The sequence below is a fragment of the Acomys minous genome (assembly GCF_964271855.1).
Source record: "Acomys minous genome assembly, chromosome: 8".
Lineage (NCBI taxonomy): Eukaryota > Metazoa > Chordata > Mammalia > Rodentia > Muridae > Acomys > Acomys minous.
In genome coordinates this window covers 60,845,794-60,917,882 of record NC_140489.1, presented here as the reverse complement: position 1 = coordinate 60,917,882, position 72,089 = coordinate 60,845,794, and the positions used below count along the sequence as shown (strand labels likewise).

The following is a 72,089-nucleotide window of genomic DNA, read 5'->3' as shown; positions in this document are numbered from 1 at the left end:
AAATGGCCACGGCGCTGCCCTGGCTGAGGACTCACCCAGAATGTATGTCGGTGTGGAGGGAACAGGTCTGTGCACTTTTGTAGATGGCCAGGCTGCTGGAATCCTGGTTTGCACAAGCTGATGTGGTGTTACAGCATCTGCAGATATTGAATCAAAACTATTTTTATTGTGCATATAGAATCAAAATTGAGTTTTCAGTGACTTCATCTCTAATAGTCTCTGCCAATGGACACTGCTAGAGCATTGCAGCTGAGGGCTGGGGATATGGTGTAAGGCTTTAGCCCGGGGCTATGGCTTAGACACCAGATGGTTTTAAGGTCTTCCTGAAGTTACTTAACCTTTAAACTCCATAATTTTCTGGGATTATTACAAAAACAGATTATAAAATATTTAATATGACCGGTGGAGGATAACTTCTTTCTGTCATTTAGATACATAAGATATTTATATAGTGTTGGTTAAAATTTCTGTTAACAGTCCAAAACAGAAGAGTATGAATATTTCAAAGTCAGAAAGCAAAGGTAATAAGTCATCAGAGAAGACCATAAAACATCAGATTCTCTGTAACAGTGGCCTGGGGCTGTAGACAAGCCCTCATAAAAAGAAAACAAACAAAACCAAACTGCAAGTCCCTGATTAAAGTGCTAAGAAATGAAAGTCACACTCTTCTTAAAGGTAGGAGGCACTAAGCACATAGTTAGGAGGTATCAGAACTACAGAGCTCAGCCAAGTGCAGTGGCCCATGCTGATCAGCCCAGCAACTGGGAGATAGAAACTGGAGGAGCAAGAGTTCAAGGTCATCCTCCCTTATACCAAGGCCAGCCTGGATCACACAAGGCTTACCCCAAAACAAAACAAAAAAACAAAAAACAAAAAAAAACCCTGAGGTAAATGAGCACAGATCCCACCTTTGTCTGGGGTGATTTGTTAGTAGGAACCTGCTACTTTTGATTTTGCACGTGAATAACTTGGGACTGCAGAAACAGACATTTTTATATCATGGCCCAGACCCACAGGAAAGGAAGAGGGACAACAACAGGACACTCTGTCCTCTGACTTCTAGGTGTCAGAGGATGAGGTTAGAACAGAGAGATCTAGGTCCTGCGAGAGCCTACATCCTCAGTAGTTCCAGAACTCAGAGACTGGGCTTAAGAGGACCACATATTCATATTACCCTCAGGAAAAAAATCTTCACACAGGACTGTAGCCATGTTCTAGTTAGCCACTCTCCATAGAGCTATTTCCAAGGCAACAGAAAACAACAATGAAAGCACATTAAAAACAAATCCGGGATGGAGATGGCTCAGCAGCTAAAGTGCTTGCCATAGAAGCAAGAGGACCAGAGTTTGAATCCCAGAATCCCAGTCGACATAAACACTAGGTGATGGCCCACATGTAATCGCAGCCTCCTAAAAGTGAGATAGGAACTCCCGGGAGCAAGCTGGCTAGCAACTGTCCCAGTCTGTTGGGTGCCAAATTTCCTGTCCCTGTTCGGGCGCCAAATGTCCCTGTGTAGTTCCCTGTAAGAATTTCCTTATTCCTCTGGGTAGTTCTCCATAAGAACTTCCTTATTGGTAAGCAATCCAAAGATAGCCTGAACACAAGACCTCCTTCAGCAAAGGTCAACAACTGGAAGGTCACAGCATGCAGCCTGAGCACAGGATTTCTAACATGGCTGGATTTAACATGGCTCCTCACACCCAGTAGCTTGGCTCAAAGAGCCTGCATCAAAAAATAAGGTGGACCAGTAGTCAAAAAAGATGGATGACTTCAACCTTGGGGGCCTGAACATACACATACCTGCATGTATTGCCCATACATATATGCCCATATACATCATAGATATCTAGATAGACAGACAGACAGACACTAAAAAGGAAACACATCACACCAGAGATAAAAGCACTCCCAGGGCATGTACATATGGGGACACACATCAGATCTGACTATTAGAACATGCTGACTGTTATATTTAAGGAAACATAAAGGATATAATTATAGTCATCTGTAACAACCAAGAGACTATTACAAAGTGATTAGCAAATGAGAAAGGGAACCTAATACACTCCAAGAATTATAAAAATATAATAACCAGCAAGGAATGGTGACACACTCTTGCAATTTCAGGGGAGTTTTTCCCCCTTGGGAGACTGAGACAATAGGGTTTTGTTGGACCCTCCTGTCAAGGGTGAAGTCTGGCATTACCAAATAGCCCATGAGGTCAGTGCTAAAATGGCAGACTCCTTTCCTCAGCTGGGTTCTTTCCTCTCCACCTGATCTGGGGAAACCCCTGATCCTCTAAGGAGTGTCACACAGCCCTCAGGGAGATTATGGGCCCAACTCTTTTCCTTTAGGAAATCTGTTTAGTGTGCACCTGGGAATTCCTGGAAATATCCTCCCTATTCTAACAAGATGTCTTGGTACCCTATCTTTCAGCCAATGACCTTTTCCCGTACCTCTAACCATACCTGGAGTTCTCCCCCAACCCACCATCACTCTAGAGCCCAATCCCTCCACCCCACCCCCACTGCCCATGGAATTCGTAAGTACTGCAGTCCCCTTCTTATGACAGAACTGTGCTGCTGCATGTAAATGAAGTATCTCTGACACTCTTAGCCCCAGCAAATCAAACACAGAAACCCCAGAAACCCCTCCCACTGCCCGAGGTTTATAAGTCATTTTTTACATAAAATAAAAGGGGGTCACAGCCATCTATTTTACCAAAGATCATCTGGGACTCATCATTTATTCTGGGGAAGGAGGGTTTCCCCTCTCCCAGAGGAATTTGAAACTGGACCCCTGGGCTTGGCTGCTGGTTAGGCAGCCAAGTCATCTCTGAAGCCTGCTCCACCTCTGTGAGCTGCTGACTGCCATGGAGTAGCTGCTTTAACACTGCAGTATCACCACCTTGCTTTGTCCCCAGCGTGTCAGCATGCATCGCTGCCCCCATCTTTATTGCGCCTTGCCCATCTGCCAAGATGAACGACTGTTCTCTAAGCAGCCCTTCTGTTCGCCCAAACCAAACTGGGCTTCTGCCTTTGCCTCTCAGTTTCAGAGCTCCGAGTCTCCTTTATGGGCTGTCCTCAGAGCAGCCACTGACTTGCTGGAGTCAAGCTCTGCCCTAGTTGCTTCCTGACTCAGGTTTCAGAGCCTAGAGCTCCTCCCTGCCAGCTGACCTGGTGCAGCTAAAAGAGCAGTAACACTTACTGGGAAGAAATCTTTTCTCCTGCACTTCAGGCTGAACTGAAGATCTTCTGGCACTGACCTGGGTTCCATCTTTCTCCCTTCTCCTGGCCAAGAGACTGGAGTTCCTGGGAGAGGTGAAACCTCTGACCCCACGTTTCACCGTTTTCTGTCCAGAAGCCTATGGCACTTGGACCTTCCCAAGGGAGTAGCTCATACCTCTGCCTGGGTGGCATCTGGGCCTCCTAGGAGATAATAGAACCACAGGTTGCAAGGCCAGCTAATAGCAGATCAGGAACATTCATTGATTGCAATTTCTTTCTTTCTTTCTTTCTTTCTTTCTTTTTTTTTGATTTGTTTGTTTGTTTGTTTTGTTGTTGTTGTTGCTGCTGTTTTTGTTTTTCAGGACAGAGTTTCTCTGTGTAGCCTTGGCTGTCCTGGACTCACTTTGTAGACCAGGCTGGCCTCAAACTCACAGCAATCCGCCTGCCTCTGCCTCCCGAGTGTTGGGATTAAAGAAGTGCACCGCCGCACCTGGCACAATTTCTTTCTTAAAGTTATTTTGAATACAGTCTAAAGAAACAAACAAAGACCAACATACAACACCTAGTAATTCAGAAATGTCAAGGGCACCCAGACAGAGCTCCTGCAGAAGAGGAGAATGGGACAGAGAGCACAGGAGAATGTCTGAGAGTTCTCAGAGCCAGCCCATTCCAGGAACTGGAAGCCAAAGTAGAGTAAACAAAGCAAGCCCATGCCTATGTCCAGCAAAGAGAAAGCACTGCCACCCAAACAAGGAGTCGACTTCTGAATAAAGCCAAAAAAGTGAATCCACACATTTGCTTTCTGTAACTGTCAGACTGACATTAACAAGACATAAAACCTGGGGATACCAGCAGGGAGGAACCAGGCCTCGAATGGTAGAGCATGCAGTGATGCAGGGACCAGAGACCAAGATCCCGGGGCTGTGAGAGCAGGCAGGTTAAAGCCAGGCTGTCCTGGAGGCTACTGAAGTAGACAAGGCTGGATGCCATCTCACAAGGACTCTTCAGGCCACACAACACCTCACATGACAATGTATATATTATATATGAACATATGTTACAGAACAACATGTGCCCTGTACCCTGTTGGCTTCTGAAAGTTCATAGGTGGCACTTCTCCACTTGCATGAATAAGTTACCCATTTGTGCAGGTGGTGGCATCTACATGCACAAAAGAGATCTGGATCATTCTACCTCCACATTTATACCCAAATTGGAATCAACCCAGGGCAAGGCACAGCTTGAAGGCTATTGCTTCATGCAGTGTTGAAAAGCTTAGGGCAGGGTACACAGCTCAATCACACTGCTACACAACTACAGGGAAAAAAGCTGTTTAACTTCTGAGTCATATTCTGACAATCCACTATTAGTGACATACACTTATCTAACTACAAAAAGCAAATAGCAAAGACACTTCAAACTTTCCTTAGCATGTCTGTGAGTGACCGTGTGTGTGAGTGTGTGTGTGTGTGTGTGTGTGTGTGTGCGCGCGCGCCAGGACTGAGCAAATATATTGTTGGGAACCTAGGCTTTCATCATGGGAAAACAGGTACAAAGATAGAACTGTGGCCAGGAGAGCAAAGGCCTTTGGTGTACAATGGAATTGGGACAAGAGCAGCAAAAATACATTCCAGTTTCTCAGTTCTTTCTCCAGAAAAAGATTGCTGTCTCTTACATTTCCTGGGAGATGTGAACAAACAGCTATTCTCCTCAGATAGGGACAGACAAAAGAAGAGATTCCACCCAAGCTAACTGACAAACCACTGAGTCTAATCAGGCTATTCACAGGAGCATGGCAGCTCATGGGCAGCTCATCATCTAGGTAGAGTCTTCCCTGAGAAATTACCAGCAGCTTCTGTGTCCTCAGGGAGGGGTGGAATAGCATCACGTGCACTCTTCCCCCACCGTCCAAAGGGAATGGTAGTGGGCCCAGTCTTGTAAAGGTCTCATGTGGGCAATCACAGACACTCTGATTTCCAGGCCACAGCCTCTATGTCATGCCTGGAAGCTAAAGTTCCCCGGGAGCTAATTAAATTAAATCTTTGTACCAAAGGGCACACCTCAGGTCTGATCTCAGTTTTTACATGTTGCTTCTTACTAAAAACAAGAAACAGACTGATTACAGAGCTGAAACAAGACAGGTTAAAAAAAAAAAAGATAATGAGGCTGGAGAGATGATTTGATGGGCAAGAGCACTTGCTGCAGCTGTACAAACACGAGGACCTGAGTTCAGATCCCAGCACGCACGTGAACGGTCAGGCCTGGCCACGTGCGCACTTATGACTTCAGTGCTATAAAGTGTGTGTGTGTGTGTGTGTGTGTGTGTGTGTGTGTGTGTGTGTGTGTGCACGTGCATGCCAGGAGTTGACCTTAGGTCTATTTTTCCTCAATGACTTTGTGATGGTTTGAATAGGAACGGCGCTCATACATCCATGTGTTTGAATGCTTGGCCATAGGGAGTGGCACTGTTAGAAAGTGAGGCCCTGTCCAAGTAGATGTGCCCTTGTTGGGGGAAGTATGCCACTATGGGGACAGGCTTTGAGGTCTTCTCTTGCTCAAATTATACCTAATATGACACACAATCTCCTTCTGCTGCCTACAGATCAAGATGCAGAACTCTTAGTGCCAGAGCTGCGCTGTTGGTGTTCTGTTCAGGAAGTTGTCTTCTGTATCAATTCTTTCAAGGCTAGTCCCACTTTCTCTTCTATTAGATTTAGTGTATCCAGTTTTATGTTGATGCCTTTGATCCACCTGGACTTGAGTTTTGTGAAGGGTGATAAATATGGATCTATTTATTTGCATTCTTCGTCACACAGATATCCAGTTAGACCAGAACCATGTGTTGAAGATGCTTTCTTTTTTCCATTGTATAGTTTTGGCTTCTTTGTCAAAAAGCAAGTGTCTATAGGAGTGTGGGTTTGCTTCTGGGTCTTCAATCTGATTACACTAATCAATCTGCCAGTTTTATGCCAATACCATGAGGCTTTTATTATTGCTTCTCTGCTATACAGCTTGAAATCAGGACGGTGATACCTCCAACGATTCCTTTATTGTTTTAGCTATTCTAGACTTTTTAAATTTTTCCATATGAAGTTGAGAGTTGCCCTTTCAAGATTTGTAAATAATTATGTTGGAACTTTTATGGGAATTACATTGAATTTGTAGATTGCTTTTGATAATATGGCCATTTTTACTAGGTTGATCCTACCAATCCACGATCATGGGAGATCTTTCTGTCTTCTGATATCTTCTTTAGTTTATTTCTCCAGAGCCTTGAAGTTCTTATCATACAGGTTTTTCACTTTCTTGGTTAGATTTACACCAAGATATTTTCTATTATTTGTGGTTATTGTGAAGGGTATTCTTTCCCTAATTTCTTTCTTAGCCCATTTATACTCAGGACCTAAGATCAACAATCAAGAAATGGAACCTCATGAAAGCCAATAGGACAAAATGGCAAATAGGAAAAGATCTTCACCAACCCTATATATGACAGAGGACTAATATCCAAAATATATAAAGAACTCAAGAAATTAAACACCAAGAAAGCAAATAATCTAATTTTTAAAATGAGGTACAGAGCTAAGCAAAATTTTCAACAGAGGCATATCTAATGGCTGAGAAGCAGTTAAACAAATGTTCAACATCCTTAGTCATCAGGTGTGGGACTCTGCTGGATAAGGTTGAAGTCCAACTTCTCTGAATAGCCATTTTGCACTCCATCTGTGAAGGTGGACTCCTTTTTCTCAGTGGGGTTCCCACTCCACCTGATCTGGTAACTCCAAGTTTTATAAGTAGTGACACGTAGCCCTCAAGGAAGATTACAGGCCTGACCCTTTCCTGATAAGGCACGTGTTCAAGCACAGGGAATTCCTGGGATTACCCCACCCTGTGATAAGCTAAGGAGATCCTAGCCTCCAGCAAATGACCAAATGACCTCTAATAGTACCTAGAAGTCATCCCCTCACACATAGGATAATTAAGTACTGTTTTCTCCTTCTTGTGATAGGGTCCCTATATTACTGCACGTAAATGGGGTGCTGCTCCACTGTATGTAGATTAAGTATCCTGGTACCCTTAACCCTAGCAAATCAGACACATTCACCCTCAAAACCCCTCTCCACTCTCCACAGGCTGGCTGGCGTGTTCAGGGGTGCTCTCTTGCTTACCATTCCTCTACCATGACTGTGTGAGACTCCATTTATTCTAGGGGATCCACCACTGGCCTAGTGGTCAGGCAGCAATGGCTGAACTGCCTTTGCAGCCAGTGGGGCCTGCTCTATCACCACTGCCCGGCCTGTGTGCCTCACTGGAGCTGCCTGCTAGCTGGTCTTGAACATCTGCCTGCTTCCTTTGCTGTGCTTAGCACAGCAGCTCAAACAAGGAACTGTAACACTTTGGTGTCATCACGGGCTTGTGGGGCTCCCGAGTCTCCACTGATTTCTGAGACCTGTAGTCTCATTCTGAAAGAGCTAAATTGTACACTCTATGGAGAACTCATTTTCCATCTCCCCCCTAGAGGCAGGAAACCTGGCTTAGTGCCCAGGTGACAGGCCTTACCTTAAAGTGCTCTATGCTGCCCCACCCTCACCCTGTCCTGAGCAAGAATTGGGACCTTGGGACCTTTGAATTCAAGGTCCATCTTTCTTGTTCAGAGGTAAGCAGTGCCTGGACTAGCTAGCCAGAAGTGAAGCCCAGGTCACCACTGCCAGACACTGAACTACAATCAGGAAAATGCAAATCAAAATGACTCTGAGAGTCTATCTTACACCCATCAGAATGACTAAGATCAAAAATGCAAGTGTCAGAACGTGCTGGGGAGGATGTGGAGCAAGGGGAACACTCTTCCATTGCTGGTGGGAGTGCAAACTTGTACAATCACTGTGGAAATTAATCTGGAAGTTTCTCAGAAACTGGGGATAGACTGACCTCAGACCCAGCTGTACTACTCCTGAGAATATATTCAAAAGATGCTCCACCATTCAACAAGAATACTTGCTCAGTTTTGCTCATAGCAGCTTTGTTCATAATAACCAGAAACTGGAAATAACCTAGATGTCCCTCAACCCAAGAATGCATTTTTTTAAAATGCAGTACATTTACATAATAAAATACTACTCAGCTATGAAAAACAAAAGCATCAGGCCAGGCATGGTGGCACATGCCTTTAATACCAATACTCGGGAGGCAGAGGCAGGTGAATCTCTGTGAGTTTGAGGCTGGCCTGGTCTACAAAGGGAGTCCAAAACAGCCAAGGCAACACAGAGAAACCCTGTCTCAAAAAACAAACAAACAAAGGCATCATGCAATTTGCAGGCAAATGGATGGAACTAGAAAAGATCATCCTGAGTGAGATAAGCCAGACCCAGAAAGACATGCATAGTGTGTACTCACTTATAAGTAGATATTAGCCATATAGTACAGGCTAACCATGCTACAATCCACCGACCTAAAGAAAGATAAGTAACAAGGAGGGCTCAAGGAAGGATGCCTGAATCACACCCAGAAGGGAAATAAAATAGACATTGGAGGTGGATGATGAGAGACTGGGCAGGAGGGAGATGTCAAGAGGAAAGGAGGTTGGGGATCAAGTATGAAGAGAGCAGGGACAGGGGGAAGGTGAGAGGGCTGTGAGAAAAAGGAAATGGGGGGGGGGGCATCTCTGGGACCACCTGGATACCTGGGAAAGAGGAGGCTCAACGGAGTCAATGGAGGTGACTCTAGCGGAGACTCCTAGCAGCAGGGGATATAGAGGCTGAAGTGGCCATAGCCTACAGCCAGGCTGGACTTTCAGTGGAGGGAGTGGCACACCAACACACCTGCAACTTGGTCATCATGTGGGCCTCAAATAATTGGAGCAGGGCCTGTCTCTGACTCTGTCATCTCCTTTTCTCCTAGCGGGGCTGCCTTGCCTGGTCTCACTGAGAGAGGATATGCCTAGTCCTGCTGTGACTTGATGTACCAGGGTGGGTTGGGACCCATGGCAGGAGGAAGGCTTCCCTTCTCAGAGGAGAAGAGGGAAAGGGGGGAGGGGCATGAGGGTGGGACTGGGAGAAGAAGAGGGAGGTACTGTGATCAGGATGTAAAGTGAATTAATTAATTAATTAATTTTAAAAAGATGTAGAACTCTGGGCTCCTTTAGCACTATGTCTGCCTGCATGATGCTATACTCCCTGCCATAACAGTGGAATAAACCTCTGAACTGTAAGCCTGACCCAATTAAATGTTCTCCTTTATAAGAGTTGCCCTGGTCATGGTGTCTCTTCAGAGCAATGGAAACCCTAACAATGATAGCGTTGTTGCCTGATTTTTTGAGATGGGGCCTCTCAATGAGCCTGGAGCTTGATGATTCAGCTGGACCCGCTGGCCAGTGCATCCATCTTCATCTCCCTAGCTGTAGGATCATAGTCACATGCCACTGTCCTGCTCTGTGTTTCATGTGTATGCTGGTGATGAAAGACCTGTCCTCAAGCTCACACAGTAAGCACTTAACTGACTGGGAACAGCTTCTAGACCCTGGATACAGTTGTTGTTGTTTTGTCTTGTTTTTTAAGTTGTGGTGGTTGTTGTTGGTTTGGTTTGGTTTGGTTTTGGTTTTTTGAGCCAGGGTTTTCCTGTGTAGCCTTGGCTGTCCTGGACTCATTTTGGCTGGCCTCAAACTCACAGAGATCCACCTGCTTCCACCTCACTGAGTATTGGGATTACAAGTGTGCACCACCATGCCCAGCTAAAACAGTTTTTTAAATGAGAGTACATACTAACCCTAAGAAGAGCTACATGAAGAATAATGATAATAATGAGTATAATGATATTATTAATTGATTGAACTCTATGCTAGCTGATGTCACTAAAAGAAAGCAAAGGGGATAGCTTTAATTACATCCCACAGAACTGTAAGAGTCACAAAGACTATGACATTAACCCTAGAGTTTCAAAGTCCATCAAGATAAGCCTGACAATGGGATAAGCAGAAAAACTGTGACCACAATGGGCCTGACAAGCTTGGACTCCTCACCTATGCGTCTTCTCCAGGGCAGTCTTAGTGTATTAGCAATGTCTCAAAGTTCACCTAATGTCTGTCTCTCCCAGTTATGGTTTTATTGCTGTGAAGAGACAACAGGACCAGGAGAACTCTTACAAAGGAAAACATTTAATTGGGGCTGGCTTACAGTTTCAGAGTTTTAGCCCATTATCTTCATGGCAAAAAGCATGGTGGCAGCAGGCAGACATGGTGCTGGAGAAGGAGCTGAGAGTTCTATATCTTGATCGGCAGGCAGCAGGAGGAGACTGTGTGCCATACTGGGCATGGCTTAAGTATAGAAGACCTTAAGGCCTGCCTCGGCAGTGACACACACTTTCTCCAATAAGTCCACACCTCCTAATAGTTCCACTCCCTATGGACCAAGCATTCAAACACAGGAGTCTATGGGGGCTAGTCCTATTCAAACCACCACACCATCTAACTTATGTCTTCTCAGATCAGAATGGATGCATATTCCTGCAGTATGCTGAGAAATGATGGAGCTGGGATGGAAATGGCAGCTTGGGGCAGCTGTGAAAGCGCCTTTGGGGAGAAGAGACTTCCTTTTGAGGCATAGAATTTTCACACAAAGGAACACTAGTCTCTACAGACATCAAGGGATGTCCCTGGGAAGAAAGTTTTGAGTAACTTAGGCTTCCAAGATGGCCAGTTTGTGGGCCAGCGAGATGGCTCAGAGGGCTCTTGCCACCCAGCCTGACTACCTGAGTTTTATCCCCAGGACCCACACATTGGAAGGAAAGAACCAGTTCCTGCAAGCTGTCCTCTGACCTCCACACATATGCATGGTACCCACATGCCTTTATGCTTGTGTGTATATACACACATACATATGTACACACATACAAAATAAATGTAAAAAAATTAACTATTGTCAGTTTTATCAGAGTCTAACCTGATATTCTCTCATGTTTCAGAATGCCACACTTTCCCATTTAATGCCCTGTATTTTAATGTAAGAAATTCTGAATGCGGCAAATGTGTCATAACTCAAGAGCTCACATAATTACTTTTTACAGCTTATATCCAGGAATATCAGCTCTGTGGCCAGAAGTAATAACTCATTTAGAGCTGAAATAGGAGCTCAGGTTCTCAGAGGTGACCCACACGGAGGGTAAAGGACCTGACCTTGTCATTTTCACTCAGCAACTACTCTAGCAATGGCCAGAAAGTTCACACATTGTCTGGGTCCACATAGTCACCACAGGAGTCAAGCCACCTGCCCAGGGGTCTGGAGAATTTGCAGCCAATGACATTTCATAATAATTGCACACAGGTGATAGATTGGTCCACTGGGCAGAGCTACCTGCCCCAGTGGGAAGTGCTGCACTTAATCCCTAATGTCCCAAGTGTCATTTGTAGGTGTGTGCAGGAGGAGGGACCTGTCTCCTAGCTATTCCTAAGGACAATTCTCTGTCAGGCAACAAGGAACATTTTACACTCAAAGCTGTGAGTAAGTATACACCAATAAATAAGACCACCCAGAGCCCGAGGAAGAGAAGCCATTGGAAGGAGAGCCAAGAACAAAACTGCGTGGGCAGCTCTTGCATGGGGCCAGTTTCCAGATGCCTTGGAGAGGACCCGGCTGCAGCCTGTAACACACTGGGTGTGGCCAGCAGAGCACTCAGTGTTGGGGGAAACTTCTATAGGGTTAGCACCACCTGGATGCAGTGGCTGTGGCCATATACACCAAAGACAACTACCAAAGGAGCAGAGAAGCCTGTGGGTAGAAATGGGTGTGCACTGAAGCAGGGAAGCCCTTTGCTGCCTCCCCAGCGCCCTCTACTGACAGAGCTTAACGCTACTGAAAGCCAAAGGAGAAAGGTTTACAAGTAGCCTGAGCCTCCAAGTATGGGGAATGGCTCCGAAGGCCAGAGGTAGTCAGCTGGCACCTAGTTCACTCACTGGTCCTTCACGCCCGCTTTTCCCTTCAGGGCTGGAAGCAGCAACCAGGCCTTCACTTCCAATGAGGCTGAGCCCCTGTGCTGCCCAGGGAGTGTTGCTGGAGGTAATTGTTATCATGGGATACAGTAGTGTAGGATGGGCCAGGGACTTGCCTGCCACCTGCCACCCACATTCTTAGAATCCTCAAGCATCAGCGATCCTAACCCTCTGGCCCCTGCTCATAGTTCCATCAGCCACCCAGATGACTCTGAGTCTTCCTGTCACTCATCTTTGACCATTTACTTAACAGTGGTGTCTGAAGCTACATCCAGACTATTGTGACCGCCCCTCTTGGTAGGGGAATTTCTCCTTTGGCATAAAAACATCATAGCTGGAAGACCTCACACTTGAGTGTGAGTAATCAAGTCACCATGAGAGGGGATGAAGGAGGGCACACTAATCCCAGAGGCAGAGGCAGGTGATCTCTGTGAGTTCAAGGTCAGTCTGCTCTATAGAGTGAGTTCCAGGTCAGCCAGAGCTAAAGAGTCTGTTTCAACACAAACAAACAAATAAGCAAACTACAAAGGAAGAGAATAAGGCAGAGTCAGAACGGCTGGCCTGGAATCTAAAACCAAAGTTCCTCCAAGGTCCACTTGCTTCTCATACATGTAACTTCTTATGCTCTATAAAGCTGCTGTGACATGAGTGATAAGGACAATGTCGGACCCCGTCACAGGGCCCCAACTCTTGGCAGCTGAGAGAATCATCATGTGTCGGAGACCCACAACACTATAGTTCACAGACACAGACACACACAGACACACACACACACACACACACACACATACACACACACACACACACCCTGCCCTTGTGGCTGGTTCACAACCACAGTCATCTAGCTCAGATTGTCAAACCCAGTGTCTCACATTCAGGGCCAGTGTCATTTCCTCCTGTAGGGGCCTGAGCCTCTTCCAAGCCTGAGAATATTGCAGCAGGGACTAGCAGTTCATCGGGACAAAGCCTTGCAGTTGAATTACCTCACTTCCCGTCCCAGGGTGGCAGAGGTACACAAATCTGCCTTAAAAGCATGACAGGGGTTGTTTCATAGAAAAAGGCCTACCTGGTAACGTGGAACAAGGCTCTGGCTTCAGCCAGGCAGCTCTGAAAAAGGGTTAAATGTCACCAATGTCTCCCCTTTGCAACCTTGAAGGGGTGTGTGTGTGTGTGTGTGTGTGTGTGTGTGTGTGTGTGTGTGTGTGTGTGTGCGTGCATGCGCGCGCGCACTCATTCCTATCTTCAGGGCTCACTCATGAGGCAGCAGGGAAACACTTGGCTGGGATTTGAAGAAACATTAGCTTTGACTTATAGTAAATGCAGAACTGCTTTTCTTTTTTTCTTTCTTTTTTAAAGAGGCAGCTGGCCATATTCTAATATAGGATAAGAAATGGCCATGATGTAATCACCCTCCTTGAAGAAGAGACTTCATAATAAGATTATTTTCATTTATATAGATTATTGACAAAGCCGAGCTTCTTCAGTAGTTTCCAGGGTCAGATAGGATTTGCGTGGATCTAAGTGACCAAGCGGGTTGTGTCGTCTTCATCTGCTTCAGCCCCACACCACCGAGTCAGGAGGGCTGCGGAAGGAACAGCCTTCTGCTGCTGCCAGCCAGCAGGCTGCACCCTCTCCCATGCTCCTCCATCCAAGCTCCTGAGACCAGAGCCTGATCGGACTCTCATGCTTCGCACTGATGAGACCTCAACTCCTGTGCCTTCTGCTCCCAAGGCCCCAGAGCTATGTTTCCACAAAGAAGCAGGCAGGCAGTGTGTACTACTTCTGTGTTAGTAACTTGTTACTATCTCGCTTTATACTTGTTTAACAGGCATGAATCTCCAGATGGCTGTTCAGCGCTTGCTCTATGAAGGTGGACTCCTGTTTCTTAGCAGGGGTCCTCACTCCACCTGATCTGGAAACACCAGTTTTTGTAAGGGGCGTCATACAGCCCCCAGGGAAGATTACAAGCCAGATCCTTTCCTGAGAGGAACTTAATCAGAGAGCACAGGGAATTCCTGAAAGTACCCCACCCTATGCTGAGATCAATCCTAGCCCCCAGCAAATGACCTTTAATTGTACCTAGAAGTCATCCCCTGACACATAGGATAATTAAGTACTGTTTTCTCCTTCTTGTGATAGGGCCCTGTGGTACTGATGGTGAATGAGTTACTGTCCTGGGGGTGGGGTGACGGGAGAACCACCATTGGACGCCCAGGGCTTGACTGCCAATGAAGGTGATCAAGGCAGCTATGACAGAGCTGCCTTGGCAGCTGCCCCACCATTGCAAGGTGCTGACCCTATGAGACTGGAAACCTGGTCTAACACCCCAGGCCTTGGACCTCACCTTAAAGAGCCCTATCCACCCCTGAGAGAGAAACAGGCCTTTGGGACCTTTGATCTAGTTTTGGTCCAGAGGAAAGCTGTGCCTGGATAGACCCTTGGGACATGAAACCCAGGTCTGCCTCAGGATGCAGAATGACACTAGAGAGTAAGATTTTGTCTTCTTACTTCTACCATCCTACTATTTATATATATATGATTTTTTTTAAAGGCCCAGGCCATGGTGTATGCCTTTAATTCCAGCACTCAGGAGGCAGAGGCAGGGGGAATCTTTATGAGTTCAAGGCCAGCCTGATCTACAAAGTGAGTCCAGGACAGCCAGGGCTACACAGAGAAACCTTGTGGGGGGGGGGGAGGCATAGGGGGAGGTGTCTAGATTGACATCACAAGAGATATCAGAAACCAGGAAAGATGTGTTGGCCTTATTGCAAGTCCTTTCTTATTCTATGTGTGTGTAGATGTGTGTGGAGGGGGGTGTGTGCCATGACTTGTACGTATAGGTCAGAGAACATCTTTGGGGGAGTTGGGTCTCTCCCTCCACCTTAAGGCAGAGTCTCTTTCTACTATTGTGTCATGTACCTGAGATTCACGCCCACTTTCCTTGACTTGCCTTGACTCTCTTGCCTCCATCCCCCATCTCCCCATAAAAATGATAGGACTAAAATTACAGACTCCAACCACCACATCTGGCTTCTTAACATGGGTTCAGGGTACCAGGATTAGCCGTTGGGCCATCTCACGAGCCAAAGGCCTTTCTTTCTACTCTGTTGTTTTTGCTCCAAAGTAGCAATGGCAAAAATCTATCTCAGACTCTTCCAAAGTTGGTCATGAGCTAACGCCACCACCTCCTCTTGCTGCTAGTAACAAGATGGAAGGGACAGTGTCTAACACTGTTATCCTTCTGTCTCAAATGAGAGAGCAGATGGAACTGGGGTCAGAAGGAGAGAGGGACAGATACTCTAGGCTCAGATCTGTGGGCCTGTCCAGCCTCCTCAGCCAGAGCCCTGGGTCTCTAGGATTCTTTTCTCTCTAGATTCTACAGCCACAGATCAGGCAGCTTTAGAGCCCCGTGGCAAGAAAAGAGGGAACGAATGACTCTGACCCTCGGCTGAGCCTCCACAGAGTGTGTGGCACCTATAAGAAGATGAATAGATATTTAGCAAAGCAGGCTGTGTGCCTCCTGGGAGGCAGGCCACTGGGACATACTTTTGTCCTTGTTATCAAGTGAAAATGCCTGCTGTGATCTGCTTGAACTGTGTGTTGTAGTCAGTCTGAGCTTGTTCTCTGTGTGGCCAAGCGGAGGTGACAGAACCCATAAGAGGTAGAGCCTAGCAGGCATGCCTGAGGTCCTTGAGCTCTGAAATGGATGCTGGTTTGCAGGAGGATGAGTGGTGTTGGCTCCTGAGCCACTGGCTGGCTCTCACGCTCACTCCCACTGCGATGGTTTCTATCACTAAGCTCTTACCAGAGGCAGAACACAAAGAGCCAACTGGCCTTGGGAGCTAGATCAACCTCTTTGCTTCATAAACTTACCCTGCTTCAGGTATTTCATTATAAAAATGAAAAGGGGGGGGCAAAGTTGGGGGCAGCTAAGATAGCGCCTCTATGGCATCTGGACAGGATAAAACAGGCTGACACACTACCACTTGGTCTGAACCCTGAACCACGAATGACTCTAAAGTAGTGTTTCTCTCTCTCTTTTTTTAAAACTTAAGTAATTTATTCAGATTACATCTCAATTGCTATCCTCTTACTTGTATCTTCCCGGTCCTCCCTCCCTCCCTCTTTTACTCTATTCCTCTCTCCTGGGAGCCGTGTTTCTCAACCTTCCTAATGCTGGGACCTTTTAACACAGTTCCTTATATTATAGTGACTCCCAACCATAAAATTATTCTCATTGGAAGCTGGAGAGATGGCTCAGAGGTTAAGAGCACCAGCTGCTCTTCCAGAGGTCCTGAGTTCAATTCCCAGCAACCATATGGTGGCTTACAACTATCTATAATGGGATCTGATGCCCTCTACTGGCTTTTAGGTGCACATGCAGATAGAGCACTGATTTAAATAAATAAATCTTTTTAAACTGTTTTGTTTTGTTTTGTTTGGCTACTTCATAACTGTAATTTTGCTACTGTTATGAATGGTAATATAAATACCTGATGCACAGGATATTTGATGCGTGACCCTCAAGGGGATCTCTGACCCACAAGTTGAGAACTGCTGCTCTAGAGCCTGGACAAACACAGGACTCTATCTCCACACCCCAACAGAGATGAGGATCCAACTCAGGGCCTGCTCCATGCTCCAAGGTACACGGCTAGCCCCAGGATTTTCTTGAATATCTGTTCTGCATGGTCTAACTCTAGAAATAACTTCCATTGTCTGGCCTACTCGCAGCCCCTGAGAGGAACCACCAAACAGTCTAAACCATGCCACTGAGCCACACCATAAGACACACAAATGTCATCAGTAGTAAGGCCTTTCACAGGTGTCCCACCTTATCATATGCGCGAAGGATGACAGAGCTAAGCGAGACTCAAGAGACAACAACTGGTCAAGAGTAAATGCAGTTGGAGGTCCTGGAGTTCACATTGCTGGGCAGCAGTGGTCCATATTTGTACCTTATTTGATTATATTTGAGGATGGAGTATGCTGGGCCAAGGGCTTAAAGGGAGGTATATAAAGTGCTGAGATAACTTTATTGCCCTGCATACTTACCTGAGAATGACACAGGCAAAGGCCAAAGCAAAGCCTCTGCCTTCATTTGGCTATTTGGTTAAATCTCAACGGGAAGACTGCAGGGTGAGCTGCCATACTGTGGAAGTATTTGTGGCTACAGGGCATTGTTACTGTCAGCTGTCAGGGCTGTCTGTTTTGTTTTGTTTTGTTTTGTTTTTAAATGGGTGCCCTTCATCAAGATAACATAAATTTACCGACAAAAGGTCATTCAAAGACAGCCTGGAGGGGAAGCAGGAGGTAAGAGTAAATGACCCTACTAAAAACAGCACCCACACCCAGGAGAAAGTGTCCCTGCCCTGGAAGTCAGGCTACCTTCCCAGCTCTCAACTAAAGCCACTCAGGAGAACCCTGGCACCAGAGCGCCAGCTGACAGCCTGCCAAGAGAGCCACGGGGCTGAGAAGTGTGTGGCCCTATAAAAGTTAGAAGCTAAGAGGAAAGGCTGCTGGGCTCGGCTAAAAATAGAACTTATCAGATGGATTTAACTCCTGAGAACGTTATCTCTCTCCACAGGAGGGTGGGGGAAAAGCCTGTCCGGGGAAACACCGGCCACGGGATGAATAAGCAGAAAAATAGGAGGAAATGACCGTGCAAACGTGCGAAGCGTGCGTGCCGGACAAGCGAGCGCTAGGGTGCTGGCTGGGACAGCGCAGCAGCTCAGAGGCCAGAGTCAGAGAATTCGCTGAGGCAGAACCCATCCCACAAGCAAGACACTGACCCCTGTGGGGAGGGGGAGGGGGAGGGGGAAGGGATGGGGGGAGGGAGTTAGCAGTTTGTTTTTCCTGCCTTTTTAGAATTGTGGCATTCCCTGTTTACTTGGATATTACCTTTTCAAGCAAAAAGGAAAAAAAAAAGTCTACGGAAAAGACTTCTTGGGAAATCCCTACTTCCAGCATTTATGGCACACACCCAGTGAAATTTGCAGATTCAAGAAAGTTGGTAGCCCGGTGTGGTCGTGCACGCCTTTAATCCCAGCACTCGGGAAACAGAGGAAGGTGGATGTCAGTTCGAGGCCAACCTGGTCTACAAAGAGAGCCCAGGACAGCCAAGGCTACACAGAGAAACCCTGCCTTGAAAAAACAAACAAACAAATAAACAAACAAAACCCTGAGGTATCAGCACAGCCTGTCCCCTTCTCTGAAGACTGAGACCCTTCTCTCTTCACTATTTCCTGCATGTCCTCAAGAGCTTCCACTTCTTAGTCCCAAGTTACCCTTTGCCACCTACACACACATCAGTCAAAAAGTTCCCCTCAAGAAACAAACACAAAAATGAGACTTCCTGAACCATGTAGTGTTTTAGTTAACTCAGTACTTACCTACTCCTTGAGCAACTTTTCTCAAGTTGGTAAAACATTGCCAATAAGACACAACAGCATTCCCTAAATATCTAAATGCCTTTTTAAAAACAATCACAAAATGATCTCTCTAAATTTTCCCAAAACATACCAGCATAGTGGCGCACAACTTTAATCCCAGCATTTAGGAGGCATTTAGGTGGATCTCTGTGAGTTGGAGGCCAGCCTGGTCTACAAAGGGAGTCCAAGGCTACATATAGAAACCTGAGAGAGAGAGAGAAAGAGAAAAAGAGAGAGAGAGAGAGAGAGAGAGAGGAGGGGAAAAAGACACAGGAACATAAGTGGCAACTCCTTCTAGAAAGATTAAAGTCCCTCAGATATTTTTTCACTCTTATTTCAACACGGTTGTTCTCATTATTAAGAAGGCTGTAGGCTATGTGCCACAGGGAGGAATCTGAGTGTGTCAAGAAGAAAAGGCAAAGTTCCTTTTCGTCCCTGGAAAGTATATCTGACGTAGGAACACAGGGAGGCATCAGGTACACCGCTTAAATGCTCCAAACTGCACCCCGTGTTTTCCATTCCAAATGACCGTGCAGCTCATCTCCTACCTTAAGAGTGAGGATATACCCCCAAACCTCTCATGCCAAGAGGCCAATGTTGGGTAGGAACCCAAAGTCTCTCCACAGTCTATGAGACAAGCAGAGAGGCTCCTGCTTAAAAAGCAAGCAAGATGTCTAGAAGGAAGCTGGCACTTTTGCGCTGGGTGGTTTTTACTGAATAACGAATACTTCTTTAGGAGGCTGGGCCCAGAACACTTGTGAATAACCAAGTTTGGGGGGTGGGAGAACATTTCAAGCTTGCCTCTTCCAAGTCCTTTTGCTCCAACTATTTGTTTGCCATCAACTCTGCAGGAAGGAAAAGCGACACCAAGGCATGGAGGTCTGGAGCCCAGTCCTGCTGTGCTACTCCATCACTGTAACCTTGGCAGAGCCACCTAACTGTTCTAAGTAGTTTCCTCCGCTGGGAAAGAGGAAGAGCTGCCTCACTGTGGCTGCAAAGAACAACAGTGTGTGCAGGCACGTAGCTCAGGCCCCAGGCACATAGGTATCCTCCTAGGACTCCAGCCCGGCCCATTGTTGTAGGCTTCTTTGCGGGACTCTTGACTTGTCTTTGGCCTTGCAAATGCAAGTGACCCATGGTGAAGGGTGCCTTTCAAAGGACCCACCCAGGGATGCGGTGGGAAGCAACACATTAAAATGAATCCTTGGACGGGGCAAGATTAACTTGGCTGGCTATTTCATGTACATTGGCATGTATTACTCAGCTAAGTTCGAGGGTTAGACTTCAAATTCATGTGTGGCTTCATCTTGAAGGGAACCATTACTTTCTACTCTGTCTGCTAAGTCTCTGCCCACTTCCTTGCCTAGTGTCCTTTCCACACCACTCAAACGATTTAGAGGCAAAAGCCAAGTTGATTTTGAACTATTTTTTGTTTTGCGATAGCTTTGCTAAGTGCAACCCTTGCACTTGATCAAACCTAGATGCACCTGGCATGCCAGCTCCTGTCTTAACACAAAGTACTGACGACGCATGGCACTTCCCGGCACTGCTTTCTAAGCACCACAGGAAATTTCAAGACCAAATGGCCGAGTTTGGATGACCTAGTCTGTAATAAAAAAAGAAAGAAAAAGAAAACCAACCTGAGTTACTTACAGAAGAAAAACAAAATCCTGTCCGAACTGATAATTCACGATTCAGACAGCCCACAATTAGATTGGTATTAACTACTCTACGGAAGTTTTAAAATGCACTTAGGTAAGGCGTTTTATTTCCATGAAATTGGATCTTTGCTCCAAAATTTAATCTCCTCCTGCGGACTCTGCTCTATTCAGATGATGTAACGGTGAGGTAGGCTCTTAACATTTCATTGCCAGGAATATAAATGAAATTGATCAGATTATTTGCCAAATAACGTTTCTTCAGCAGGGCCAAGTCCTCCCTTAAGTGGCCTGTGAAAGCAAGGGACATGAGAGCAGACACTGAGAATCGCATTTTCCAGTGTGATCTTGCAGGCCTCAGATCAGCCATGAAAAATTAGTGCGCATGAAAAGTGATTTGTTGTGCGGTTTATTAGTTTAGGGGACCTTTGTCTGGAAAGGATACGCAAAGGCTAAAGAGTCATATCCCTTGCGGGTCAAAATAACGCGAAAATGAAAGCTCCAAACTACAGAGTAGGCTGTAATATGCAGTTGTTAAGCCCTCCATCCTGGGGATGCTGGGAGAATTGGGCGGGGCGTATACCTCTCGAAACTGCACTGAGCAAGCCAGAAGTACTGTTTGGATGCTAAAGTCATCAGGCTCAGGGCCAGAGCATGTGCCTTCTTCCCACTTGAGCCACAGGATGTCCCTGCTCCAGCAGAGCCTTGAGACTGAAGTGAAATCCTGACATGATTCCTACACCAGGGCAGTTTTCCAGAACCTATAAACACTTCGGTCCTCTCACGGAAGGGCTAGCCTTCTCCACAGGCCTCAGGAGCTTCCTGGAGGCTGTGCTAAGAAGCCAGGATGGCTGATGCACTGGCAGGACCTTCCAACAGTGCCTGCTCCACAGTGGCTAAAATAGCGCGAAAGACCCCAAGTGCCACCTGACGGGGATCACCTTCTGAGATCAAGTTCTGTGCAAATTTATAACAGCATCCTCCCCTGGGGAAGTGGGGACACGGGAGAGGTGGGGGGAGGGGTGGCGGGCCCAGACTCCAGCTTCTTCTAGAAAATGAGGGTCACATTGGTGGCTCAGTACAGGACACAGCAGTGAAGTCAGGCCTGGTACCCACTTTAGGTGTACAAGGCTCCCTTCACTGCCTGCACTAAAAGGCTACCTCAGCTGGGCCTCCAGGAAACACTGCCGAAATGCTTTGAGGTCTGCCAGGGTGCAGGACCTCAGGTAGTAACTGCCACCTGTCCTTTCAAAATCCTTCCCTTTTGTCCCAGAGGAGATAAACTAATCCCTCACTGCCCTAAGGCCGACTTGAGGCTGCTCCTCTTCCTCTCTCCTGTCACCAGGTAGCCCTGTGTAGCCACTCTGACCTGCGAGGCCTTTTGTCTTTCTTGAGGATAAGCAGCCTTATATTTCTGTTTTACAGTTTTGAAATCACACAAGGGATGTGCATCTTCTTAAAACATCCAAACGGGGAGCGACTGGGAGGTGGGCCAGGGGCAATGTGTTTGCTGCACGCCATGGCCACCAGAGCTAAGTCCCCAGGGCCCTCTCCCAGCACTGCCTCCAAGACAATCCTAGCTTAGCCTCCGCATCTGAGTCTGTTACAAATCGGTTCTCTTTTCCGTGGGTCCTGGGGTTGGAAATCAGGTCATCCTACTAGCACAGCAGGCCCTTTGAGGACTGAGCCATCTTGGCAGCCCCCTTCTTACCCCCTTTACAGTTGTTAAGGTTACAAGACTTTGCTAGCATTCACTCAACTTTTATGTGCATGGACATTTATTGTTCTAACTCAAGACTGGTCAGAGCACAGAGATTAAGTGTCTGTGGGATGCTCAGCTGCAAATGAGACTTCTACACTACACTCCTCGCCAGGCTCCTCAGCAGGCTCAGAGACCAGCCTCTAAGGCAGATGGCCAACTGACAGACACACTCTTCATTTTCTTTTGTATGAGAAGGTCATATGTTCCTGCGTCGTGCGTGGCTGCTGTGAGTGCTGGTGAGTGGAGGGCAGACGACAACTCTAGGTCCTCCACTTGGCCCTTGTTTGAGGCAGAGTTTCTTTATTAAACAGGCACCTGGGCCAGAAGCTTCTGGAATTCTACTGTCCCCACCTCTACATTGCCTGCCCACCTCTACACTGCCCGCTCCAACCCTCCAACCCCCCACCCCCACCCCCCGGCCACTGTGTCTCTAAAGAAGCACTGTGATCACAAATGCATGCCAGTGTATCTGGCTTCATATGGATCCTGAGGATTTGAACTTGGGTCTTTAAACTTGCACAGTAAGTACTTTACCCATTGAGCCATCTCTCTAGCCCTCTATTTTTGTTTTTAATAAATTTATTCTCTCTCTCTCTCCCTCCCTCTCTCCCTCCCCTCTCTCTCTCTCTCTCTCTCTCTCTCTCTCTCTCTCTCTCTCTCCTCTCTCTCCCCCCCCTCTTCTCTCTCTCTCCCACACAGACACCTTGAGAATGTGCAGGTGTGTGTATGTGTGTACACACATGCACACTTGCCATTGCACTGATGTATGGGGGTTAAAGGACAACCTACCACCATGTGGAATCTGAGGATCAAGTTCAGATCACAAAGCTGCCAAGCCCCTTAACCCACTAAGCCATCTCACTGCACACCCCTCCATTTCCGCAGTATTGGTGTCTGAGACACAGGGCTCATGACTGATCGCTCTCCTCCTTCTTCCTTTTCTTCCTCATTCTCCTTCATCATCTCTCGAAAACTGTGCCACTAACTGTGGTCTTGCTGACTTCAGATGTGCTTTCGCTCATCTGGTCTTCCTGAAGGGGTAGTGCATTCATCTCAGGCTGTTTTAAGATTTTTTTTTTCTCTTTATTATTATTTTTCTTTTTAAAGTTTGGTTACTGTGTGTTTTGCTGTTAATTCCCTTTGGTTTAATCTTATCTACAGTTGCCTTTAGGATTTTGAGGTTTCTTGTCTTTTGGGCCTCACCCTCTCTCCCTGTCAATAGTGATGGTATGAATCCTAGACATCTAGGTGTTTAGGTGATGGCCTCTCACAGATGACCAAGGCTCTGCATGTTGTTTGTTTTCAGTTTGTTTACCTCTGGTTTTCAGATCGAATACACCCTGGTATCTTTAAGTTCTCAGTTCTAGCTCCTGTTGTCTTTGCTTTAGTACTGAGCCTGCCCAATGAGGTTGTTTTTGTTTGTTTGTTTGTTTGTTTTTTCTGGCTTTTTTGTTTTGTTTGTCTGTTTTTCCTTAAGATTTATTTTTATTTTGTATATATAAGATTTATCTTTATTTTACGTGTATGAGTGTTTTGCTTGCATGTGCACTGTGTGCATGCTTGGTGCCTGAGGAGGCTAGAAGAGGATGCCAGGTCGTATGTAACTAAAGTGATGGATGCTGGTAAGACATCCTGTGGGTGCTGGGAATTGAGCCTGAGTTCTCTGTAAGAGCAGCAGGGGCTGTTAACCACTGAGCCATCTCCTCAGCACCCATCCATTGAGTTTCTTTAAATATTTTTAATTGTGTTTTTCAGCTCTACAATTTCCATATTTTGGTGCATCCGTTCGTTGGCTGAGGTGATTTTTCACTGATTCGAGGGAATCTGTTGACGCATCCTCATGGTGAACCTTTCAATGCTGTGAAGTAATGTCAACAGGACTCAGTTCAGGACTCGCACCAAGTGATTTCTTTTCTCGTTAAGTGTGTAATTGTTCTGAGTCTTGATGTGACTAGTGGATTTTTTTCTCTCTCTTTCATCCTAGACACTTGAGTTACTCTGTTAGGGGACTCTTGATGGGACTTAAATCACAATCTGCATTTGTTCTGTGCCCCACCCACACCCAGGGTTCACACACCTGCCTGAATCCTGCTTGCCAACTCCATCCCATACTGACCTGTAGAATCACCGTCAACAGACATACCTCAGGCAGGGCTTTCCCACTTCTCTGAGTGCCTAATCTAGTCAGCAGCTAAAATGAACTAAAATGGCCCAGGAGGCTTGCAGCCAATGGTGCAGCAGTGACAATGGGTACACTGGTGGGGACGATTTGGAACTCTGAAACAGGATCATGCCTTCTATACACAGGAGGGGCTGTGAGTTCATGAGCCAGACAAAACATGCAAGTCATGCAAGGCTAGCCAGCTACCCTAGCTCAGCCACTGGACTACTTGGGTGCCTTTCCCAGTGCTTTTGATGACTGCCACCTCCGTGATACTTTCTAACCTCCTGATCCAAGCTGCCTCTTACATAACCTACTTGGAAACCAGGTTCTCCAAGGAGACCCCTAAGATGATGTTTTTGATTATCCTTTTCTCTGGACCAGCAGAGCAGTAGAACCCCCGAGAGAGAGAGAGAGAGAGAGAGAGAGAGAGAGAGAGAGAGAGAGAGAGAGACAGACAGACAGACAGACAGACAGACAGACAGACAGACAGACAGACAGAGACAGAGACAGAGAGACAGAGAGACAGAGAGACAGAGACAGAGACAGAGTGTGTGTTCCATGCTGGCTTAGTACCAGTGTGAAGCAAGCCTTTGGCCCAAATAAATAGAAAATCTCCAGGCCAGGTTCACAGCTAAGCACAGTATGGCCTTTTCTCGGATAGCTCTCTAGCTTGGGCTGCTGGCCTCCAGCACTTGTGGGAAACTTGGCTGCTGCCCGCCCCAGTAACTTTACACTTATTGACAGCACAGTTGTCCCTGCCACCTTTCCCTGAAGACCTCATTCCTGTGTCACCCTCTTGCACTGAGAAGCTCAAGCTCTGCAGGAACTTTCTAGAATTAATGTTGGTCTGTCTACCAAGTTTCTTTTGACACTCCTCTCTCTAGAATTACTAATTTTTACACTTTCTGTTTCACATTCTCCTCACAAGTTGTCCTTTGCATCAATATGTCTAGGTATTAAATGGTGGAAAAGGCAGAGTGGTAGAGCCCCCTTCTTAGAGAGAGAGAGAGAGAGAGAGAGAGAGAGAGAGAGAGAGAGAGAGAGAGAGAGAGAGAGAAGACCGGGTTCTAACTCTGCATATATCTCAGAATTGTATATGCCTAGTATTAAACTTGGTATTAGATGACAGATACAGCATAAAAATGTAAAGATAATTCCTAGAGCATCTTTTTCAAACTGACATACAATGTTTGGGAAATGGTCTAGGGGAAAAAAACAAACAAAGCTGCGTCACAATCTGGCATCTGGGCACATCCACACCTTTATGTAAGAACGACTGTTTGGCTCTTGCTTTATAACGTTTACTTTCTACATCTTTGTTTCTCCTTGAATGATAACATATACAGAGCTTAGAAAGCTATCCTGGAAGTGCCGCTGGGGCAATGTTGGTGGTTGCTGCTATGGACCGTGGCTTTAAAATGGCATGACATGACAGAGGTTGGCTCAGAGGGTAAGAGCCCTTGCTGCTCTTCCAAAGGACCTGAGTTCAGCTCCTAGCACCCACACAAGGGGGTTCACCGTCACCTGTAACTCCAGTTCCAAGGGATCCCAGGCCTCTGACTTCTGGAGACATTTGCACTTTCATACACATGCTATCCCACCCACCCCACTAGAAGGCACACACACGCACACACTTACATCTAATTTTTAAGTGGCATGACTGATAACAAACTTTGATGGTGAGGACCATAGTCTTTGAGTTGTGTCCGCTTAGCTTTGTTCCCTTAATGCACATGAAAGAGTGTAAGCTCTCCATCATGGGCAAGGCTCCGTGCAAATGGTGCTGTAATTCTCATTAAGGGGCAGAGTCATGAACAAGCAAGAGGAGATGCCAATTTCCCCAAAGAGGGCTGACTAATAGAAGTCATCACAGAAGTTTTCTGGGCTATAATCAACATTCCTGCAAGACCCGCAGAGGAATAAAGAAACCAGACACGAAGGCCAGGTGGGGCGCACACTTATGCTACAATCCTTCCTGGCACTTCCTTCCTCGGGGCTTCCTGGCACGTCACAAGAGCATTTCACTCCTACTTCCAGTGAGTGATGTGGCCATAGCTCACCAGCTGTTTTTGAATGTGTAGTAGAAGTGACTGCCCAGGCTCAAACAGCTCCCTGTGAGACCTGTGGCCTAGAGGTAGCAATGCGAGTCCCAGTGTCCATGTGTAGTGCTGTCAGCCATGAACCAAAGCAGGCACCTTCTTAGACAGATTCCTACATCAATGCACCTTCAAAGTGTCCCTTCCTCTATTTGTAGCTTCAGAGTTACACTGAAGACTGAGCGTGGCAGTGGCCACAAGCATTTCTGTCTACCATTCTAATCTTTTAAGCATGAGTTACACGACCTTAACCGGAGCATGTTCAGGAATGTATGGCATCCTCCACTGAGCATGCTCAGGAATGTAGTATATCTATTCACTGAGCATGCCCAAGAATGGACCTACCCATCTATGAATATGCCGGAGCTCCCTGAATAAAACCCCCATGCTTTCTATGTTCAAGGAGGACATCGCAATTTGGAATGAAGACCAGGCTTTCTTAACCTGCTGCACGTATTACACTCTTCCTACTCTTTGCGTCCCATCTCTGCATGTTTTAGCTTTGCACTCTCTGACATGACAACCCTTGCTGTTTGCCTCCAGAGTCTTCTAAACGCAGACACGAGCAACGCCATTCTGATTATCAGCAACTAATTTCAGATGGAGGACCTAGCTATGGCTCCTTCCGGCCAGAGAAAGCCCTTCAGGCTGAATAGAGGAGAAGCTGTCCAGTTGGCTAAGGGAAGAAGGAGAGTGAGCTAGATAAATAGATAATCAAGTACAAAGTTTCCTGTTCCCTGTGTGCAAGGCCTCCAGCCTCTGCAGAGAATGACACCTTCATTTTGGCTGGAGGTCTGGGGCCAATGAGGCAGTACAAAGTCTGGCTCTTCTCCTTGTAATGGGCCCAGCTAGAGAGGAGCTGGGCCTACTCAGCAAACTTTGTTTGCAGGGATGACTTGGGCCTGGCTGCTCTGCTGCTCCGGGAATACACAGCCTAAGACGGCTGCTCACCAGCATGCCTGGCCCTGGGTACTCTGCCCTTCCCCACCCTACCTCGCTCACACTGCTACCAGGAGAAGCCTCCATATAGAACACAGGGTTCCAGAGTCAAGGTGTTCGGGCTTCTATTGCAGTGATGAGACACTAGCAAAAAGCAAGTTGGGGAGTAAAGGGTCTACTCAGCTTACACTTCCACATTGCTGTTCATCATCAAAGGGAGACAGGACAGGAACTCCAACAGGCCAGGATCTTGGAGGCAGGAGCTGACGCAGAGGCCACGGAAGGTGCTGCTTACTGGCTTGCTCAGTCTGCTTTCTTATAGAACCCAGGGCCACCAGCTCAGGGATGGCACCACCCACAATGAGCTGAGCCCACCCCCAGCAGTCACTAATTAAGAAAATGCCCGACAGCAGGAGCTACAGGGGCATTTCCCCCATTAAAGATCCCTCCTCTCAGAGAACTCTAGTTTGTGTGCCAAGCTGACACAAGACTAGCCTGCATACAAGGAAAGAAAAGATGGCTCTTGAAAGTTTTGGACTAGACCTCTGAACACTAAGGTCCCAGCATCTGGCCACAAAGGGCATTAAAACCTGGCAACAAAGTTACAAGAGTCCATGACCATTTTTTGCCCAAGAACGACTACTTAGGATCTCTTAGTCCACAGGTGTGTGCTGTCAGGTTGATGTCTGTGGGCTGCTTAAGGATGTGGCAAGGGCCCAGCACACAGCAGCATCTCAGTGATTAAATCCTCTCCCCTCTGAAAATGTGAGGAACAGTTTAGGCAGGCAATAGGTGAGCAGGCTGGCTTTGCTATCATGTCACGCACTTCTCTTGGATAAGAGCACTGGGAAACTGGCAATGTCCCCTGAGCATGCGCGCTCCACCCCAAGGAAAGCCAGGTTCTTGGTTAGCACATCCCAAAGACTCAACAGCCACGCCCAGTTAGATCCACGGATTTGCTTGTCTTCTCCCTACCAACTCCTTGACAGTGTAAAAGCCTTTCCCACCTGCTGCTCTAACAAATCAAATGACTGGCCCAGTAGTTACCTGCTTGCCCAAACCTGCTCTGGCCCACAAGCAAGCTGCTTGGTGTCTCTGGCCTTTTGCCATATGGGGCCATGTGGGGCTTACCTGGTAGTCATGGTTCTGGAGCATGAAGTGATACAGTGGCGGGCCTGTGACATAGCAGGGACTTCATGCCATGCCGGTGGAAGGTGATTTGACCATTCCCTTCAGTGTGACCTAGTGTTCCACAACGGTGTGGGGACAGACTGTCAGAAAACGGACCTACTACCCATCACAGCACCATCAGGGGCCCTCCCAAGCCACACCTCTCTCAAGCATCCTTTGACCTTCAGCAACAACACCTGCGGGTTTGGGAGGCCTGCTCCGCAGTTCTCTCTTCTAAACTCAGACCATTGTCAGGCCTCAGAGACTTGTCTTCTCCCACAGGCCATACTTAGTGGATTCAGTATCAGCAGCGCAGGCAGAGGTTAGCCCTCTCCAACTCAGCAGAAGGCGTAACTGGGGTTCATTCCAGGGAGCTGCTTTCAGCCTGGGTGGTGCCCAGGAAACCCCTACAGACACCTCACCCAGCAGGGCCCATCAATGACTCTACTGCTAACAGTTGCAGCCTCATGACCATTGTGGTTTTCTGGTGTTCTTGGCCTTGATGTGGGCACCACATACAAAGTAGTAGCATGGTTGTTGGCTGTGTATCGGCTAATGCCCTGGGAGATGGCTAAGTCAGGATCCCAGTTGTGCAATTTGACACAAGACAGGCTCTACTGGGAACAGGCCCTCGTTCCTTCCTCATGGCTGCCTATGACTTGTACTCTCCAACTCTGCTCTTCAGGGGAAGTTTACTCCACTCCTTTCTCCTCAGCTGGGTGGCTAGAATCTCCTCTGGACAGACTCCTGTGCTATTTCTCCTCTCCCTCTACCCCGGTTCATTTCTCTTCCTCCCCCCCTCTTCCCCCTTTTCCTCTCTCTTTCCCACATCCCACTTTCCCCTCTCCCCTTCTCCCCTCCCTTCCCCTCAGTCTTCCTCCTCCTGGGCTTAGGCAGGTTCCGTTTGGCAGGCTAGTGCAGATTTGGTGGGGATGACAGGAGAAGCTGGTGAAGACCCTGAGCCCTATGGGGTGCCCACTTCTCTTGTGGGTATCAGGTCCCAGAGAAACTGAAGGCCTGTAGCTTCATACGCTGGAAGCCACGTGGAGCACATCTCTCTCCAGGCAGTAGTGCTGGGCACACAGTGAAGTGAGTGGGGAGCTGTTAGTTCAGATCAGCAGCCAGAGGAGGGGTACAGGAGCTGGTGCCCAGTTTCCTGTAGGTGTCCGACAGGCAACAGGTGTTCTGGCACCCAGCCTCCTGGAGTCCTGTGGTTCAACAACAGCAGAGCTGGTCTTTAACCCTTGACAGGTGCCTATCGTTTCTCACAATGGTTCTTTGTGCTGTCACAGCAAGGAGGGGACCAAGAAGAGCAGGGAACAACCCAAAGTGGCTTCTCTCACTGTCTCCAAGGATTGTGTTCGTTAGTTTTCTCAAGACTGTCATCAGTTCCCTGACAAGAAGCAACGCAAGGGAAGAAGGGGTTGCTTTGGTTTGGGCTTTCAGAGCATGGGCAGGTATGGTAGCTGGAAGACCTGCTGGCTCAGGAAATGGATCTGAAGCAGCTGGCTGCATGGTTTTGGCAGACCCTCTAGTCACCTAATTGACCTCCTCAATTTCATCTCCCAAGGGGTTCATCACCTCCCTAATAGCACCCATTTACTAAGGGCCAAGCATTTAAACACATGAAATGGTATGGCACCTTTCACATTCAAACCATAAGACTTTTTTTTTTTTTTAAAGATTTATTTATTATGAATGCAGTGCTCTGCCTGCATGTACACCTGCAGGCCAGAAGAGGGCATCAGATCACATTATAGATGGTTGTGGGACACCATGTGGTGGCTGGGAATTGAACTCAAGACCTCTGGAAGAGCAGTCAGTGCTCCTAACCTCTGAGCCACCTCTCCAACCCCCAACAAGGACATTTTGACTTTAATAAGAGCAGTAAAAGCAATGAAGACAGACCCAGGAAGCTTTGTGCTTCTTTGGGTTGGCACCATGGGCATTGACCAGTCACAGAGTGAATGTATAGGCTGCTTCAGTGGACCTGTAAACTGGGCCCTAAAATTCTCTAATACTACAGACCTCATTTCTATACATAACTTTTGTTTTCTTAAACTCGTATTTGTGGACATCAAAAGTATGGTAGCCCCTCCCCAACACTGTGATGCTGTGCCTCTAGTTATCCCAGGGCATATTTTGCCTAAGTGACATGTTAGAAAGGGAAGATACTTGTCATGATAGGGAAACATTTAAGCTAATGAAAAGACCAAAGGAAGTAAAAAATAAAAATAAAAATAAAAGTGGATATGATCAAGGTGCATGCTGCAATGAGATAGTTGCCTTATCCTGTACACTTAACATATACTCACAAAAGTTTTTGTTATTGTTATATTTTGTTGTTTGCTTTTGTTTTTGAGACAAGGTTTCTCTGTGTATCATTGACGGTCCTGGAACTCATATCATAGACCAGGATGGCCTTGGAACTCAGAGATCTACCTACTTCTGCCTTCTGAGTTCTGGGATTAAATAAAAGGCTTGCACCACCACCTAGTTACCAGCAAAAGTTTTATTAAGAACAAAAAATTAAATGTCAAAGAAAATGAATAGTTAAGAACAGAAAAATGTGTAATTTAAAAAAAAAAAACCTGAAGTAAAAGTATAAATTAACCCCCAGACCAAAGTCTACAACTCAAAATATAAATCAAAATTCACAAACCACACCAATGGACCAGGAAACAAACTCACTATGTTCAGTTCAAAACAGAACACCAGTGTCTTTTTCCAGAAGATTAACAAAATCAACCTCTGTCAGAACTGAAGAGATTCCAGCTGCTTGCCAGCCAACCAACAGCTTCTCCTTGGTGAGAGGACCAGCTCCACCCCCAGCCAGTGCCTTACATGTGTGGACAGCTGTCCTTCCTCACAATGGCTCCTTGTGAGGTCACACGTGGTCACATGATGGTCACTCGCCACAGCTGGTCACACCCCATATTGCTTTTCTAGTTCTTTTCTCGTGGCTGTTCCATAACACTGACAAGAAACAACCCAAGGGAGGGATGATTCAGGCCTAGGCATTCAGAGGATGGAAAAGGCCTGGTGGTGGGACCAGCAGGGGTGAGAGGAACTGGTGCCGTTATATTGATGATTTCCTGGGCCGCACAGACACCAAACTCCTCCAAACTGTGCTTCCTAAGCAGACTGACAACTTAGGGTTCTGTTGCTGTGGTAAAACACCATGATCAAAAGCAGCTTGGAGAGGAAAAGGTTTATTTCTATTCTACTTACAGGTAACTATGTCTGAGAGAAGTAAGGGCAGGAACTCATCAGGCAGGAACCTGGAAGTGGGAACTGAAGCGAAGGCTATGGAGGAATGTTACTTATTGGCTTGTTTTCTTATAGTATAGCACCCAGGACCACCAGCCCAGGCATGGCACCACCTACAATGGGCTGGGCTCTCTCCCATCGGTCACTAAGAAAATATCCTAAGGCTTGCCACATCAATATTATTGAGGGCTTCCTATGCCCCCAATCTACCACAGGGTTTCTCTATATAGCCCTGGCTGTCCTGGAACTCACATAGTAGACCAGGCTGGCCTTAAACTCAGAGATCTACCTACTTCTGCCTCCCAAGTGCTGGGATTAAAGGTGTGTGCCTCCACTGCCCAGCTTGGAGGCATTTTTTTTTTTTTAAATTGAGGTTCCCTACTCTGGATGACTCTATCTTGTGTCAGGTTGACATAAAACCATCCAGCACAGGGACTGAAGGTTTGTGTGACAATGCAGGCTGTTTCACATCCACTCCATGACAAAGGGATTTTCCACTTTATAATAATGAAAGCAACCATAGCCATGACAATGACAGTCAGGAAGCTTTGTGCTTCTGTGGGTTCTAGGCACTGGCATTTGTAGAACCCTGTTGGTAAGGTTGAAGTCTGATATATCCAGATGCCCAACTGAGCTTGGTCTATTATAACAGACTCCCTTTCTCATTAGGGTTCTCTCTTCACCTAATCTGGGGAACCCCAGATCTGGTAAGAAGTGTCACATAGGCCTCAGGGAAGATTACAAGCCTGATAGAACCTGTTCAGCAAGCACTTGGGGATTATACCCCTCCCCCATGCTAAGAAGATCCTAGCCTTCAGCAAATAACCTTTAATCAGACCCTGAAGTTCTTCCCCCACCCTTAGGATAATTAAGTACTGTGTTCTCCTTCTTATGATAGGATCCTGTGCTACTATAAGTAAATGAGGAATTGTACCATTGCATGTAGATAAAGTATCCTTGCACTCCTAGCCCCATCAAATCAGACACATTCACCCTCAAACCCCTCCCCACTGTCTTACTTGAGTGTGCTTGCACCATTTCCTCCACCATAACTGTCTTGAGACTCATTTATTCTGGGGAAGAACTGCCACTGGACAGCTGGGGCTTGACTGTTGGCCAAGGCAGTTAAGGCAATGATGGCAGAGCTGCCTTGGCAGCCACTGAAGCCTGCCCCATCACCGCTAGCTCACCGCTGACCTCTGGTGAAGCACCACCATGCCTGCATCTCACTGGACCTGCCTGCCTGCTGGTCCACTTCTTCTGCTGCGCTTAGCACAGCAGCTTAACCAAAGAGCTGTAACACTGTGGTATCATCATGAGCTTGTGGAGCTTCCGAGTCTCCTGACATCTGATATCTGCTATTTCATTCTAAAAAAGCTAAACTGTAACACCCAGGGGAAAACTCTTTCTACACCCTGGCCTAGTGCATGGACCTTGCCCTGAAGCGCTCTAGCCATTCCTGAGAAAAACAGGACCTTGTCTGTTCTCATCTGGAAGCAAGCAGCACCTGGACCTGTCCACCAGAAGCAGAACCCAGGGCATCGCCAGCTGCCAGCCACCAAACAACAGGCATTTATTAGGTAGGAAGTTTCAGTGGCCTTATGGCTTGGAGTCTAAAATTCTGTAACATTTGGTTTTTACAGAGCACACCAACTTAACCCTTGGTTAAAATCTTTTCACTTTAAACTATGGTAGTTTTAAGGATGGAAGCCTCACTGATACTGTGGGTGCCAAACAAAATGCTGTTTCCAAGCTATCCCTGAGCCCGTGATGAACATCTATGGGCCTCAGAAAGATACAACTGCATTACAACTTCCCCGAGACCCTCATCGGAAACCCAGGATTCCTAAAGACAGTGTGTTGATGTTCTCAAAATGACCAAAAAGCTGACCAACTTAGCTTTCACCCAGGCCCAGATCCAGGGCTCTGGGTTGGCTCACTCCAACATCTACTCCATCTATGAACTGCAGGAGTGTGTGAAGGGGCTGGTCCTGCAGATTCAAAGCTGCAGGATCTCCATGACACAGGGCAGCCACAGACCATCTGAGAGGAGTCCTGGTGAGAATCCAATATTGATGGTTTAGCAGAAGCCAGACCAATGACTCTTTGCAATGAACATTTGCAAGTCAAGCTGTTTAGGCAAAATGAGATACATCATGACACACTGCAGCTTTCATGGTGAGATGGGTTTTTTTGGTTTTATTTTATTTTATTATTTATTTTTTAAATTAATTTTGTTTTCTTTTGTGAGGGGGGAGGCTGCAAGGGCAAAGGATAGATGTGAAGGGATTGGGGTGCATGATGTGACATTCTCAAAGAATCAATAAAAAGTAAAACAACAACAACAAAAACAAAACCAAACAAAAATCCCTGTGAATCCAGAGTCCTACAAGCACAAGAGGCATCCTTCCTGTGGCATTGGAGATAGAACCCCCTTACTTGTTCTCCTTGAGTCACTTATAAACCAAATTGACTTTTGGCACAAAAGGAACTTGGCCAGTTAAGACTAATGTGCCAAGGGTTGCGGGCTGGAAGGAAGGCTGCCATCTCTCTCTAACATGTACTCTGTTGTCCTCACATGCCCTAGGGAAGGAATGAATCCAGTCCCTGGAGCTCTTCTCTAAAGGCAAAGCCTTCCATCATGACTGTAAACCCCTAGGCCTTGACACCTAGATGCCGTCTTTGTACTGTTGTGTCTTGTTGATGTGAGCATGGCCAATGTCTAAGACTCACCCACGGAAATGGCAAAGCCTGCCCTGTGTGATTGAGGCTCAGAAGGAGGGCAAAGGGCTAATGTCAGCAGTGTGCAAGTAGGAGTATTTTCAAACAATCAGCCACTGTAGACAGCTTCCTCTTCTGAGACTGCTCCCTACAGAGATCCACTGGCACAGGCTAACACCCTGGTGCTGAACATAATAAGGCCCTATTGTTGCATAGGAGGGTCCTGCTCCATCAGTGTGAACACAGCCCACCTGATCCCAGCTTGTATGGTGTCTGTCCTGTTTTCATTCTCTTTCAGCTCTCAGTCCGCTCAAGTCCCAGCTATGTGGGATATGGTACCTGGTAAACAGGTAAGAAATGACACTTAAAAAAAAATGACACTTTAACCAGAGCTTTCTATAGCTCTCACACTAACTGTATAGCAACAGCAGGGGCCATGATGGTACAATTCAGTGGAAGAGTTGCTTGCCAGGTAGGGATGCGGTCCCAGAGTGGCGGTTCTCAACCTTCCTAATGCTGTGACCCATTAATACAGTCCCTCATGTTCTGTTGACCTCCAACTATAAAACTATTTTCTTTGCTCCTCCATAACTGTAATTTTGTTACTGTTGTAAATATCTGATATATAGGATATCTGACATATGACCCCTGCGAAAGGGGCATTTGACCTTCAAAGGGGCCATTACCCTCAGATTAAGTACCACTGCCCTAGATGCAAGAATAAAGTGCAAACAGTCTAAAGGCTAGAAACAAAGATATAAGATCCAACGCTCCTTTCTTAGCAAAGACAACAAGAATGAATCAAACCATTACAGAGGAGACTCTGTTTATTGAACATGTATTTACTAAGCCCTTGCTTGCTATATGCCAGGCGCTAGGTTAGGTGCTGGTAATATGTTGCATTGATGGAAAACGTACAAAATCCCTGTCTTCGTCGTACTTAACAGTCTACACATCACAGGCTACAAGACAATGAACATAATAAATAAGGAAATGACATCGTAAGTTAGAAGGTAAATACAATAAAACAGAGCCATGGTGGGAAGGAACGGCAGTTCTTTCTGGAAACGTTCTGGAACAATTAAAGGGAAAATATTGGCTTCTTTCTTGGCAAGTCTGAAGACGATGAAGTAAAACACTCCCAGGTCTGTGATGCGTGTGGGATTCTAGCAAGATATTAAAGAGATTTGAAAGACAGGGAGATAGAAGTGAAAATTAGAACGGCTAACTTTCATAAAGTAGGTGCTTCACACACAGTTCTGGAGGGAGTGGCACCTGCTTCCTGCAGCAGTAGAACATCGCACAGTTCTAGCAAATCCCACAACCCGGCTGCACTACCAAACAGTTGCTCTCAAGGGTCAAGGTGGCTAAAGAGAGGCTGGCAGTGGCAGACAATGTGGAAGAATTCTAACGGCTTTGAGATCTTTTTATTTCCAATCTCTTTTAAGGGTAGGCGTGCTGTTGTTGTTGTTGTTGTTGTTGTTGTTGTTGTTGTTGTTAATGACAAGCAGTTAAAGGGATACCTGCACTGATAAAAGGGGGCTGTCTGCACTTCCAACCACATCTCCCTCTCAAACTGCACAAGCCTACTGTGGGCCACCAGGCTTCTCTCTTCCCACACAGCTAGCAGAAGCTAACGCTCAATTACCAGGAAGATCTCTGCCCTTTGATTTAACTTCAAATTTCAATGCCAGAAAAACAACCCAAACTACATGGCGAGTTCTTATTCTCTGTCTAATTAGGTTCTCCAAGTAAGAGGTAAAAATTGAGACTAAATGCTGGTGTCATCTTCAACGAGAAAGCCACTGTTTCAGCAACGACTTTCAGAAAGTCCAGGTTGTATGACCAGGAAAAAAGGAGTGTCCACCACGGGACACTTAGAAATTGATCTCTATGACAGCAGCCCTTTTTAGAGGTAATAATGTCACTAGGTTGTCCTAATTGTCCAGTCTCAGGATAACAACATCTGGAAATCCTTCCAATGACACATTTTCTCTTCCTTGCTGTTAAGGCTTCAAGGGTGCCTCTTCATGGCATCTGTCACCAATCTGTTTCTTTGCAAACCTTCTCCTTTCAAATCAGGAAGTATTCATAAAGTGCAAATAAGAATCACTCCTGGGCTCTTCTCTCAACAGCCATATCCCCAAATCTATCAGTTAAACCGCTGGCCAATGAGGATGTCTACAGGTATTTCTGGAGTTACCAAATGAGTTCATCTGGCAATCAGTGTCTGAAGGTCAAGACAGTCCTGGCAAGAAAACAGCAAGTACCACAAACAAGGCAGGGATGTGAACGATGCAGGCAGACAGGGGATTTTACAGACTCTTTGGATCTTGACACTTAAAAATTTCAGGAACTAAATGGATGAGGCCAGCGGACTTCACACTGTAGTCAGTCTTTAGCAAGAGCAGATTCAGTTTTCCCTGGATTGAAAACAGAAAAATGGAAGAAAATAAAAAGAGGTTAGGGATTTGATGAATTATGTCTTCAAGAGTCTCTCTCTCTCTTTCTCTCTCTCTCTCTCTCTCTCTCTCTCTCTCTCTCTCTCTCTCTCTCTCCCTCCCTCCCTCTCTCTCTCTCTCATACACACACACACACACACACACACACACACACACACACACACACACCTCTAGTAAACAAAATCCCATTTTAAAAAGCAAATTGAGATTCCTGAGAGAACTTTACAGGGGTGTCTTCCTTGGCATTTGGTAGGTATAGAGGTCAAGTAGGTAATGAATTACATAAAGTCACAGGCTACACCCATTTCTTAATGTAAACATACATTTTATTTATTTGGCAGTAAAGGGAATTGCACCCAGGACAAGCCGTGTGCTAGAGAAGCGCCCTAACTCTGAGCTACATGTCCAGTTCTTCCTGTAAGACTTCTTAGGGACTTAGCTCAATAAACTAATGTGCAGTTACTCAGAAGAAGAACACAGTACACAGTATTTCCTGCATTGGGGGTGGGTGGGTGGGCGCAGCTTTCATAAAGCAACTTGGCAGAATTTCTGCTTTTGTACAACTTTTGGGGGAGGCAGGACATTATAGAGGAGTCAGGCTAACCTCAAATTCACCATCCTCCTGCCGCAGCCCCTACAGCGCTGGTTCTACCATGCTCAGCTTAGTGCAACCAATTTTGAGAAATTCCTAAATACTGGTTGGAGGTGACAGAGATGATGTTAAGTTGCGTCAGTTGGATAGTACAAAAGCCCTGCTTGATACTAAGCCTCAATCCCACATCATTTGGCCCAATCACATCAATTGGCCACTGGAGCTAGGAGCAATCATATTTTTTTTATGTAACTGCCAAATTCGTGGACAAAGTTTTACATTACACACGACTGACTAACATTCACAATAAAGAGTTAATTATTCCCATCTCTTACAAACCATCACACAACCAGTGAGCATCCTTCTGATAGTTTGTAAGAGCATGGAGGCCAGCGCTTAAGAATGCCTATACATATGATACATCATACATACATATGAAGCTAAGTCACAAGTGAGATTAAACAGTGCTATTACAAAATATAGAACACTAAAGTCATAGAAAATGATCAGACACATACTAGTTAAATTCCTGAATTTCTTTTTGGCTTCTGCTCTTTCTTCAGCATCAAAGTACCAGACAGTCATAGCGTACCTGCGCGAGACAAGCGTGTGTTATCAGAAAACATCGAGCTTCGAGCTTACTCTGTGGAGTTCACATTCAAATCATCTGCACCTGCTATTTTAATTTAAAAGTATTTCCTTTGCATTCAGTTCTGTATAAATGTCATTCATATAACATGGGCATCCTGGGCACCACCAGGTGCTGTCCTGTACACTGGGGACTCAACAATGGGGTCTCTAGAACCTTCTCTTAAGATCTCAGGTTCCAGTCAGTGACTGGAGGGGCAGGGATGCAACAGAAAAACGTAATCTGCACAAGAAGGACCAGAAGAAGATGGAGGCTCAGGACAATAGGAAGGGACCAGAGAAGGGGAAGTAACATTGGAGTAAAGTCTTCACAAGTAACTCCAGTCAGCCACAGACACGTTCTAACTCACAGCCTGTTTTCTTTAGCCTTAGCTATTAGTGATGGCTTCAGGCTTTCAGCTGCTCCTGTGACTTGCTTTATTCTACCCATGGGATTGTAATTGGAGTTACCTCACACTTTGATTTTTTTTTTAACCTTTTCACTTTTATAATTGCTATTAGCCACAGTAGTTTCCACAGCACCTTTCCCCATCTTCCACCCCACCCTTAAGGGCTTCCAATCACTTTGGCTAGTGTTTTCCCTATGAAGTTGGTCACAGTGGGCCTGTGAAATAACTACAGAATCCTGCCACAAAGCAGGGTCCTATTATTGAACCCCATAAAACAAACCAAAAGTAGATTTTAGTGGCAAAGACTAGCAGTCCGCTTATGTGGAACATGTCACAGTATGATCAAATCTGCAACACTGGGTTCAGACTGGGAGGTCTGCAGGGCTGCGCAGATGGCTTTAACTGAGTTAAGCTTAATAGTGCTTAGCACCATTCTTCCCACAGCTTTCTTCACCTCACTGCCTTGCTGAGTACAAGCCCAACTCCATATCACTCTACTCTCTGCCTGGTCCACAGTGCTTGCTGAAAGATAAGGAAGAATTAGAGGCAGAGGCAGAGATAACTAATTTTTTTTTATCATGGCTTTCTAGATTAAGATTAGACAATTGTAAGATGTTCAGTGACACTCAAACTCTGTGTATCCACGTGCCAAAGAGAGGGAAAAAGAAAGGAAAGAAGGAAGGAAGAAAGGAAGACAAAAAGACTTAAGGAACATTCAGTTGCAGGTCTGGGGGTGCGGTCCAGCTGGTAGACAGTGCTTGCATCCTGTGCATAAAGCCTTAGCATGGCAAAAACAGGCTCAGCGCCACAGGCCTGCAATCTCAGCACCCAGGAGGTAGTGACAGGAAGACTGAAACACAAAGTCATCCTCTGCTACATAGTGAGTTCCAGGCCAGCCCCAAAAGAGACCTTGTCTCAAAAATGGATGGATGGATGGATGGATGGATGGATGGATGGACAGACGGACAGATGGAGCAAGAAAAACTATGGCATCCAATTGTTATGGCATGGATAAGGTTAGCCCAGGCAAACCTTAAGCTACAGAAAGAACAAAAAGGGGATAAATTCAGAACAAAGTACTCTTTCCTTTCCTAAGGTTCTTTCTTTGCTTAAACTGACAAACTGTAAATTCCCTCAAGGAGGCAGAACCTGTGACCCACGAGAGCCAGGGCTGGCTCCACATTATGTTTTTGCTACTGTTCTTTGTTCCATTATGGTTCTGAGACTCGGTCTCACTTAGCTCCTGTCGCCTTGAACTCTCAACCCTGCTGCTTGCACTTCTGAGTGCTGGTATTACAGGAATGCAGCACGCAGTCCAGGCAACTGTAGGCTTTTTAGTTTAGTTTAGTTTAGTTTTGTTGTCTAGAAGGAAGGGTCAGAAAGCATTCTAAGAAATTAAGACTTCAGCATGCACAATTCACAGAAGAGAAAGTCAATAGTTGCTTTAAACTGAAGTTAGATTTGTATGCTAACGGATCCCAAAAAGGTCCCTTTAATTTCTACCATGCCAAGCAGGTTTATCTATCAGTTTCAGAGTGTGACCAGCACTTCCTTATGTAGGACAAGAGTTCTAAGAGTTTTCAGGGAACTGGGGTTCATACACAGTCTGGAAGAGGAAGTGTGGCCCCAGCTCTTACCTGGTCGCATAGGAGGGCTGAACTTCGTGTGGGTTCCTCCGGTCTGACCAGAAGAACAGGAGTCTGTCAAAGATGGGCTCTACATCTGCTACGAACGATTTCCCTTCTGGGAATATCCTCAGGACTCCTCCATGTAACTGGAGAGCAAGAAGATGGTTAGTATTTCCTTATCCCACAGGAAGTTTTATCAGCAAGGCTGTGTTAGCTCTAGCCAGGAGAAATCCCACCTCTACCTCAACTATAAGTGGGTCTAGCCGCCAGTTATTTACTTCCCCTCATACTCCATAAACAAACTTGTGTCAGACTTCGCTATAGACAGTTCCTCATTCAACTTCGGCTTGGCAACTTCCTATTCCCACACCGACAAAGTCCGCAGACACAAAACAGGAACTATCAGAGGGCATCACACAAAACCATCCACAGGGCAGACTGCTTCAGCCCAAAAGAGCAGGCAGACAAATGCTGAGCAACTTCATAGCTCCAGTGAATATCAAGTGTAAGTACACCTCACATTCAAGCTGCCCTGCAATAACAATTTATAGCCTTCCGCTGACCTCTTCAAATGCCCTCTGACCCCGTTGGCTGGGCGCTTCCACTGCTGTGAACTCTCACAGCACATTATTTGCTATTTACGTCTTTCAGGACGTCTATCACTCTCTTCACCTGCTTTTTCTTTTTCATGTGTATCATCTACTTGTCCTACTAGAATAACAATGTCCAGGCTTCAGACATCAGTGTTTTCACACAACACTCATCTAAGGCTAGCAGAAACTCAAACATTTGTTGATTTCCTTTTTCCTCATTTATCACTGTTATCCCAACAACTCTACCTCACCACAGCATCTTAAAAGATACCTTTAAGCCCTAAGGAAACTGCGGCAGTCTTACTCCCAAGCAGAGAGCAGAGATACAATGTTACATTGTAACAGTCAGAGTCTACAGTGATGAACCGCAAACAGATGCAGACAGTTCAAAAGCTACAAAGGCTTGTAAAGTTTGCCAACTTCCCAGACTCTTAAATCATTCTCAACTTTCAGAGAGCACAAGCCGTGTTACAGGAACCTCACATCGCTACCAGTTACTACACAGAAAACGAGCCACATAAACCTCTGCTGTTCACAAGCTACAACAAATCCCCCTCGCCCCACCTGCCACGGCACATAGCACCCTGAGAAAGAGGGCTATATGGGAAATCTCTCTTGGGGACCGTTTGGCGTCCCGCATGTCTATCCTTGTGGAATTCTCTCAGTGTTGCTGCTGGGAGGGAAAAGGTGTGCATCTCATGCTGAGCTGAGAGTCACATGAGGCCTGCATCCCAGCGTTAACTTATCTCCTTTCCTTAACCCCTGTGAACACTCACTCACCCTACCCCCACAAAACTAACTTTATAGCCACTGCTCTTAATCTCATCAACTTTGGTACTAATTAATTCCATAAGAGGAGGAAGGAGGAAAAAATAAAACAGAGGAGAAAGGCTATTGGAAACTCTAACTCTCCTAAAGTTACCTGAATGCTTTACCTAACTGGAAATGGCATGTGCCTCTGATCTGAACTCAGTGCACCCCTGTCTGCACCTCAGAGCTTAGACCGCCCCCAGCACCCCTCCCCCATCCCACACGCATTCTTCCATAGTACCTTGGCATCCCAATTCTTATTCAGGTAGTAGATACAGGTGATACAGCGGCCATCACCATTGGGGTTGTCCACATGGCGAACGTAACCTGTTCCGTTTCCCGGATAGCAAGCCACCATTGCCTGTGGAGACACAGCAAGAATGCTGTTGTTTAAAAAAAAGCTCAGAGTCTCATTCTACAGCAGACATATACAGAACATAAATTTGTATTACGATCAGAACATAAAATTAACATGAGGTAATCTTTGGTATGAAAGCTTAACAGATGGGTCATGCCTTAGGACTTGGTGCAGGGTAAGTGGTCCAGTAATAGTCCCATATTTTAGGACATTGAGAACTTTGTAAAGAAACCTACCTACAGTCTGGGCATGGTGGCACTTGGGAGGCAGAGGCAGGAGGATCACTGTGAGTTCAAGGCCAGCCTGGTCTACAAAGTAAGTCTAGGACAGCCAAGGCTACACAGAGAAACCCTGTCTCAAAAAAAAAAAGAAAGAAAGAAAGAAAGAAAAGAAAAGAAAAAGGAAACCTATCTACATCATCAACAAGATTCTTGCCTTTCTTTAACATATCTTTTTGAAAAAGCAGGTTCCAGGTTCCCATCCGAGCCCCACAAGATCAGAATTCCGAGACATGAGAAGCAGGCACAGTGGACACATGCATGTAATCCAGCATGCAGAAGCTGCAGCAGGAAGCATGACGCCAACCTGACCTACATAGGGAGACCTTCTCTAAAAGGAAGAAAAGAAGGAGTGCGGGGAGAGGGAAAGATAAAAGAAAGAATCTTTGGTGTGGGGCTTAAGGACTGTGCCTGGTTAACAGTGCCCTCGCCCCTTTCTTACAAAAACATATGTTTAATTCCAAGGGAGTAAAGGTGAGACTTATTAATAAAAGGCTTAGGACTGGCAGAAGAGAGAAGGGTCAGTGGGAAGCCAGAGCTTAACCAGGCAGCACAGGCCATGCAGGGAGCCCTCCTTGAGGGGAAATAAAGTACATCCATGGTGTGTGTCCCTTAATTCTTACACTCTTCCTGGGGATGATCAAACTAGGTGATAATCTGAGGTCCTCCTGCTTTGTCTAAATGCTACCTGTATCCACAAGGTGAAAGAAGAAAGAAGAAAAATCCTACTCAGAATTGCAATTACAGGCTAATAGACCTTTTGCTATTTTGTGGGGAAACTGTAATGGAGTCGGAGGAGAGAGAAGGCAGATATAAAGCTTGTTCTCATTACAAGATGCCACTATAATTAAAAAAAAAAAAACAAATTATAGGGATTCAGACTGTCTTGCAAAACCACTGGAACTGGTAATATAAAATAAGGGCCAAAAGCTTCCCCACCCCCACCCCCATCTTGTTTAGCAGTGTGGGCCTAGCACCTAGGGAGCACTTGATACACAGAGGTTGTCCATTGACAAGTTGACAGGTGCACCAATGAACTTGTGAGTGGTTCCCTGTTGAAAGCAGCTCTTGTACTTTTAAGATAACAGCTCTTTCTTCCGTTTTGAAAGCCTACCTCAGAGGTACTTGGAGGTCTGGGCTGGAATACTCCCTGATAAATAGCAAAGTTACTTCATGAGTAAAGTGACTTGTCAGGCAGAGCCTCAAACTAAGCCACTGTTGGTTCAGTGAGCCGATCCCCAGTAGGGCCTGAAAACAGAGCTGTGTGTTAGAAGGCTGAGTAGTGGCCTGGCTTTGCAGTGAACTTGACGTTTAAATCAGAAGATGTCTACACTTTCTATACACAGACAGCTAGCAATCCCACAGCCTGCCTCTGAGGCTTGAAAGTGCCACCATGATGTCACGTGTAGAGCTGAAGTCCGTCTGTTAGCCTGAGCACCTCCCCAAGAGTCAGATTTTGAGGTGACTCTAATAAGGATTTGACAAATGATGGTATTCCCAAATAGATGGTGGCTTGAGGAAGGAGGTGATCGCAAGGCGACTGAAGTGACTGGCTTGGCTTGAGGGGACGAGACTAATGAAGTCACCTAGAAAACATAGGGCTCACCTACTCTTGGAAGCAGCTGTCAGGAATGTAAAGATCAACACTAAAACTCACTTAGGCACAATTACTTGTGATTTCCTGCTATCCCAGTCTCCCCCTACTGGATGGGCATAAAAACAAAACAACAACAACAACAACAACAACAACAACAAAAATACCACAAAAGCTTACTGTCGGTCGGTGCTATGGCTTTATATTCCAAAACAGTTCTGCTCCCAGAAAAGGTCAGTGGGCTGGATGCCTGCCATCTACCTCACCAGCAGCCGACCATCCCGTCCCTGTGATCCCAGCCTCCTTCCTGTGCCGAGGAACTCTGGCTGCATGGCTTGTATTGATTGCCTATCAACAGGATGTAGGATCACCTTACGGACAAATCTCTGGGCACGGGTATGATAGATTTTGTAGAGTAGGTTAAACGAGACGGGAAGACCTATCCTAACTAAAAAGGGAGAACAGGAGCTGGCCGCCAGCACTCTCCTTCCCCTGCTTCCTGACTGTGGACGGACGCAAAGTGGCGAGCTGCTGCTGCTTTGAGCTGCCGTGGCTTCCTGCCACGGTGGACTATCCCCTGGGACCTGAGCCAAAACAAAGCCTTCCTTCCTTAAGCTGCTTCTGTCGGGTGTTTTGTCATAGCGACGAGATGAGTAATTAACATGGTCTCCCAAGGTTTGAAGAGCGAAGACTTGATCTAAGCTCCGCACAGAGAAGAGCAGAGGTGTCTTGTGGGGGGCATTAGGACGCTTTGGAACTAGCTTGAATTAAAATGCCGGGCAGGAGACAGAGTAAGTTCCCACAACTGCATCCTCCACTAATTGCTGCAGGTATAGGACAGAGAGAATGTGCTGGCACGGTTCCTCATGGACTTACCATCAGGACACCCCTCTAATTGTAAGCGTACACGTGTTTAAGGGAAGGAAGAAATAATTTTTTTTTCTGGCCAGAGTGCAATTCACGCTCTCTCTCATTCCAGAAGCCATGTGCATCACCTCTGAAACAATGGGAGGAAACCACGGGAAGCTCAGAGGTCCCGCCGCAACCTTGCTGACCAGTTGTACCACTGAGGTTCCTGGCTGAGTGCCACAGGAGATGGGTTTTGGCTCGGACACATTCCCAGCTGTCTGCTGGTCCTTGCCAGGATCCCAAACTATGAAGCTAAGGATGCGCTGAGAGGCAAACCTCAGTGACGAGTCATCAAGTCTGTGCCAATTCGTGCACGGGGCAGTAACAGACTCCGGAAACGGATGGTTTAACAGAGCTGTTATCTAAGACCCATCAAGTCTGCGGAAGGATCCAAAGTGCAGGACGGAGGGAAACGCTGCAACACTTTATTGTTTTATGACAACAGAGCCGGAGTACTTTAATGATTACCAACACTGGCATTCACCAGGAAGGTATCTTATTTATTATGGGCTTTTTTATTGACAAAAACTTCCTGACTTGACCAATACTTGAAATCCACAACAGTTTAATAGCACATCAGTGTCCCTGTGGTGGCACAGTCACCGGCGCCGTGTTCTAGATGAATCAGCATGTCCTCTCTGCACGTCCTCTCATGCATCAGTGTTCCCTGCACTGGCCCCCTGTGCAAACCCCCATCCCCAGAGGCCTCTCCACAGCTCTGTAGCAACAGGAAATGAGAGGAATGAACCAGGTGTTCCCGAGCTGGCTCTACCCCAGAGATATGTGCTTCAGACACCTCCACAGTCACGTTCAGGCAAGAAGAAGTGCACAAACACGGAAGAACGATAGCAGAAGTCAAGGATAAAATCTGCTTTACAAATGCCACCAGCAAAAAAAAGAAAACCATGCTTCTGTTTGGGGCCGTGGGGGGAATTATAAAAGCCAACAAAAAAAAAACCAAGTTGAGAGGTCAAGCTTAGGATTTCCACTCCAAGGCCTCAGCTGGATGCTCTAAAGCAACCAGCCACAGCCTGACTGGGGATACAGACCAGTCTGAAAACCACTGTCAACAGCTTCAATGTTTGCTCAGCAACAGTGGCCATTTTCAGACAGTAAACTTAGTACTTCTCTGTAAGTCATACTGCAGACTGAGGTTGCAGCCAAGCAGTAGTCATACTTAGCATGCAAGATAGCCTAGGTTTGACTCGCAGCCCCTGAAAAGAAAAGAAGCCACACCATGTATATTTATGGAAAGATAGACAGACAGCTAGATTGTTCAGGATGTTGGGAGTCAGATTTCTTAGTATAACTCTTTGCCAATCAATGCAAAGTGATGTTTTATGCAAATTTTCATCTGACAAATTTAAAAAATTGATCCTTTCATTTATAAAATTTGTAACTGTTATACAGATATTGTTTAAGCCTGACATTGTATTTTACACCTGTTACTCAGTTCCTAAGGAGGCTGAAGCAGGAGGATCACACTTTTGGATCAGCCTGGATAACAAAAGGAGATATGGTCTTAAAAACCAAAAAAAAAAAACCAAGGCAAGGGCAGTACATCTCTAAAGATATCTGGCTGAACAGTCTTTAAAATTTGGTCTACTGACAAACTAAACCTCTAAGGTTGTTAAACAAAAAATATAAGCAAACTTTTAAACAATCTGTTTTTTAACTCTTCTTTTTGGGGCATTTACTGTTATTGCTTAATCATGTGTATATAGGCATGAAGGGAGCAAGTGCGTGTGAAGCCACACTGTTCCACAGAAGCCGGAGTTACAGGCTGCTGGGAGCTGCCTGCCCTGGAATCAGATGAGGTCTCCACAGGAGCACTACCTGCTCTTAACTGCTGAGCACCAGCTCTCGGGCCCTAGGATGTGTTCAATTAAGAATGGTTCTGTTAGCCGGGCATGGTGGTGCACGCCTTTAATCCCAGCACTCAGTTGGCAGAGGCAGGTGGATCACTTTGAGTTTGAGGTCTACAAAGTGAGTCCAGGACAGCCAAGGCTACACAGAGAAACCCTGTCTCGAAAAACCAAAAGAAAAAAAAAATGGTTCTGTTAAGGAGACCCTGTCTGGAAGGAGGAGGAGGAAGAGGAAGAAAAAGAGGAGAGGGCAACAATTTGGGGAGAGGGGAAGAAACAGATTCTGAGTGTTGAATTCTGTGGTGCAGCACAGCCTAGGTACAGGGTTACCGGTGCTTAAACTCTGTACCTCAGCTAACTCATCTGTGAAAATGGGCTTAGGCAGACTGATGCAAATGCTCCATGTGAAACTCATAGCACAAGATCTGGGATTGCTGTCATTTGCACCGAGGACCATGGCGACCCTTCCCCTCTTCTTCCCTCTACCGTAAAGGACAGATACACAGAGAATTAGATGTGTCAATAGTCAGGAGAGGAAAAAAAAAAAAACAGGAACACACACACCTTCATGTGCTTGGACAAAACCCATTGGGAGAAAGTCACAGCTGAGTTTCCTGGCTTGAAACAATCTCATTGGTGTTCGGGTGGCAAGGTAACAGCAGGTGGCAGTGTTTTTAGGGTCTGTGGGTGGAGGAATGAAAGTCAATACTTGAGGAGAAGAGTTCTGAGGGGTTGGTGTTCAGCACATATTTTAGCTCACACAATGAGTGTGGACAGTGAGCAGAGCCAGCCAGCCCCCAGACACCCCACCTAAGTAGGACCCATAGGGAGAAACATGGAGGCAAGGACAGGACGATGAGAGGCCTTCATGGGCTAGCAACAGCTCTAAGCTGGAATTTCTCCTACTTAAAAGGGAAAATAAAAATCACTAGATACCCAAATGCCTTGTGCAACCATCTGACTACAAAGAGCGGAGGGAAGGGCGGAAACCAATAAACTAGAAGAGACATAGTCTTTGCAAGTTTTGTTCTCCGATGAACTGAACCCGGCACGCCAATTTATATTCCCTATTTGGCTCTGACAATGAGCAAAAGAACTCCAAATATCCTTTGCAAATTAAATGCAGAGAGCATGAAATGCTGAGGGGAACAGCTCTTTAGCCCTCGGCCACCTTCCTCCTCCATCAAGGGGTTATGTTCTTCCAAGACACCAAGACTGAGTTTCTGCAACATAAATGGCTCAAGACTGCATTATGGACCAGTGGGATGACTCAGTGGGGAATGCGCCTGCCACGAAGCCAGGCGACCCAGGCTCTTATCCTCAGGACCCACATGGAGAACAGAGAGACCAAACTCTCAAAAGCTGTCCTCTGACCTCCACAATGCACACCATGGCATAAGTGCACACACACACACACACACACACACACACACACACACACACACACACAAATAAACAAATAAAAATAAATGTAAAGGCCTCTTCATAATCAGGCAACAGTCATGCAAAGCCTTTTCTGAGTTTAGAAATGTCACTGGCACAAAGTTCACAATGGCTGCTGGCTGAGCCAGCACATGAGTCTGAACAAAAAGCAAGATCTGAGTGTGATGAAGAAACAGCACTCAAAATGTTTTTGGGTCTTTTTGTTTATTTGGTTTTTGCTTTTCGAGACAGGGTTTCTCTGTGAATCCTTAGCCGTGCTGGGCTCGCTTTGTAGACCAGGTTGGCCTCGAACTCACAGCAATCTGCCTGCCTTTGCCTCCCCAGTGCTGGGATCACAGGCGTGCAGCACCACGCCTGGCAATGTTTTAGGGTTTGGTGGGTTTTTTGTTGTTGTTGTTTTGTTTTTTTAAAGTATTTTTTAACATTGGAGGGTAGGTTCTTAAAGTTTTTTATGATGTGTGTGTGTGTGTGTGTGTGTGTGTGTGTGTGTGTGTGTGTGTGCAAGCACGTGCACACACACTCAGAGGTCAGAGGACAACTTGTGGGCCTTGCTTCTCTCCTTCTATGTGGGTTTGCAAGGACTGAACTCAGGCAGTCAAGCTTGGCACAGCAAGCACCTTCACCAGGTGAGCCATCTCATTAGCTCCCCTTTAGAATTCTTACAAATTTATTTTAGCCATTTAAAGGTTAAAGAAAGGGGCTGTAGGCAGTTCAAGCACTTAGAAAACAAAGGTGGCTAGGAAGGGCTGGGGCTGCCATTAGTCATCTTAGCATCTTGCTTGTTATTTATATCAGTGGTTAAGATCAAGCTCTTCTACTTCCTCCTTCCAGTGCGCTGATGAGAGACCTACGTGAAGGAAGGAAGGGAGAAAACAAAGTGTGGTTTCGATGGACAGCAACATGGCTGTGTCCAGCTTCCCCACTTTCCTCCCCAAAGATTCAAGATGACTGAGTCCAATGCATGTCAGGTCCATAATCCTGTCAACAAACTGCAAGTCTTTCGCCTTTGCACCTGGTCTAGTTTCACAGGGAAAGCTGCTTCTGCCTTCCTCACATGCCCTAAGTTCCCACTAAAACCAATGCCATTCCTGCACTCACACACCCTGGGGCACTGCTACATGTTAACGTTGCTGCACAAGCACGGTGCTGTGCAGGCCCTGGCCCCTGAATTGCACAATCAAGAAGGAACTTCAGGACTTGTGCAGATGGGAGTTATACATGGCCGAGTTACTTTGGTGCAGTGGGTCTGCCTGCCCTTCTTGTTCCGGCAGGGGCACTGCTCCTGGAAGAGCAGAGAGCTCGCCATCTTCACTTTCCAGCCACTCCTCAGTGAACTTAGCCCCAGCTTCCAGAGCATATGAACAGCAGCAATTCTGCAGAAGATAACCTTCTATGTATGTAGCTGTTCTGCGTTATTGAGGATAGAGCCTACAGGTACCACGTACCATAGTCTTTTGAGATGTCTATGTTAAAGAAGACGGGCCCGCATTCCACACTCAGAGAAGAAACGCTCACACAAGTGCAGAGACAACCACCATACAACACACATATGCCCACAAGTTTGCACAAAACTTCAGGAGTCCACAAGACTGTACTATCTAAAGATATTCGGTCAAAACTGCATTCCAGGGGTCCCCTCTTCATGCATGAAGTTTCCAGTGAGTCACTCTTCCCACCCCACCCCCCACAAGAAGCCACTGAAACTCTCAGAAGACCAGGACTTTTAAGACACAATTGCTATTCCTTTCCCAGTTGTAGCTAATTCCTTAGCTTGAAGGGGATTCATCTAAGTCCTGCAATTAGGCACAGTAAATAGGCCTGGCAACATCCACATATCAATGCAGGCTGTTTGGGTTTGGGAAAGCAGCCCTTCCCGTGGAGGCCTGGCTCGAGGCCAGCTGGAAGATGACTGAGTGACAGGGCTACGTGCGCTTCGTGAGGGTGGCAGCCAGCCCACACCCGAGCACACCGCCAGGCAGCCATGGGAGGGAACAGACTCTGGGGAGCCCTGGCTCCTCCCACATCGTTCTCCAGTCACCAGAGAAAAAGCTTTCAGCCGGGGCTTCCTCCTGGCAATTACACAATCAACTAGTCTAGCAGGCTGGAGGACACTGAGGCAAGCGGTTAACCATCTCCTTCCCAAGGCTGTTGTTGCTCAGACGTTAGCAGCTGCCACGCCATAGGCCCGGGTGGCACTTCTACAGAACCAGTTAAATTGCCAGGTTCCAGCGAAGGTGAGCAGCCAGTTGCTTGTCCTGAGTCCAGGCTGTTCACATTCTCAGAGGGAGTCATTAACGCTCCTTATCATATTGACCTAGAGGTTACCACGTGTCCCTGGAGAACAAATGCATTAGTCATCCTTAAGGCAATGGGGGGTGGGGGTGGGGGGGGTAAGGGAGCTGGGACTCACAGCATTTAACTTTCTTAACGTGAGAAAACAGACTTAGGAGAAAAATCAAACTTCACCTGTAGTGCCCTAAAAAGACCACACACAATAGGGAAAGGCTGTGACAGCTGATTGCCCAGAAAACTGTATGGGTCTCTTTATGCTTTCATCTTAAATTAACCCCAACATATGTGAAGGAATTCACGGTGATTTAAACGCAACCCGTAAGAAAAGACTTTGTTAACAGATGACACAGAAAAAACACAGCTACAAATCAAAAATGTCCTGGGGAAAAAAATGCCTTGAAGCAACATTTATTAGACAGGAGAAACCTAGATTTGCATTTCAGCGCTCAGGAAAAAAAACATCTGCTCACCAAAAGATGGAGGAGCCGGAACCCAGGAGACTTGCTGCACAGATTCAGTTTCTGCATGTTCATACAGTGCTGACCACGTCCCTGACTGTAATAGGGGTGTCCCAAGCACTGTTGCATTGATTTGGTGAACCCATCAGCAGGGTGCCCAGGCTCGCAGGAGCGAGGGAGGCATGGAGGAGCTAGCTTGTCTTTGGGTCAGTCTGGGTGAAGACTGTGAGGCTGACATCCACAGCTTAACACGAAAGCTCTCTAAGGTGAAGGACTAACTAGCTTGTCCCCAAGCTTCCTAAGGGAACTAAGCTCTTCCATTCCCAGCGAAGAGGAGCAGTCCCTTAGAACCCAGGACCCATCTCACAGAGCAAAACAGACGCTGAAGTCCTGATAGGGTGTTTGCATCTGGCTAGCCCAAACTCTCTCTTATTCTTTAAGCCGCCTTGAACTGACTTACTACGCCTGACAGAATGTAAATGCTAAGCAAATAGCTGTCCAACTCTATCATGTAGGAAATGACAAAAAAAAAGACCTAGACCCGTTCTGGTTCCAAGCAGAACCAACCCTTTCTAACTGTTTTCAATCCAGTTGAGATTGAATCCAAAGACACAGAGGAGCCATCTATGCTCATTTCACTGTCTTCCACAGAGACAGAACGCCCTAAGAGGCAAAAAACAACCAAGCAATAAAAATTTTAAAAATTACAAAAAGTACCAAGAAACGAGCGTGCTTAACATTGTTTATGAAGTACATGCATTGAGGACAGAGCCGAAGGTAAAGGAAATTGCCTAAACCCTGTGGCAAGGCAGCACGGGCCAAGTCTTGGCTTTTGTCACCATACTGCAGAGATAGCACAATGCCACCATCAGGTCGCTGCTGTCCTTCAGCCTCCACACCAGCCCCACACATGGCCCTGGTCTTCTCTCCCCTGTGTCCCTTCTGCATGCTTCCACCACCACCACCACCACCACCACCACCACCCCGCCTCCATCTTAGCCCAGGGCCAGTCCACAGCCGGCTACGCTTTCTTTCTACGGTCTGAGACATTGGGACCTTCTTTCTAGCATCTTCCTTCATTAGGTCATGTCAACACAAGCTATGGTTTCCAGACTGGCTTCAAAGCCAGAAAAAAAAAAACTTTTAAAGGAAATATAAAAGTTCATTTCTCCCTGGAGAGAAAATGAGAAACACCCAGTAAAAGAGGGCCAGGGAAGAGATCAATTTTCTCCACTCAGGCATAGGGCTAGTTTGGGAGCCGTCTGAACTATGCCACCAGCACGTTAATTAGAATTCACGAGATGCAGAACTTCTACAGTCACGTTAATTAGAATTCACTCAATGCAGACTGCTGGCTTAAAGGAGGATGGACATCCAGAAGATCCTCAGTGGGGATCGAAAGGGGAGGGGGGCTTCTGAGAAAGAGATGCCTCAACGGTTTTGAGGAATGTAAAGGAAACTAGAAATGAGAATTGCCTGGCTCCAAGTCAAGCTGTTAATTCAATTGTCCTGAAGCTCCTCAGGGACAGCGGTGGTCCCATCTGACAAGTAGAGGGAGCTGCCGGGTATGGCCCCACACACTTGTAATCCTAGTAGTTAGCAGAAGCCTGAGGTCCACAGTCACAAGTTCGAGGCCAACCTGGGCTTCATTGCAAGATGTGTCTTAAGACAGCAGGAAATACAAGCAATTATGAACTGAGTGTCAGAGACAACCAGGACTCTCCAACACGCAATGCCCCTTTCAAAGGACTAGGAAAAGAGTTATCTGAAGTAGGTGCTCCTCCTTTTAGAGGGGCCAGGAATGAAACTGGCTCCCTGTAACTCCAAGATAAGCAATGAAGAAGCAGGGTACACAGTGGCTCAAGCCTGTAATCTAAGCACTTGGGAAATGGGGAGGATCTGAGTTCAAGGACAGCCTCCCTGCGAATAGTGAGCTCAAGGCAAACTAGGCAACTGAGACTGTCTCCAAACAAACAAACAAACCATATATATATATATATATATATATATATATATATATATATATATTGTTTGGTTGGTTATTTTTTCGAGAAAGGTTTCTCTGTGTAGCCTTGGCTGTCCTGGACTAACTTTATAGACCAGGCTGGCCTCGAACTCACAGCAATCCACCTGCCTCTGCCTCCTGAGTGCTGGGATTAAAAGCGTGTGCCACCACCGCCCAGCTGAAACAAACCATATTTTAAAAAGTGATAAAGAAGGGCTCCTTGGTTCTTCTGAATTACCAAACACAGGCTCCAATGCACAGCTGGAGAAACTAAGGCCATCTATACCCAAGCAGGAAGAAGGAAAATGGCAGCCACACCCTGATTTCCACTGAAATCCTTTAGTTCCAATCAAGAGATTTCAGGGCAGAGTCCCACACTTTGGCTTTCTCCTGCTCTCTATAGGTAGGTGCCTTTCTTCTGGAGGGGTGGGGGTTCCAGGCTCCTGAGCAGTATCCATAGTTGGACTTTATTGATGCAGATTTTTGGAGACTCAACTGTTTGCAAGACACTATTTTCAGACTTGCAATTATCAAAGTGACCATGAATCTTTTTTTTTTTCCTTTCTCCCAACCTGTGGTCATCAAGATTTACTTTGCCCTTGACTTAAAGAAGAAATCAGTTCCCAGCTCCACTTCAGCTATAGTCTGGAAAATGACGTTTATTGGCACGGATAATAGAAAAGCCATAGACATGTAAGGCATGGTTGTTCTCCCAAAAATCTTACAAGTAAATTAAAAATGCTTGTTCCCTCTTAGCTTTAGCAACAAATAAATAAGCTTGGATTTGGTCTACTGGACTCTTGCTAAGAGAGGAAGCAGCAACACTATGCCTCGTTGACTTCCCACGTGGCGAGGGACTGACGCAGCAAGTACCGCATTTCTGACTCAGTATGTCTAGAGAGACCCAAGGATGTATGATTAGAGGCAGTGGTGATGCCGGTCCTGAACCACTGAGAGGCACAACTACTCTGTGTCAGAACCAAGAGTGCTCAAAGCCTCACTGTAGGTGCTCAAAGGCGAAATGGGACTAGTCTGCTCTGCACTGGTTAACGGAGGGTGCGAGGAGCGAGAGCCGGGATGGACAGCGGGAAGCGAGAGGACTCCTAGGGTGTTTATACTCAGGCTTTGCTCCCTGAGTCTGAGAGCAGACAGGAAACACTCACTTGTTTCTTTTCAGCTTCCGATCTTGTGCTAGGCTCTGCCTCTCTCAGGACAACTGTCAGGCCAGGGCTGGGGTGTGACTCTAGGAACTAGCCTGCTGTTCCCAGGAATCAACTATCTTCCTTCTCCATGGGAAATCTAGCCTCCATTTTCATGTAATTCCTCATATTCTTGGAGGCACGTGTCATGCTGTACCTGTCTGACAGACGCAGAGAATGGGCCCAGAGCATAGACTAGCTCAGGAGCACAATGAGCAAAGATGAAAAAAAAAAAAAAAAACAACATTAAGATTTCCATTCTCGTGCCTAGTAATAGATACCAGCTGATTTTAAGTTAAAATGTAAAATTAAAATACATGACTTGCTTATAAAGGAGTGAGAGATGTTCTGGGGGGACCTTCTTGCCAGGGTTGAGCTAGGACAGGGACTTAGGGACTCGAAGCTTCAGGTCTGGCCATCATCTGTGGAGAAGTCGCCAGGATCTAGGAGTGGCACAGAACTTCCCAATGAAAGACAGTAACTTGCAAAGCTAAGGTTTTCCTTTGGGATGGCCCCTTATAGCTTGTCCAATGAGAGACCGTGATGTAAACTCCTTTTTCTCCTAGCAAATCATGTGTGTGTGTGTGTGTGTGTGTGTGTGTGTGTGTGTGTGTGTGTGTGTACATATACATATAACCTATATAACCTATATATAACTATATAGAACCTATATATAACTGAACTCAAAATTCCTTTCAAAGATGAAATGAAGCCAACCACTTAGAATCTTAAGGAACTGTATACACAACGCGCAGTAGCCTCTGAATTCAGGAACTTCTAAATTGAAGGGAGGCAGAACAAGCAACCAAATAAACGTCCTGGGGCCATCTAGGCTGTGCCACCTGTTGAGTTCCAGGGGGCAGAGGATAATTCCCAAGACAGGCCCTACATGGCCCAGGAGGTAAAGAGTAGAAGACCATGGAGAGGCTAGCTGGCTGAGCCTGGCAGATCCCTTTCTCGCATTTCAGGGTGTTGGAATGAAGGCAGTCAGGGGAGATTAAGTGTAAAGGGGCCAGATGAGGTCAGTCAGAAAGGGCCTCTATGACTCAGCAAGAAGTCCAAAGGGTTATTACAGGGGACGATGAGAAAGGAGAAGTGCTGGTCCCGACCAAGCTTTTAAGAATGGTGACTACAGCTGGGTGGTGGTGGCGCACACCTTTAATCCCAGCACTCGGGAGGCAGAGGCAGGTGGATCGCTGTGAGTTAGAGGTCAGCCTGGTCTACAGTGTGAGTCCGGGATGGCCAAGGCTAACACAGAGAGAGACCCTGTCTCGAAAAAACAAAAATATATATATTAAAAAAAAAAAAAAAAAGAATGGTGACTACAGGACCAGTGGGGGCCTGCACAAGTAGACTCTAGCAAAGGCAGGGAGGCGGGGCTGGCAGAGAGGTGAGACTCTAGCAAAGGCAGCCACGTTTCTTCTTCCTTAATATGTCTGCTGAAGAAAGAAGATGCCGGTTGAAAAAGAAACCACAAAGTCTGCGGTTCCACAGTGAAGCTGAGAACTAACAAGAGCAATGGGCCCAGCTCTGATCAGTGTACGACCCTGCCTATGTCCCTGCCTACATGGTGAGAACGGGGTGTGAGGAGCCATTCAAGTCACTCAAATTAACCTATAAAACAACACAACTATGAAATGAACTTGGGGGTTTTTGGTTGGTTGGTTTGGTTTGATTGGTATTTTGTTGTTGTTGTTTTGTTTTTTAAGGCATCATATTGACATGGGGAAGGGATGGCTTTTCACACAGTTCTTGACATTTGGATAATATATAAAAGGTAGAGGAGTTGTAGGGAGGTGCTTGGACGAAGTCTTTATTTTTATCAAGTGAATATCAGAGGCGGGCTCAGGGCTACATGCAAGCCACAGCTCCGCGTCCTGATGTCTTCAAGTTCTCCCATTAAACAAAACCGGGTTGCAGTGATGCTTGGAAGCAAGCTTCCCTTTTGTCTTCTGACTGGCAAATCACCCGGATTCCTATCACATCCTTTCAGTACACATACTTGGAGATTGCATTTGTTTTGAAAAGCAAAAATAAATTAATATGAGATAGATACATTGTCTTATTTTTCTTGTCGATGTGACCAAATACCTGACAAGAAGCATCTTAAAACAGGAAAGGTTTATTTTAGATTTAAAACTTGAGGGGATGGAGTCTATCCTGGCCAGGGGAGACCTGTTGGCAGGAATGAGTGTTTGTCCCAGGCCAGGGAGCTGAGAGCAGACAGTACGTGAGGTTGGCCTAGCTAACCACAAGACCCTCCTTCTGTAACCCACTGCCTCCAGCAAGGCCCTGCTTTCTAAAGGTTCTACAGCTTTACAAAATAGTACCAACTCAGGACCAAGTGTTCAAACACCCAAACCTATGCAGGGGATGGGGCCACGTGTAAGCCACAACACACACATATTTACTCTAAAACTTGGGCAGCATTTATCGACGGTGCCTTCTAAAGGATCAAAAGTTGGCTTTCCTTAATAAGGTTGTATCAACACAGTTCTGAACATAGGGGACACTGGGCAAGGGGCCAGATAAATGCCATTTCAAAACCTGAGAGGCTCCATTCTACAGTGTAGTGCAGGGGTCAGTAAGGCTGAGATGGGGCAGGGGGGAAAGTGATGCACAGAGGTTACACCCAGTTCACCAAAACCACGGGCAGAAACGCACCCACAAGCCAGGACGGCAAGAGGAGGTAAACCGAAGCAAGTGCTACACTGGTGTAAGATAGAAATAACTGCAAGAAAAGGGGGTACAAATCCTATGTATAATTAACCAAGCTCACTAATCTTCCTTGGCAAACACCCACAGAGCTGCGAATCCAAGCCAAATCAATGGTTCCTGGCCATCTGCCAAAGCTGAATTCTTTAGTCTGGCATCATAAAATGATCTGTCTGTTGTATTTACAATTCCAGTGCCTCTGGATTCAGCCACCCACTGGGCACCCCTGGCAGATACCCAGCAGAAAACATCAGAACTATCATTACTGTCAGAACATGTGCATTTGACAAACACCAGAGAAAAATGACACATACCTCACAGCGTTAGTTAACAGTTGCAAAGTACGGCTACAAAGGAATCATCAAATCTGTGGCTAAAATAACTTTAAAAAGAACTAATAGCCTTGTCCACAGTATCAACTTGTTCGTTACTTTCTGGTCTTGTCATTTGTTTATCCAGTACCAGAGACTTTAACCAAAAACAGAGATGCCAAACTGGCCAGACAAAAAGGCCCAGGTGAGCAGCCTTCTGAGTCTTGTCCCGAAGGACACATACTAGTGCACAACCCCTGGAAGATGCTCTCCAGACAGCTCCGCTCAGCGCGAGTTTTCAAGCCTCATCACACTGTCTCCCATATATGGTGTGATCCCAGGATATGATCCTGGGATGCAAAGCTATTTTTGTTAATATGAAAAACTAGTTTTCCTAGCCAGCATCAGGAGCCAGGAAAGAATTTACCAGTTTTGCTTAAGCTGTCAGAAAAAGAAATTGTCCCTAACATCAAAAAGCCCCTTATAGAGGACAAGCAACATAGTCCCACCTTAAAGGGGCTTAGCATTTTTAGTCTGAACTATATTTTTAAAATCTCAAATCAAATACTGAATTCACATGGCAGAATTCATCATCCAGCCCTGGGGCACATGACCCGTGGCCCCATGACCCTGCCCCAGCCAACTGAGCCCTCTCTGTGAGGTACCTGTTCACCCAAGCCTTTCTCAAGGCACTGTTCCAGGGGTCCTCTCCTAGGAAAAACACCTTTATGCTGAATGAAGGACCAGAAACACACACACATACACACATACACACACAAACATACACACACACACACACACACACACACACACACACACACACTCTTTAGGGGCTGGAAAGGCGTCTTTACCATAGCAGGTGGGACTGCTAAGTAGCCACACAGCTTCTGTTTTGTCCCCAAAATGTCATTCAACAACACAGGCCATGAAAATCATCCTCACAGAAGACAGGTTTCTTCCTTACTGAGGCTGTGTTCTATACATGGTTTCCTCAAACCGTTTAAGGTACTAAGCACCGAGACACTACAAACCACTGCTCTCTAAGGATCACACCTGCCGTGGGCTCCGGCAACCATATTTGTGACATACGACTCGATATGCTTCCGCCAGCCCAGCCAAGACTCCCAGGCCCCCAGAGCTAACTGAGGTGAAGACAGTCGGGCTTTGTCCGCAGCAAAGGAAGCTGGGATTCTGGGCTGGTGTTCAAGCCTTAGGCCATGTTGGCGTAAAGGCTGAAGCAGCCCTTGTAAGGCATCATGGAAGGCGTGTGTGTATGTGTGTGTGTGTGTGTGTGTGTGTGTGTGTATGTGTGTGTGTAACCACAGCAAAGGCTGGACTGGAAGGAGAGAGCAGAAGAAGAACAGAATGCAGCAGAGAAAAGAAAGGCCTTAAAACCCAGAGAGCTAGCACCAGCCAGATACGAAGGCTCCATTCACACCCTCAGTTCTTCTAAGACTCCCGACTGCATTTTCTGTGCTTGTGTCCTGAGAGATGTCAATTCAGCGTGGTACCTCATTCCTCTTTTCACTTAGAGTCACTTCCAACCAGCGTAAGTTCCACTGTGTAACCGGCATTCTTGACACTACCAGAAGGGCAGGCCAAACAGCTGCTCCACAGGGGAGGAGGCCCAGCACCCTGCAACACAGGCTCCCTTCTTCATCAACCTCCTCTGGGTTGCTCACAATACAGCCTTTTCGCCACCATTGTCTACAGATGCTCTTCAGGGTCCTAACAACCAGCCTAGCAGTACTTTCCTGAAAACAACACTAGAAAAGCTAACCCAGCACTTCATTTCTTCAAATGCACTCAAATGGTACACTTCAATAGTGTGTGTGTGTGTGTGTGTGTGTGTGTGTGTGTGTGAAAGAGAGAGAGAGACATGACTATTCTACAATTCACATGTATTTGTGAGCATAATTTGTGAGAAACCAAGAGACACAAATGCACATTTAGAACATTAAATAGGAAAGCTTAATGGTTAAGAACACTGACTCAGTCAGACACATCTGAATTAGAATCTCAAACCTCACTAGAGCCTTTAAAACAAGGAGGGAGACTGGAAACTAAGAATTTTACATATATTGTCATAAAGTTCTTTCTCCCAAAGCCTTTGTATTACCTTCATTATTCTTATTTTACACTTAAAAAGACCCAAATGACTTATCTAAGGTCACAAGGCTTAGTAACATCAATCCTCCCCCAACCTCTTTCTAAAACTGCCTCTTGCCCCTGTCTGTGAGAGACTTTGGATTTAATTATTTAAGTGTTCAATTTGTTTAGGGCTGTGGCTCAGAAAAGTAAGTAAAATTAGTCCTTTTGTACAGTGCTGAGCAGAGCGCCAGGCAGTGCAAACTGCTCAATAAAAGGTATTTATTATTGTTAGAGTTCCCAACTCTGAGTCTACAGTGAACGCTTTGGGCTAAGGGACATTCGGTTCTATAAATTACACGTTCTCTGGAAAAGAGCCATTTGCAAGCTCTAGGCAGCCAGAGAAAAAGAAGCAAAGCATACGCAGTATTTATCTTGGATTTGGTCTCCATCACCAGAGGGGAGTAACAGATAACTGTTGCTAGCTAAAAAGCAATGAGCACACTTGGGGTTAGGGGGCGCCATGCCACACTCCTCAGCATACTGGGGACTTGTTTTCCCCAGAGGGACTCCAAACCCTATTTTGCTACAACAAAGGCAAAGCAGACAAATTCTAACCAGTAACAATATTATTATTTTTTTAGACAGGGAAAGGGACTACCTATGAGTTCTCCCACAGTTCCGATTTTAGGTCCAGTAAATACTCCTGTTTATTCCACTTTGCAGTTCCACTCACATCATTCAATGACCTTTACAAGTCCAGTTTAAAAAAAATGCACCCATAAGCACAATGCATAGGATATATATTTATAAAATGTTGGGGTTTTTTTTTTAAGTCTAAACTAAATGTACAAACTGGCAGTTGCTAAAACTGCTTGGGGCTGGGAGTTCATAGGAGCCTTGTATACATTGTGTGTATGTTTGAAATTCCCTCAATTAAAAGTTATAAATAAGTTTAAAATCTGTACAAATTCTCTCTATGGAGAAAAAAATTTCCCCCAGGAACCATAAGCAGGAAATTAGGGCTATCTATATCAGTACTGTGGGAAGCAGTACAAAATGAAGGACACTGAGAGGGGGAAAGGCACGTAAGGAAGAAAATAGGCCAAGTGAAAGGAAGCGAGCCTAGCCCCTATAGACAGGATGTGCCTGACAATGCTTCACCAGTGAACTCAGAATGAGGCACGCGAGGCCACAGACGTCTTTAGAGAAGTAAATCAAAGTTTATATATATATATATATATATATATATATATATATATATATATATTTAAAGCTATACTAATTGTGTGTTGAAGCTTGGTTTTTTAATTTTTGTTTTGTTGTTTTGCTTTTGGTTCTAATTAGCCATGGAATTGTCCAATCTAGAGGTGGACTTTCTAGAAGGTATGAATGGAAGCTTTGTGCCAGGAACAGCCAAGAAAACCAGAACCTGGTAAGGAAAGCTGCCTCTTCAAAAAGATTCTCTCTTTTTGCTACACACTACACAGTTAACTGAAAGTTACTTGGTCCACCCAGAAGAGAAGCTGGGGCTCAAAACTCTGCAGAGCTTGCTCTCCTTCCTCAGGAGGAATAAGTAATTTTTCCATTCTCTTTGAATTTAATTCTAGCTCGGGATCTTCCTGCCATCCATTAAGTCACAGCTAAATTTAACAACAACAACAAAAAAGTAAACTTTAAACTATGTTAGTGACAGGACTATCATTAGTTTTCATCTCCCTCACAGAGGAAAACCTTATTCCTAAACCACTGGTGGAAAATTCTTTAACAAGTTAAGCCTGGAAGAAACTTTATAAAGCTGATAAGGAGCGATTTGTCCTTTCAGGTTAAAGCTACTCCCAGGTTAAAGTGACTCCTAATACTGAGGCTAAGCCCAGGGTTATCAGCTAGGTTAGTTGATGCAAAAACAACACAGATGGAAATGCAAATGATCATGGAGTCTACCACCAAACTGACAGATGAAAACAAAACAAACAAACAAACAAACAAACAAAAAACCCTATTATCATTCCCCCAACCGAGTTCAGGAAACTCTGAACTACTCCCAAATCACATTTAGAAGGCTGCACGTTCTCTAAGACTTACTTAGGGTCCAGTCCTAAGGATGTTTGTCAGGCAGTGAGTTCACATCCCCCTGTTTGACAGGCGCCTGCAGCCCCCGCTCTACTCATCCATCTCAGCTCTTCACTTCCAGACATTTCCAGTTGACCACTTGCTTTTTATAAGTGTGCTCTTTCCAGCTCTGGAGACTGGAAACAAGACTACAGTAGTTTATCCCAAGACCAAGCCTACCTTGAGAAACGTTACATTTATTACGGAAGAAGAGCGCATGGATGAATGCTCCTGGTCCCTCAGCGGCTAGCCTGCTCTGCCTCACTGGACTTGAGAACTTTTCATGATCTAAGAGTCCCTCGACCAGCAGCAACATAAAGACAAATCACTCTGAATTGCTCCTGGAAGGAGGGTTTGACTATTACTCTTAAAGGAAGATGAAGACCAAGTAGCAAGACTAACCCAAAGTAATGCGCGCACACCATCTCCGCTCCTCCCTCCCTCCCTCCCTCCCTCCCTCCCTCCCTCCCTCCCTCCCTCCCCCCAATTGGCCTGGTCTGCAAATCTACCTGTAAACGTTTCCAAGATAAATCATCACCACCCCACTGCACCATTTCCGGCTATGTGTACAAACACCAGGTTTCTATCCACAGGTTCTTCACCACTCTCTCCACGGACCTTATCAGGTTGTTTGAGTGGACTTTACCACAAGTTTATAGGAACAGAATGGCGACGGTGTGGGCTCAGCGCCAAAGGAGAATGTTCAGTTGGGCTGATGGGACTAAGAATTCTGGGCTCCAGGGATCAAAGGCTGCGGAGTCTTACCTTTTCATACCAAACTCTTCCTTTCTCCCACCCTACAGAACTCTACAAGCCAACTAAGACAAGGCAAAAATTACACTTGCCTCTAGGAGAGTTAAGGGCGCCTCTGGCTACAGTGAAGGACAGTACCCGGTGGCTTTAAAGCAGGCACTTGGTTGGGATCATGGACTTGTGTGTCGCAGTGTTTCGAATATCTTTTCCCTCCACCAGGCAGTTGTCCTTGCGGTCATCACCAAAACCACAGGAATTCTTCCAGAGTCAGCAGAAGCGCATCATCACGACACACCTGAGCCCCTTAATGTGGACTTTTGCTTAAGGAGTTGGGCCGGGAGGTGGAAGGGACGCAAGGGGGAGTAGATAAGGTAAGCTGACTTCTTGGTTAAAAACCAAAGTTCGCTGCAGCCCAGCGAAGGCGACACAACACTCCGAACGAAGGCTTCCCGTCCCCGGCAGCAGCAGCTGCGGCTGGGCACCCGCACGCATCCTACCTTGGACCTCTCCTTGACATAGTATTTGCCCAGCCGGCTCCCGCAGTACAGGACCAGCCTGTCGATGAGGGACAGAAGGAAGTTGATGGCCTCGCAGCCCTCCTCGTTGCCCCCGATCCACGTGATCTGGTCGCCCCGCAGGTGCCGCTTGGAGACGCCGGAGCGCGGCCCCGCCAGCTGGCCGTCACGCAGAGCCCCGTTGTAGTGCAGCTGCTTGACTCGCTCCAGCACGCAGTCGCCCACCACCTCGCCCAGGAAGTTGTCCAGGTAACAGAAGCCCACCTCGTGCAGACAGGGCACGATGTACTCCAGGGCGATCTTCTCCAGATCCAGCCTCATGATGTGCCCCAGAGGCATCTCGCCCGCAGACCCAAGGCTGGGGACCCCCAAGGGTGCACGCGCCGAGGGCTAGAACAGCGCGGAGACCACAACCGAGATGCGGGGCCCGGGGCTCACCCACCTGCGGCGGCCTCGGTCCCCGAGCCACTTTAGCTCCAGGGGCGAAGAAAGTTGCTCGCAACGTGGGGAGAAGGGAGCCCCGCACCAAGACCGGCGGGAGCACTGTCGAACTCAGCCACCCAGCGCCGGACTGGCCCAGAGAGAAGTCAGAGGGCCCCTTTTGGAGATGCAGAGCCTCCGCCGCGGCGGCCGCAGCTGGGAGGAACGAGAGGAGGCCCCGCCTTGACCTCAACGTCATGGCCCCGCCCCCGGGACAGCCCTCCTTCGGGGCCCTTCCTCCTGTACTGGTGCTGAGGGTGCATCTAGGCGCTGAGCTCCACGCTAACCTGTGTGTGACCCAAGAAAGAGCTGGAATGTTAGTTTATGCTTTCTATTTACATAATTGTTTTGCATAAAGTCCCCTTACAGACTTGAAAACCTGGATCTCAAGTCTGAGATGCACATGAACCTAACCGCACAGTTTACTGTCACTTTCTGAGCAGTTAAACGTTGACGTTGAGGTAGCTTTGCCTAGTGTCTTTCCTTCCTCCCTTTTCCTCTTCTTTTTGACCTGGGTCAGGTGATTCCAACCCCTGAGAGTGAAATGAATCCAGTTTTAACTGAAACTGATACATTCCCCCTTGATTCCACCTATGTGCCAGGCTGGTGTGCATCCCTGAGGAGAGGGGAGAGGTGTTGCGGGAAGGGAGGGCCACTGCCAAACTCTACAAAACGTTGTATTTTGCCCTGCATGAGGTGTTCATGCTCATGTTCATTACTTGAGCTTTTCACTAAAAAGTTCTGAAATTCTACCTCAAAATCACTCATGTGCCTCCCAAAAGATACACTATGTTCCAGGCCTCTCTGCTTTTGCCATAAACAACTGGGCATGCCAGGGAGTACTAGGCAGTGCCTAAAAGCCTTAAATATCTACCGGTAAGCTGGTGGCTATACGGATTTATGCCATTTCTTTCCAAGTGTGTGTGTGTGTGTGTGTGTGTGTGAGTGAGAGAGAGAGAGAGAGAGAGAGAGAGAGACAGACAGACAGACAGACAGACAGACAGACAGACAGACAGAGACACAGAGACAGAGAGAGACAAAGACACAGACACAGAGATACAAACACAGACAGAGAGACAGACAGAGAGAAGCCGACATGCAAAATCATTCTCATTTTCTGAATTTCACATCATCACACATTTGGATTTTCAGTTAAGTGGAATGAAAACCTGCATCGACCCTTCAGACATCATTTATTTTGGACATGTAGTCCTTATAGCCTTTTCACTTTTGTTCTCTTCCCAACAGCCCTTCTCCTCCAACGGGAGAAGAGGGGCACAGTTCATGCCAAGGAGAGGCAGCATATGAGAATGCCAACAGGATGGGAAGAAGTGGGTGAGGGCAAACACGGCCTTGGGGAGTGGCAATCACAGTGAAGGGTGTAGGCAGCTTTGATGAAACCTAGCTAGCTCTACGGAGAACAGAGGCTCTGTTACTTAGTGCTCAGCTGGCCTCTGGTAGGTCTGTCCAGGAGCGGTGTCCTTCCTCCTGGTAAAGGTTCAAATTGGCCTGAGCTCAAGAAGCCCACACCAGGACTAGGGGGATAGGAGCCCCTGTCCTTGGAGCATTGATGCCAGCACATGACTGATGGCTGGAAAATGGTTTCCGGAGCCCCTGATGTCTGAACCTGGGCCCTGCAACCTCCACCTGGGATTTTAGATGAGGAGCCAGCAGCACAAGTCCTTTAGCAAGAAGGACCAAGGAGTCTCCTGAGGTATTATTCACTGGGATAGTGTCAAGCAGACTAGGCTGGTCCAGAATAGGACCTCAGTGGCCACTGGAGGGGGACAGTGAGAACTTACACAGGGCATTTGTCTCTCCAGCTGGCCCAGCAGTGGCAAACAAAACAAAGGCTGGAGGGTAATTTATCTTCATTGGGAGTGAAATAGAAATGGGTTCCAAAGAGGAGGGTGGGTCCCCTTCCCTCTGTTGTCTGTAGGAGTCACTCTGACCTCTCTCGTGATCTGCATGTGGAAGGTAGTGACTTGGAGCTTTTGCAGCTTGGAGGCTGTAGTAGACCTCAGAAGTAGAACCTCTCTGAAGAAAGGACAGAGTAACGGATAGTTTCTGGAAGCTGGTCAAAATTCTTCTAGCCTGTGGTTCCTTTTAGGTACAACCCCACTCTGCTGAGGATGATAGCAGGGGGAAGCAGATCTTCACCTTCCAGGATGAACATGTTTACCAGTGACTTTAAAAAATCCCGGGGCTAAGTCATTTAACTTAACATTCAAATAGTGTTGCCATGGTCTCAGATCATGGAGGCTTCTGGTGTAGTCACACCTAGCCCATTGGTTCAAGCCTGAAACTGTTCTGGATGCCTTTGGCTCCAAATGGTGATGGGCTGTTTAGGAAGGGAGTCGACGCTGCTGCAGCAACATCTGCTTGGCAAGGGCATTTACTGATCGGTCACAGAGCTGCCGATCAACTCGGGGCTGCCAGCACTGACTGCAGTAGGGGAGTCAGAGACACTGCGGCTGGTAGAAATCAAAGTTCATGATTACATAGAGGGCACAGACAGGCAGGAGCCAAACAGCCTCTGAGGCTGAGTGCCAGACAGGCAAAACTCAAGTTGCCTTTTAAGTACATTTATTTCAGGTATTTGTCTACTAACTTGTGTCATTTTTAAAACAAATATTATGTGAATGAGCTTTCTGTTGCCATGACGAAATACCAGAAACAATCACTGTGGTGGTTTAAATAGGGATGGCCCCCCATAGACTACTATTTGAATGCTTGGCCCATAGGGTGTGGAGCTGTTTGGAGGTTTGGCCTTATTGGAGTAGGTGTGGCCTTGTTGGAAAAGTGTGTTGGGGTTGGAGAGGGAGCTTTGAGGGCTCAGAAGCTCATGCCCAGGCTCAGTGGTTCACAGTCACCTCCTGCTGCCTGCCGACTTGGATGTACAACTCTTGGTGTGCTCAGATTTTTTTTTTTTTCCGAGACAGGGTTTCTCTGTGTAGCCTTGGCTGTCCTAGACTCGCTCTGTAGTCCAGGCTGGCCTCGAACTCACAGCGATCCGCCTGCCTCTGCCTCCCGAGTGCTGGGATTAAAGGCGTGCGCCACCACGCCCAGCATTGGATGTACAACTCTTAACTCCTCCAGCACCATGTCTGCCTGCACGCCATCATGTATCCTATCCTGATAATAATGAACTAAACCTCTGAACTGTAAGCCAGCCTCAATTATAAGTTTTCCTTCATAAGAGCTGCACGGTCATGGTAATCTCTTCACAGCAATAGAAACTCTAACTGGGACAATAACTTAGAAGAAACGAAGGTTTATTTTGGCTCACGGAGTTAAGGTGTCAGTCACAGCCTTTGGGGACTGTGTTAAGATCCGTCACATCTAGTGGGACTCTAGATGAGAGAATCATGGGAGAATGGCAAAGTAGAAGGATCCAGAGGGTCCTAGAAACCTACAAGTAGAACATTATGATAGGCAGATTTGGGCACAGGGGTCCCGCTCAAACTAAGGCACCAGCCAAGGACAATACAGGCGGTAAACCTTAAGCCCCTACCCAGATCTAGCCAATGGTCAGAACATTCTCCACAGTAGAGTGGAGAGTGGGATATTACTTTCTCATGTACCCTGGTGCCTCACCTTTGACCATGTCCCCTGGAGGGGGAGACCTGGTGGCACTCAGAGGAAGGACAGCAGGTTACCAAGAAGAGACTTGATACCCTATGATCATATAGAAGGGGAGGTAATCCCCCTCAGGAACAGTCATAGGGGAGGGGAATAAGGGGAAAATGGGAGGGAGGGAAGAATGGGAGGATACAAGGGATGGGATAACCATTGAGATGTAACAAGAATAAATTAATAAAGGAGGAAAAAAATAATATTTAAACCCTCTTAAAAAAAAAAAAGATCCGTCACATCAGGGAGAGCCAGAAAGAGTGATGAGGAGTCCAGGGTTCCAATATCTGACACAAGGGTGCACTCCCAGCAAGCTAACTTCTTTCTAGTAACCGCCCTCCTGGAGGTCCTATAATCTCCCAGTGATGCCACCAGCTGCCAACAACATCTTAGCATGAGCCTAGGAGACATTTAAAAGCCCAACCATAGCAAGTATCAAAGTGACTTTTCAAAAAAAAAAAACCATAAAACCAACTTTCTTGCTTTTGATTCTGCCACGATAACATACCCTGACAAAAGCAACACAGAGGAGAGAGGGCTTATTTTAGCTCTGAAGTCACAATCTATTGTTACGGGAAAGTCCAGGTGGCAGGAACATAAAGCAGCCAGTCATATTACAGCTACAGTCAAGAGCAGAAAGCAAGGAGGGAATACACACATGCACGCCTCGCCAGCACCTCTCTTACACACGTAGGATCCCCCGCCTAGGGAACGGTGGGCAGATCTTTCCCACTCAGTCCCGCAGACTCCTCACAGACAAAGCTGTCTACACAGTTCCTCACCGAAGGGCAGAAGAGATGGCTCGGTAGCTAAGAGCACTTCTTGTTCTAGGGAACCAGGATTCCGTTCCCAGAATCCACATGGTTGTTCACAACCACCTGTAACTCCAATTCCAGGAAACCTAACCCCCTCTTCTGAGCTCCAAGATAACCTGACACATAGATAACATATAATACAGACATAAATACAGGCAAAAACACCCATATACATAAAATAATCGATAAAATATAGATGACTCCTCACTGAGACTCCCTCCTCAGATGACTCTAGATTGTGTCAAGTGGCAAAACTAGACATCACACTATTTCAAAGTGAAAATGTCAGCGTCATGTAGCACAGCCACAGCGTGTTACCGTTACTACCTCTCTCTAGTGCCAAAACATTCTCACAAATCCACGGGCAGTGATCTTCTATCCCTACCTTTCCCCAGTCCCTGGAAACCACTGATCTGCTACTGTTTCCATGGAGTCACTGACACCAGGCGTTTCCCGTAAGTGAATCATACAATATGGGATCTCTCTGACCAGCTTCTTTCACTTTACATACAGTTGTCCCTCAAATTCATCTTTAACCCTCATATAACTCATTCCCATCAAAATCCTGCCATGTCTGGGTTGCTGTTTATCCTAGTAGGTGCCTGAATATTCTCTCTGTCTCTCTCTGTCTCTCTATCTCTGTCTGTCTGTCTGACTGTCTCTCTCTCTCTTTCTCTCTCTCTCTCTCTCTCTCTCTCTCTCTCTCTCTCTCTCTCTCTCTCTCTCTGTGTGTGTGTGTGTGTGTGTGTGATGTAGCACTGAGGTTTATCATATCCAATGACTTTGTACTGAATGACTTTTGTACAAATGACCTGTGATATCTAACAACTAAAATACTTTGATAGCATTTGATACAGTGTTATTGGTTTCACAACCACTAACTCAGTTAATTTTTATCCCACTAAGTCATAATTTCTACTATGAGTCCCCATTGTGAATATGACCAAAAAAGTGGGACAAGGGTATGGTAAATAGTTTGCTGAAGTTTACAATGAAAAAACAACCATATAAGTCAGGCAGGCCTTCCAGAGTACTGAAGCTGTGGAGAATGCTAAGCCACATACATGCTGGGTACTGCAGTATCTTACTCCTGAGCACTGTTTGTTTGTTTGTTTGTTTGTTTTGTTTTTTGCTATTGTTCTTAGTTGGGACACTTTCACATGTGATGACATTTTAAAGTCTTGGCTTCCTACTAATACTTGTTGCAGATAGGACATAAGCAAAATATATCATACATTGTTTAGATGACAGCCACTTTTCAAACTGCAAATTATGATCTGCTTCTTGCTCCATCCTAATTATAGCCCAAGGTTCCAGGATGCAAACATAAATGACCATGATGTATTGGGCTGTTGAGAACAATGCCTAGTCAGGAGCTGGGGTTCAGTCCGTGCACAAGGGGTGCAGTCACAGGACACAGGAATGAGTTTATTTCAATGCGGCTAGTGACACAAGACCAGGGTGAACATATGGCTGTGAGCTCATGGGCAGAACTCGGGTTCAGAGGAGGAAGCATGTGATCACATCATTTTCCCTGTGGATCTGAGCCATCCTGGGCTTTCCCAGGTCTTAGAGGAAGGTGAAGAAAGTGAGCTTTGTGTCAGTCCTTAGTCCACCTCATTGGTTCTCTGATAATGCTGTCAGGTTCTGGCTCTGGAAACTGTGACATATTCATTGATATATTTCAGTTTTCTCTTATTTATGCTGAAAGTGTCTGAAAGTCCTTTTGCATTAGTCATAAAAATACATCTGTGTCAAATTTTAAGATAGAGCATTTTAAGGAGCCTTTTTCTTAATTCTACAAAGGTTTTCCCCAAAGTGTTTCTATTCATTAGGATTTTACACCACATTGTATATTTTTAAAAATAAATGTATCCTGAAATAATCGTAGATTACACAGGGAAGCTGTGAAGACTTAGCAGAGTTTCCAAATACCCCACAGGCTGTTTCCCCCACTGTTAACATCTTGTATTATTTGGTAGAGTTGTGCTAACTTGTGAACAGTACTGATATATTTTTAGTAACTCAGGCCCTTATTTTGCTCAGATTTTCTTTACTTTCATGCAACAAGCACTGTCTTTTCCAGGGTCCTGTTGATGCTGTGTAGAGGCTGAAGGAAATCCCACACGTTTCCATCCCTGTAGCTCCCACATAAAGCTGTCCAAAGACCCTGGAGATGACCAGAGGGTAGCAGCAACCAGATCTGCTTGTTTCCTTCCTGGGTGCTCACCTGTGAGTCTGTGAGGCTATTGCAAAGTCTCCTTTGCACATCCAGGGATCTTTGGGGCTCAGGTAGCTGGCTTTGCCTTTCTTTCTCCTGGCCTGGTGGTGACAGCTACATGATGGGTCCAGCAGCCCTTGGCGTCACCATCCTACCAGACCTCTGCCTTGCATGACCTATTTCCTTTCCCTTGCTACAGAGAAAGCATTCCATGTTCTAAGACAAGAGAATCTCAAGCTTGCGCATCCCCCAGAATCCTTGGCAAGCTTGTCCAAATGGTACCTACCCGTGCCGATCCTGCCCCTGGAGCTTCTGGATCAGCAAGCTTGGGGTGGACTCCTGCTGTGTATTTCTGCTTCTGTTGGTCTGCAGTGATGCTTTCAGCCACTCCCCATCCAAATAGAACACCACTACCCCAGTGAGGGAATGTTACTGGTCTATGGTGAGCAAGTGACTACACCAGCCAAATCCAGCAGCCCAGAACCCTGAGGGCACAGTGGAATTACCGGAAAGCTATTAAAGAAATGGCCCACATCGAGGGCCCCACCACAGGCTGGGCATGGGTAGCCTTTTATAAATTCAAATAAAGAGTGTTGCATTACATAAACAAAATAACAATAAATAAGCAATAAAGCTTTGTTGTGGTAGCAAGAGCGGAGCCTGCTTGGGCAGAAGAAATTTTATACTGGGGAAGTTATCTTTTCTTTTCTGCTGTACAGAAAAGATGATGCAGCCCTGTGGCAGCCAACTGGATACCATCAGAGGACCTTAGTCTCAGAACCAACGCCATCTCAGAGTGGCTCATCTCTCAGTTCTTAGAGCCTGCTCCACCTTAAGACTTCCAGTCGTGGGAGATCATATGTTTCCTCATTCTTTTAGTCAATGTACATCACAGTTCTCAGCTACCAGCCTTCAAGATCATCCTAACAGATATGAGAAATGTGGCCACCCTGTAATCCTAAGAAACAGACTCTATGTTAAGGTGGGGGAGGGGCATAGTAATACATGCTTTTAATGCAAGCCCTAGGAAGACAGAGCATGTGGATCTCTGTATGCCTGGTCTATATAGCAAGTTCCAGGACAGCCAGGACCACATGGTGAGCCACAGTCTGGAATAAGTATGTATCAAGTGTATTTCACTGTGTAGCCCTGACTGGCCTGGAACTCACTTTATAGACCAAGCTGGCCTTGAACTCTCTGAGATCTGCCTGCCTCGGCCTTCCAAGTGCTGAGACACGCCTGGCTAAACAACAGCTATTCTTGAAGGCCTTTCCCTGAGTTCCTGTTTCACATGCTCTGCAGAAGCATGACTCCGGAGAGGACAGATAGACTGGCATCAGGCGGGGTGGGTCTAATGCCAGGAAGGGTCTGGGCCTAAGGCAGGCCAAGGCAGAGCTCCTCCCAGTCTTCACACCGCTTATTTCCACTGAGAGGTTCCAAGAACTTCTTCCCACCAGAGAAAATGACCAGAACACACCAAGTCATGGTTTTCCTGTGTGTTTAAAGCAATCCACTTTCTACTTCTACCTAAGGAAATAGTGAATGCTGGTCCAGCAGGAGCCTGTGCTCTGATTGTATTCTGCACAAACTGCTTTCTTGAATTGCTGTTTATTTTTAGGCAATAATTCTTTTCTTTTTTTTTTAATATTTACAGTTAAAAAATGTGAGAGTGCATAACACTCAACACTGGGAGATAAAACAAAGGAAATGCCTGTCAAATGGTTTATTGCATGCATTTAGTACACTGGATAACAGAACATAAGGTAGAGTGGGCAGAGGGAAGTCTGGAGAAGGAGGGGGCTTTGGGTGAGCTTTTGATGCTCCTTGTTTGTGTTTTCTTTTCTTTTCTTTTTTTCCCCCTAATGGGCTCACATGATGTTTTTATAACGAAATAAAATTAAGGATATGGTTTTCTTTGCCCTGCTTACAAACAAATCTTTATCCTAATCCCCACTCCAACCCCCCCCACCCCCCCACCCCCCGGGCTAAGCCCTCTTCCTGACTGCATTGCTTTGTTGGCAGGCCTGAAATCCTGCAAATTGCATTCCCAGAAGTCTTTGCCAGCTAGTGGGGCATGATGCTGCCAGAAGTGGGAAACTATATGAAATGAGGAAGCAATCTCCCCTGATCATGAGCCTCTGGAAGTAGCTAGGGTAGGCAACACTGTCAGTAGTGGGGCTCAGTGGCTTTTTAACGGTATCAGGGACATCATGGCCAGGCTGGCTCCAACTGTGCAGGTGACTCCTCACGTTGTTAGAGGCCATGCACTTATGGTTCCTGATAGCGTCACACCTTCCATTTTCCGCCAGCTATGGAAGTGACAGTGACTTCCTGGAGACACATTTATCCCTAGGTTATCACACCTGCCTCCTCAAGCTCCTCCCACTGGCCAACATCTTTATGACCAGCTCCTTGTGTTCAGTTCCCTCTCATCAAAATACCTCCTGAGAGTTCTACTATCCCAGTTAAGCACTGACTGATCGGCCCACACATCCTTCCAGTTAT

General features: G+C 46.4%; 1 protein-coding gene across 1 annotated transcript; it reads right to left on the bottom strand.

The window, feature by feature from the left end:
* Window positions 1-35,227: 35,227 nt before the first annotated feature.
* Window positions 35,228-63,082, bottom strand: EGLN3 (egl-9 family hypoxia inducible factor 3). Its single transcript, XM_084793373.1, has 5 exons — window positions 62,418-63,082; window positions 41,782-41,901; window positions 40,147-40,283; window positions 37,991-38,064; window positions 35,228-36,841 (listed from the first exon to the last, which is right to left on the bottom strand). Exons 1-5 carry the CDS (start codon window positions 62,772-62,774, stop codon window positions 36,810-36,812), a joined length of 720 nt encoding a protein of 239 aa, XP_084649499.1. The 5' UTR covers window positions 62,775-63,082; the 3' UTR covers window positions 35,228-36,809.
* Window positions 63,083-72,089: the final 9,007 nt, after the last annotated feature.

What these genes read in the sequence shown, in the direction of transcription:
- EGLN3 (XM_084793373.1), bottom strand. Translation starts at nt 62,774, where the DNA reads ATGCCTCTGGGGCACATCATGAGGCTGGATCTGGAGAAGATCGCCCTG. An exon ending in ATGTCAAGGAGAGGTCCAAG is followed by an intron (nt 41,902 to 62,417) that starts GTAGGATGCGTG and finishes GTGTCTCCACAG; the next exon opens with GCAATGGTGGCTTGCTATCC. An exon ending in CAGCCCTCCTATGCGACCAG is followed by an intron (nt 38,065 to 40,146) that starts GTAAGAGCTGGG and finishes TGTCTCGCGCAG; the next exon opens with GTACGCTATGACTGTCTGGT.